General features: G+C 34.7%; 2 long non-coding RNA genes across 2 annotated transcripts; both read left to right on the plus strand.

The window, feature by feature from the left end:
- The first annotated feature begins 11,775 nt into the window (after positions 1 to 11,775).
- LOC114062250 lies at positions 11,776 to 21,157 on the plus strand. Its single transcript, XR_003572327.1, has 3 exons — positions 11,776 to 11,804; positions 12,698 to 12,766; positions 21,103 to 21,157. It is a non-coding gene; the product is annotated as an uncharacterized LOC114062250 (long non-coding RNA).
- Positions 21,158 to 24,997: 3,840 nt separating this feature from the next.
- On the plus strand, positions 24,998 to 42,198 carry LOC114062249. The gene is made up of 6 exons (XR_003572326.1): positions 24,998 to 25,031; positions 25,655 to 25,733; positions 30,412 to 30,503; positions 32,213 to 32,242; positions 34,967 to 34,968; positions 41,999 to 42,198. It is a non-coding gene; the product is annotated as an uncharacterized LOC114062249 (long non-coding RNA).
- Positions 42,199 to 67,067: the final 24,869 nt, after the last annotated feature.

A 67,067-nucleotide genomic window follows, 5' to 3' on the forward strand; every position in this document is an offset into this window, starting at 1 on the left:
TAACATTGGTGATCCAATTATAAAAACAACTAAAATTCTCCATGTTGGCTCTAATGTGATTTTTCTGTAACAGTAATATTGACTCCTCAGTTTTTTGCTTAAATTATTCTTTTACTCATCTAAATTGTCTAACAGTAGTTTTAGTCAACTTTATTTAAACAAGTGGAAGCACAGAATGGGGGCAAAAATTAACAAGATAGAATCTGGAAAAGATCTTCTTCTAACAAAGGAATATATGTATGTCTCCCAAATATTTAGGTTTGGATTTCAGTCTTTACTACTGCACAGAAGAACAATAATAAGTGTAGTAATTGTATAAAAACTTGACTGACAAGAACAAATTTTTCAATATTATGAAAATATCAGAATCCTCAAGTAATACTGATTATTTACATAATTCTCCAAGCTAAAGTTAACATAAATCAGAATATTTTATTATTCCTCATGATTTCTTTAGTTCTTTTGGAGCAATTGGGCTTGTTTTGATATACAAGGAACCTGATAATTATAAACATTTCAGGAGCAATAGTGGAAATATCTGGGATGGAGAGGAAGAATATACTAGAAGAGTATTCATGGCAAACAGCAGAGGAAAAATTTAGCTTACATTATTAATATAACAGTATATTTCTACTGAAGAAATACTTTGGTCAGACTCTGAAAAATGTAAAATTAAAGGATTTTATGCAGTTAATTTTATTTGAATATAGTAACTCTTATACATTGCTGAAGTTCCAATCACTAAAAAATAAATGCAAACAAGTTTGGTAAACTCATATATATAAATATAGTTGCTTAATGCACACTAAATTGTTTCAGCAAATCTTTTGTTTCTATTCCAGTTTTTAAACCATGGGATTCACTTTTCCTATTAAAGTTAAGAAAATCACATATTCCACTTTCTAGATGCCTATGAACAACAATAGTTACTTTAGTTTCTTTTTATTTCACCACTCATTAGATTTTACAGAAAACTGGATATCTTTTGACATAAAATATGTGACTATCAAAAATCAAAACCAGGAAGACAACTTTGACTAAAAAAGTGACGTACATGGCATGATCAGAAATATAAGATGAATCATAAGACTTTCTACATATAGAAATACATCAACAAACTTGTATCCATAATTACTAATATATAGTGAATCAGAGTTACCCCTATCCTGACTGGCAGTCACTTAAAAATATGTGTGTAATGGAAGAAAAAAGAAAGCTACAATCATTTGGAAAAACAGAAGACCACAAAATTTGGTTATTCTTATATTTAAATATTTTTATATTTAAAAGTAGGATACTCCATTGGGGAAATAAATTATCAGTGACTCAGGGAAAATCAAGTGAAGATTCAGACATGGCTTCTGTAGCTCATCACTAACTCTGAAGATGAGTGTCCCATGGTATCCTGTAACACTGGACATGCTGTAATCAGGTCAGAAAGGGCCAATAGACACAGATTTAGTATAGAATTTGGGCAAAGCTTTTTTTTTTTTTTTTTTTTTTTTTTTTTTTTTTTTTTTTTTTAATTTAATTGATTGAGAGAAGGGTTTCTAGTATCTGGAGATCCAAAAATGCTATATGAACACCCACAATTTCTGCTCTGGGCAGTAGTACTGCACTTGTGAAACTTGTGAAACTCAGCCCTGCACATGAAGAATTATTACATTTGTCAGGATTTTCAGAGCTATCTGCAGAGCATAGTTTAAGACTGCTGCATCTGACCCTATTTTTAGGGGTTTAAGTCATGATTTCTATGATGTATTGCTCCATAAACACAAAAAGGGGTTACTACATTTTACCTAGAATCTAATCAGAACAACTGCTTCAAATTCAGCATTCTTCACTGAATATAATTCAGATATGTCCTGTATTGTTGTGCTGCTTTATGAAGATAAAATTAAATTAGGAGTATTTTAATTAGAGAATGGATGAGGTTGGAAAGGGCCTCTGGAGGTCATCTAGTCCAGTGCCCTTGTTTTTCAGGGCCACTTAGACAAGGTTGCCCAGGATTATATCCAGGTGGCTTTTGAATATCATCAAAAACTTCTCTAGGCCATCTGTGCCAGTGTTAAGGCAGTCTCCTGTTTTTCTCCTCCATCATAAAAAGTGTTTCCTGTTGTTCAGAGGAAAACTGCCATGTTTCTATTTGTGCCTATTGCCTCTTGATCTTTCAGTGCCGAAAAGAGTTTGGGTGCATCTTTTGTACACTCTCCCATCAGATATTCATATAAATTTATAGGATTTCCCCCACAGTCTTCTCTCCAGGCCTTCACAAACTTTCTCCAATCCCTTCAATATCTTAGTAGACCCTTAATAGACTCTCTCCAATATGTTCATATATCTCTCAGGAGCCCAGAACTAGACACAGCATTTCAAGTGTGGCCTCACCAGCACTGTGTAGAGAAGTATCTAGAAGAGAGAAGTATCTAGAAAAAGTATAACCTCCCTAAACCTTCTGGCAACAACCCTTCTAATGCAGCCCAGGATACCACTACTCACCTTTGCATCTAGGGTATATTTTTGGTTCACATTCAACTTGGTGTTCATAATTATCCCTAAATTGTCCTCTGCAGAGCTACTTTCCAGCTGGGCATCCCCCAGCACATACCAGAGCATTGAATTGTTCCTCCATAGGTACCTCCATGAGGTACCTGCTCATTTTCGCCAGACCGTCCAGGTCCTTCTAGGTGGCCTGTTAGCCACTCTTCACAGCTGTGTGTCATCAGCAAACTGGCTGAAGTTGCACTCTGCCCCATCATCCAGATCATTAATTAAGATGTTGAACCAGAATGGAGCCAGTAGTGAGACCTGTGTTAAGCTGCTAGTTATTGACCTCCAACCAGACTCTGTACACTGATCACCACTCTCTGAATCAGCTGTTTAACCAGTTTTCAATTCACGTCATTTACTGTGTGCTCATCCAGCCCATATTCATAACACTTTTTTATTAGGCTCTTATAGGAGACAGTGTCCAAAGCTTTACTGAAGGCCATGTAGACAATACTCACTGCTCTCCCATCATCTACCAGACCAGTATTTTTATCATGGAAATCTACCACTTTGATTGAGCATGACTTCTCCTTGATGAATCTATGCTGACTATTCCTGTTAAATTTACTGTCCTTTGTGTGCCTAGAAATGGTTTTTATGATTCACTGCTTCATCACTTGCATGGGAATCAAGGTTGTTATGTTTATCTACTTGGCTAATTTAGATATTTCTAAAAGTATTCTTATTTTATGTAGAAATATTATAAAAATATTATTATTATTATTATTAAAATATCATTATCATATAATGGATATGATAATGCATAAACATCCATGGCATTCATAAAACCAGGTATAATATTTTATACATTATGTGCATGAATGGAACACACCCCTTCAGTGGACTTTTCTTTATGTACAACTGCTGAAAAAATATTACTGCAACACTTATGGTACAAAGTAGAAAAATAAGTGGTCACCTATGAAACAGAATTTATGTGGAAGTGAAAGTATGAGTAAATCAGATCCTTGTCTTTCTTATGTATCTTGGAGAGAGAGTGTGAAATATCTGAAATTGCAGGTATTTGTCTGACAGAGTTCATTATCTGCATCTCCGATGTGCCAGACAGAAAAAGAATACAGGAAGTTCCCCACTGTCCAGCCAGTCCCTAAAACACTGTACATGGCCAAAGAAAACATTGTGTCCTTTGTTGACAACTTGAATTAATCTTATGTGCTGCTTCCTCACACTTCTGCAACGGCCAGTGTCAAAAAAAGCACCTACGGTAAGTGTCTTCAGCTGTCTTCTGTACACAAAATCATCATGGCAAGGGCAGAGGGGAAAGCTGCAGGCTGCATGAATTTTTCAGCCCCTCCGAACCACCTAAACTCTTGTTATTGTGTCGGTTCATGAATAGGTCACACCTGTGTGTACCTGGACCATTGCCAAGGGCACTGCTGCAAGTAATTCTATGACAGATAGATAATTAGACCTTGAACCTTGTTCATGGACTTACTCTGTAGAGGTAGTCCTTGTTCTGTCTTTGGCCTGGCCTTCAGGGATTAGTGACTTAAAAGAATCAATTTGAGAACTGCAGCTTATGAGGGTGGAAAGGCATCACAGGTTTACATTTTAATAAAGTTATCTGTATAGCTTAAGTCTTTGAAAGAGTATGATAGTCTGGGCTAAATACAGCTGGAGTATAGTCCTTAAGGCCAGAAAAGCAAAAAAAGAGATAATCAGAAAACCAAATCGTGAATCATTCCATACTTGAAGAGTTTTAACCTCTGATTATGAAAGATGAGAAAGATAAGAAAGAACTGGATGGTACTGATATACTATCTCTCACGATACAACAGTAATACTAATCAGTTACAAAGTAATTTCTTGGAAAATAATCATAATTCACTAGCTCTTAAGCTAATTAACTGGGAAGGCTGTCAGTATATCTTTAAGCACATTAAATATGCCTTTCAATAGCTTTTCCTGTACTGAATCTGAACCTCTGTATAAGGACTTCACTCACTGAGATTAAAAATTCAAGGTTACTTAATTATACTATGTAGTAAAAATAAGTGAAGTCTGGTACTTCTTCTGACCTTAAGGTGTTGCTCTCAAAAGCTTCTGGCTGCAATACAGGAAAGTTCTTGCCTCCCTGAGGGAGAGAAATCACGTTTCCAATATATGGATGTAAAGACGTTGAGATAAAACTTGGCATCCGTAATAGCTACCAGGATCAAGATCAAGCATGAACTCTTCACTCCATGCCCATGCAGACATGGTAAGTATTTCTTACGAAACTCAACTCCTTTCTTAAAGATGACAATTTTTATTTGAACACATATTGATAGTTGGCTGTTCATCCGGTCTAGTCACAGTGTTGTTGTGTTGTGTAATTACAGCATTACTTTTTAATTATTATGTCACATGGCATGTTCCTGGAAATTGGTACATAAAGCAGAAATTAATGGAATATGCATTTCAGAATCTTTATGAGCCCATTAGAAGCAGACCAGTTGTCATATTCCTGGTTTCCCATTAGTCTCTGTATAGTTCCCTACTTCTTCAGTTACGGTGTGAAAGATCATAGGTCTGAAAAATGGTTGTATTCAAAGTATCTCTATCTCCCTTTTTTGTATTTGCAGCTTATGAAGATAGGATCATAGAATAGAATCATAGAATCAATCATAGAACCATAAAATCATAGGATGGCTTGGGTTAGAAGGGACCTTAAAGATCACCTAGTTCCAGGCCCTTTACTGTGGGCAGGGGCACCTTGCACTAGAGCACCTTGCACTTGTTCAAAGCCCCATCCAACCTTCCCTTGAACATGAAACTGAAACACAAGGAGGAGCCCCTGAGGGAGTTGCAGTTAGTTAGTCAGGAGGAAAGAAGGCTTAGGGATTACCTTATCACTCTCTACAACTACCTGACAGGAGGTTGTAGCAAGGGGGTACTCAACCTCTTCTCCCAGGTAACAAGTGATGGGAGGAGAGGAAACAGCCTCATGTTGTGCTGGGGGAGGTTAAGATTGGATATTAGGAAAGAATTATTCATCACATGGCTTGCTGAGTGTAGGAAAAGGCTGCCCAGGGAATTGCTGGACTAACCATCTTTGGAGATATTTAAAAGATGCGGCACTTAGGGACATGGTTTGAAACACACTGATATTTTTAACTCAAATTCTCTGTGGATTTCCAACTCCTGAATTATTCTTGAAGCCCATGCCAGTAAACTAATATGCAGGGAAAAAAAGTTATAAAGAAAACTGCCTGTGTATATTGCCTTTGTGACAGTTTCCTGACAATATTTCTGAGACACAAAATTTTATCATTTCAAAAACACATAGCAACAGAGTCTCTGAAACTAAATATTCAATCTATTTCCCTCTTTTCTTACATCTCTTTAGTATTTTGTGAGAGAAAAGTATAAACATGACATATAACCCGGTATTTATCCAATGCAACCAAATTTTTGCAATGTTGCAAAAATTCCCAATGATAGAGTAAATAAGTTTTCATATAGTTTCATACTGGTATCATACGTTCTTAACAGAGAACATGGAATTACTGTTTTCTGTCATGTAGTGGAAAAAAAAGCCCACCATTTTTCATCTATCTAGTGTGATTTTTCTTGCTTTGAAAGAATTGTAGGCAATATAAGCTAAGTATTAAAGTATATATGAAATACTTTAGACTTTTTTTTCACTATGGCAGAAAAGAACAAGTACGTACTTTCATAACTCCATCAGTAATTGGTTTATTTACATGTCTAATTGCTAAGAATATTTAGGCATCATTAGTCTCTCACTGATTCCTTTGTGCTGTACTTTATGACAAAGTTACTAATAATTGATGCACAGAATGCACACAAGTAGCTTGCTTTAGATGAACTCTGTGCACTGTAATCCCTTGTTCAGTGAAACATTCTAGATTAAAAACCACGTAAGATTCCTGAGAATCATTATCAGTCCACAAGTCAATACACATTATGGTGGCCCATCAATTAATTCCAGTATCTATGGCACAATTATTTTAAAAGCTGGCAGAAAGGAGGATTTAGTAGAAAGAACATTGGACTAAAAGTAGTGATATATGAACTCTTAACTCCTTTCACTGACCTCTTGTTTAAATCTGACAAGTCACTTGATATCTTTCATGTACCTCAGTTTCTGAAGCAGGGAAAAGGTTCAGTATTTTAAAGGCTCATGGTAACCTTCCATAAAGAAACTTAATGAGGTGTTTGCATAATCAGATGTTTTAAACTATTTGACTCTGGAGCATAACGAGACAACAGTTTTAGGTGGAAAAAAAAAAAAAAAGGTCAGTCTAATTATCTGCAGCACACAAATGTCCCTAGTAAAGTCACTGATAACAAAGCAGGTCAAAGTGATTAAACAAAAGAAGATTTGCAACCTGGCTGGTATTCTTCTGTCCTCCATTGCCTAATTTCCCTTTTCTTCACTGGGCATATTGCATTTCTCCTTCCAGGAGATCAATGCAAGCTTACGCAGATCATTAGCCCAGATGAAAAATAGTTTGTCAAGAGATGAAATACTTTCAGTGATATGACAATGGACTATTTGTGCATGGTGAGCCTGAAAATAAACAAGCAGGACAGAAGCACAGAAGGAAAATGATTCAACCGGTGATGCTCAGCTTGCAGAAAGTTGTCAACTTGATCCATATAGCATGTCTGAGCTCTGAGAGTGAGCATCATGTAAGTGATAATCCTTCATTTAACAGTTGGACGATTCACGGAGGAGAACTTCTCAATGGATCCTTCTCTGACAATTACTAATTTGCTTGCTGCACTTGTCTGGCACAAAGGTTTTAAGTCAACTCTGAAACTCTTAAAGGGCACATTAAATGAAAAACGGCAGACAACTATGTATTCATTGGCAGTTCCAGTACAGCATTGCTTCACCATGGTCTGTACCACAAGTTGCCAGGTAATCTCTGCTCTGGCACCTGGAGCACCTCCTCCTCCTCCTCGTTCTTCACTGACCTTGGTGCCTACAGGACCTACAGTTTCACATATTCTCATTTCTCTCTCAGTCTACACCTGTGGTGTTTGGGGTTTTTTTACCGCGTCTTAAATATGTTATCCCAGAGGTGCTACCACTGTTGGGCTTGGCCTTAGACAGTAGTGGGTCCGTCTTGGAGCTGGCTGGTATTGGCTTTGTCAGACACAGGGGAAGCTTGTGGCAGCTTTTCACAGAAACCACCCCTGTAGTCCCCCAACCACCACGTAAATCCAACACAAACTTAAATTTACATTGCAAGGGGCACAAATTTTATTTTTTTTTTTTTGCTGTGATTTCTCTGTGTCTAAAACTCACCCCTGACTACTATTTTCAGTTTCTTAAACTTTGTTGAATTCTCCTTAAACATTTTACTAACTATAGAATGATAAAGTAATTAATTTTAAGAAAGGAATCAAATACTGAGACTCTGATAGGAATAATATCATTATTATCCAAATGACAGCAAGAGTTATAATTTTTTCTCCTTTTTATTAGTCAGCCTGGCTCACTGCTACTTCATGAGAAAATGTATTGCAGATAATGCTGCAGCACACAATTTGATACAGAACTCCAGACAGCTATTTCTGCTCAGAAATTAACTCAGATTAATGTGGCGATAATTGTTGGAGCTCAGTTACATGTTTTAGCTAATTAAAGACTGAGTGAAATGCCATAGAAGAGACAGTAACATTTGTTAACAAGAATACACTAATGATTTGGTTGTTCTGATTCACCTCTGAAGAGGTTAAACTGCTAAAGCTTTCTTTGAACTAGTAAATATGTCAAATTTGGGTTATTCTTTATCTTGTTTAAAAGAAAGAAACTATATTTCATCTCATCAATAAAAAAAAAAGTAATTGATTACTCCATTTACTTCCTAAAATTACTCAGAATTTGTATGTGTTGTAATCCTTGTTCTTATATTTTTTCTATGTAGGTTAGTAAATTTCACTTTCTTGTGTTTCTTATAGTTGTCTCCTGCTAACAATTTTGAGCCCTGCTAAAGCAGTAAAAACTAATTTAACAGAGGAAAAGAAGTCTCAGGGCTACATTATATATTGCGTCAGGCATATAATTTGCATATATCAATTAAAACTGTTGTATGTAATGAGTTGGTGACCTCTTTCAAAAATAAATGCAAATGCAATGTAAAATTAAAGATATTTCTTAAATTAAAATGTCTTCTTTTTAAATCTGAATTAAGGTCATAATTTGCCTAAAATGATTTCATTTAAGTAGCATATCCTTGGACTTATTGTCCTATCCTGTCCATGTGATCAAGTAAATTACTATATATTTCCTTCTTAAAGCTCAAGTTAACTTCATTAGATTTAGCTAACAGAAGAGTCCAAGTCACTCATGATTCTGAACATTACTTTATACATAGATTAAATATTAAAATAACGATTTTTTGATTAGCAAGACCTTGATCTGGATACTATGACTATTCCATCCAGCCACTCTTAAGAAAAGATATTTTGACCAAATTTCAAGAAACAGTTTCTGGCTGTGTAATGGTCTTGTGATCAAACCTTTCACTAAAGAGTTTTGCAACTTTTAGTCTATTAAAACCAATAAATTTGGGTCATCATTATTTTAATTCCAACATATGTGGGATTATACAAATTCCTAATGAAATAACCATTAAAGTCTATGAGTCATTTTGTCCATCAAAGAAATTTTTTCATGTTTGCAGACCTTTTTAATAATGACCATCACCTTTCAGAAGCAAAAGATTAGAAAAAATGAAACGTTATCCATCCCTCTCCCCAAGTAATGGTGCTACTATAAAAATGTTGGAAATTTGATTTTGAAAAATGTGAGACAGGAATGTATGAGGTATTTTTAAACTTTTTCTAAAATGGAAGGATGGTAAGATTAAAATACTAAAGCAGAGAATCAGAAGATGCTATCTCTTTGCACTGATTAGCAGCCATACAAGTAATGTGACTATTTGAACCTATTGTCCCATGATATAAAACAGGGATTTCAGCTTAATTTGAAAGATAATTTAAAAGATCAACTCTCTGTGAACTTAAAGCACGTTCTTGATGAATGCTACATAAGTTTATGGAATACATTACCTAAAACTGGGGTAGTTCTGACATCTGACATAGATGTGTTTACATTCAGAACAAAGTTTGGGTCATCTCTCAGAAATGCATTTTAGAGCAAAAGAAAAAACAAGTCAGTGTGTGGAAAAAAAGACCTGATTTTCCAAGGTAAAAGACACAAAAAGATAGTTGAGAAAGTCAATTCTACAAGAAAAAAATGAACTATACTTTTTATTATGATGATGATGCCACTGTTACTACAGAACATTTCAGTCACTCTGCTGAAATAGGAGTCTCATTTTACTTCAGAGTTTTGATTTGCTTTAAAGTAGGACACTTCACACATTGGTAAAATAATATCAGCTAAAATACATCTTGCTGTGTCTGTCTACAGTGGATGCTATTCACTCTGTCAAAGCCAGCAGAATATCTGTATCCTTATCCCGTATAATAGAAAACAATTTTTAAAAGAGCACTGATCTTTCTTGCTATATGTGACTTGCTTCTAGGAAACCATAAATTCAGTTCCAGACTCCACAAGTCCAATCTTATGTTCTGGCCTTTATTTTTATTGTAATTCCTCTTAGACAAGCTGAGAAAACTTCTACAGAACTCACATAAATAAATGAGTTTACAATTGAATATAATTTTCAGTGATTTTTCATAAATGGAACTGCTACTTAATTATGGTTTGGTTTTTGTGAAAATTATAAATTGACCACATGCAATTTTCTGACTAAATTCTCAACAACTCAAAAGTTTTCCAGCACTTATCTCCTGTTACCAGAAAGACATCAACTGTGCAGATAAAAAGACCATATACTCGCCAGAGAAGAAATGATACTTTTTCTGCTGTCTGCATAGGCCCGAGCAACAATCTATGTTTTGTAAATAACAGAAGTAATGAGAAAAAGCTGGATATGCTTACATTAAAGTAAAACTGTATTTCTAATCAATACCTTCTATCTAAATTGCAGGTATATAAAAACAGAAATGAAGCTGTTCTGATATTCCCCCTTAAGGGTCTATCTCTAGAAATCATTTGCTGGATACTGAAATCCTCTGCAGTAAACTCAAAAAACATCTTGCACCAGCAGAGCAAAGAAGTCTGTAGCTGACAGGCAAGCTTGGAATAAGAGCCTATAGCTCCTACTATTCAGTTTCTTTTTATTCAGAGTATACATTTCAACTTATCATTAGCTGCTGAGTGACAAGACAGACAAGGAAAAGGTCATTCATTAGCACAGTGTTATCTAATTTATTTCAGTTAAAATATTGATCACATCGATGGTAAATAAGATAGATTCAGACAGCCGTTGCACCTCCAGGCCTATAAGCATTTTACTGTCATGTACTTGGCATTTTTCAAAAGGAAACATTTGCATTCCTTATCATTGTCAGAATTACAATATTTCTGTCATGAAGTTATAATTTCTTGTTTATACACACTAATTTTGTAAATATTATGTAATCTAATGTATAACTGCAAATTAAATAATTGCTTCAGTGCTGATTGACGCAATAGATCCACTGAAGCAAAGATCTTTCAATTACAAACTAAATTATTAGATAACTTTGAAGTGGCTTTAAAAACCCAATTTGTTTATGGAAATTGATAAGAAATTATGTTCAAGCAGCAGGACAGAAAATGAAACAATATGAAAGGCAGGCAAGAACACCAAACAGCAAAAGTGTTTCTTTGGCTATCAGTCTTATGTTTTGTGTTCTGCAGCTACCAAATAACCGTGCTCTAGTGGGATATAATTACCATTTAATATCTGGCAATATATTCAATTACTTATATTTACTCTTTTATCTAGATCTACATGCTATTTGGGAATAAAAAAACTGCAGAATCTAAAAGGTAGTATAGCACAGCCCCCCCCCAAAAAAATTGTGTGATTACTTACCTTTCTACATTCTGAATTTGTCATGGGAGCATTTAAATTTCTAAGGACTAGTCTTGATGGTTAATGATGTCTTTTCTTGTTTTAGCTAGTATTGGAATTTCTTGCTTATATCAAGATCTTGCTATCTTATATCCAACTAATATCATGATTGACTTGAAAAAAGTCAATCCGGTGGATAATGTCAGGGAAAAACTAGTTAACTCGTTTCCTATTAGGTAACTCACAAAGCATAATACCTGAAAGTATGCTGTACTTTCTTTTTTTTTTTTTTTCCTTTTTTTTTTTTTTTAAATATGAATGCTCAAATTTCTGGACTACCAAGAGGTAAATTGCTATGCAAAATCACGTGTCTTCTTCTATAACTTAAGGTTAATCCTTATACATTCTTTCAGAGTATGTCACTGGATTGTCACATGTCCTTAGTATATCAAATAGACCTCAAAAGGGAAACACTGAGCTACCCAGAGAGATGAATTTTAACCAAATTTGTACATTTTGATTAAGGCAAGTAGGTAGCTCATTTTTACAGAATTAATTTTATTATATAGCTCAAGCTGCTATTTCCCCAGCTTTTGTATACTCTAAATAAAATTTTCCTCACAGCATTTATTTTTCTTGATACAGTTTGAAAGGAAGTAATAGATTCAATTCCACTTACGGTGACTAAATTTTTATTTTTACTGGTGTACAACAGAATAGTTCACAAGCTGGAAATCTCATCTGTTCAAAAGGACAGAAAATAAGTTTTCAACACTCATTCTTCTACAGTTGTCATTTCTGTTTCATTATCTTCCTTTTTCTTTAAATTTGTTCCTCTGGTCAACTTTTCATCATACTTTTGCTTTCAGTTTCTGTTATGTTCTTTCTCTTTGTAAATTCCTATAGAAGTTTTTCTTTTGCTATGGTATTATTCAGCTTGACATAAAAGCATGATCACGTGTTCTCAGTCCTTCAGATCTTGAGCTGTTGTCCTGAATCTTTTCTTATATAAATGTAACATGGGTTTCTTTTCAATTCAGCATGATTTTGGGTTCTGTGTGCCACTACGTAAGAAAAATAACGTCTTCATGAACTAATATTTTCATCCAGCACTTTGTGATGAATAGGTACCTGGTTTTACCCTGTATCTTTTTAGGATAGAACTTAATAATCATTGACAGTGGTTTTCTAGCTGTGTGATCACTTTTTATTACTGTCCTAATAACTTTGTCCACCAGAGAATGATATCTTGAGGAAGTTGTTCAGGAATTTGACTGGGATGTAGTTGAAGAATTCCTCATAGAGGAGTAATATTTCCTCAGTACCTGTTCTGATGACTCTTTGGTATTTGTCCCTGTGGACTGAGCAGAGATTATTCTCCTCCCTGAAACACATTTAGTATGCACCCATCTTGTAATGTCACAGTCTGTTCTACTAAATAGCAAGGATCTGGAATTCACAAGTATCTGCTTCTCTCATGATCTGAGAGGACTTTGTTCAAAAGGTCAATCTCATATCATTAACGGTACATGAGAAGATTCACAGCTATTAACCTTAACTTACTGATTCTTAACCCTAAATTACTTTGAGGGGAAAAGAGGCATAATAAATCACTTAAAAATGACACTGACAGTTACCTGAAAATTTGAAAAAAGAAGAAAGTAGTTGATCTTATATTTAATAACCTTATTGACACATATCAATTACATTCAACTGTGATATACTCAAGCCAAGACCAGAGCAGGTTAAGATGTAAATATATAGCACATCAAGAGGAATTCAGTCCTATTACTATCAATAATTCAGCTTACATTTTTTTTTTACCATAGACCTTTATTGTAATAAAGAAATTGTCCTAAATTCTCCCTTTTTCCTTGTAATGAATTGTGCACTGAAAGTTGCGTATTTCCCCAGTTATATTTGTTGTTGAGGGTTATGCACCTTTTCTTTTCTAGGAAAAAAATCATCATGATGATAACAGTTATTTGATATTAAAACAGTTTGCTTGCTTCTTTGGAACAATAAATGTAATTCTCTGAATAAATTTTTGTTTGTAATTTCTTATGGAAAACAAGTTCTAAAGTTTGTAAAGATTCACAGGAAATTCTGTTTCATGTGTAATGGTCAAGAAGAGTCACTATAAGAAAAGTTTAATTACCAATATTATCAGGAAAACTCAAAGTGAGGTCATAGTCACAATTTTTCCTCAATTTAGAGTTCTAATATATGTTAGATTTTCATCCAAATTGTCTTAAGCAATAAGATCTAGAATTTATTAAAGAAAATTTGTCTAAAGGAAGATATAAAAACAAACAAAAGACTAGAAAATTTGGTTATACTAACTTTTCCTCTTCCCAAGTGATAGTAGGAGTTTGAAATAAATGCTTAAATAAACAATTCGTATCTCCAATGTGGAGATTATTACAAGAATATCAATCTTGTATTAATCAGGCTAGTTAAATTAGTTAATTAGTTTAATTAATTAGCTAGTTTAATTAGTTAAAAGTTATGCTAGTGATGATTGTTTATAATCTTTCTGTTGGAATTTATTAAGGACTACAGACAAAAAAATGCAAAACCTCTCCTGAGAAACTGTAACAGCAGAATTACATTTCTGCCATATCACTTTTTTAGCATTTAAATTTTTATTAAAAAATATTCCCAAAGGGCATAGATCTAACAATAGAAAGTACCCACTTAAGCCCCAACTGGAAGTGAGTCTCAATAAATATAACAGCATTGCAGACAACCCTGTTGCTAATTGTTGTAAAACTGCCAGCCTGAGAATGACTGAATGCTGCAATATGTGTTGTACTGACATTCTGAAGAACTGTTCAATGAGCTGGAGGGAAATACTTTAGGTACAGTTTCTTTGCATTTGTAAGATTCCCATTATTACAATAAATTAATTTCTTAGTTCAACAGACCTTTCTCTTATTTCCCAGGGACACGTTTAAACAGTCATGTTAAAACTCTATGTGTTATCAGTGTAATTTCAAAATTTTCTGTACATTCTTTATTAGTAATTGATATATTAAGCCAGCTTTTATTTCTTTGGTATATGAGTATAAATGTTCATCTCATAATAAATAATTCAAACTGAACAGACACTTACAAATGAACCGCATTTAAAATCAAATTTATCAAGCACTACTGAAAAGTTTAATCTAGGAATCTCATTTGTCTTACAAGCTCCACAACTAAGGATTATAATTATTTTTAAAATATTTTAAATTGCACTGGCATTTTCAAAAGAAATATTTCAGACAGAAGAAGTACAGAAGACATTTTTTTACTCCAAGATAAAGTTTTTAAAAAATTAATTCTCTTTCTAAAGTGTCCACAATGTATTTAATAGTATAAATGAAACAGACAAACTCAAGAGTGAGTGAGTTATGTTTTTATTCTGAAATTACAAGCTCCATGCTGGGATTAGTTACAGTACATGTAACCTACAGATAGAGTAACTCAGAGCATATTAATATGCTGATAGTCATTTGTCTTTTAATTCCTGTCACAGAATTTTAAGAAGATAATTATGTTTTTCTCCACCTCTTCCTCAAAGCTGAGTAATATCTTTAAGGAAAAGAAATTATGGTCTTGTTTCCACCCCAGAAAGCATTGTACCGTCACAATATTGTAATGAAATATATGAGTTGTCTGATTAACAGGCAATTGATTTGGTGCCATGGAGCAGAAATCACAGAACAGAGAACTACTGCATTTCCTTCCTCCTCCCCAACTACTGTATGAACAATCAAAAGACTGAAGAGGAAGGTATAATGTCTAAATTATAATAGTTGTATTTGCTTTGATCTTACAGTGAGCACAGATAGCTTTCATTGGAATACAATGACTAGGAAAATATAAAAGTTTCCTTCCTATACATCAGTGACTTCATAAGGGCGTAGGAGCTGCAATTCCCGGAACAGACACTATATAGTAAAGTCCTAAACTGAGTTGATTTGATGAACTTTAAGTGTAACATAGCCACCTGAAAGATACCTAAGGGAAGCTAACTGATTGTTCTATATCTAGGCTACCTCTTTTGTGTGTCATTGCACCACTGTTGTCCTTTTGCACACTGCTCACCACGAACAATCAGAGAATTTGAGCCTGCCCCTCACTGCTGCATCTACCCCACTTTGTCTGCATGTGAACATAAGGAAAGGGAGTAGCTGTGTGCAATATTAAATTAACATAGGGCTCTGTAGTATATGCAAGGTCATGAGAGATTAATCATTGTTTTAAGCATAGTTCTGTGATTAAACAGAAGAGTAGTCTTGACTTTCTTTTATCTATTGTACCCCTCGGTTTCTATGCCTTGGCATTCGATTTCTCCTTTCTTACCTACCTGCCTCTGTTGCCATCCATTTTACTGTACAGTTCTTTTACTTCCATTTCCTTCAGTTTCTTACACAGACAAAATTTCTGTTTTCACACAACAGAGTGTGACTTTAGGTTGTTATCACCTCATTATTTTCCTCCTCACATCTGTTTTTGATCTGTATCTTTGGTGCACATTTCACTTGATGCTAGATCTTGATTATACGGCTGACAAAACTGTATGCTTTTGCAATCAATGCAAAGCTGCATGACAGATTACATTACTAAACTGAATAATGTCTATAATTATTTTTATTAAAAGTCTGCTAAATAAAGCAAGCTAGAGAAAGAACACAGTCAACAACACCAAGGTGCAATTAATCTCAAAAGTTTTGTTAAATTTAAAGAAGCAGAAACAGATGCTACTCCACTGTACCTGTGGCATCGCTTAGTAATAGGCTGCCTATTGGAAACCTCTTCACCTAAGCAGCTTGGAGGTGTGAAGTTTTAGGAGCAAAAGGAACCCTTTGATAAGGTTGGAGAAAACCTTCCCCTCAGGTAGGGCAGGTAGCAGAATGGGATCAGGGAAGCACAAAACAAGTGTCATAACAAGGGCTGTATTTGAAGGGCTTCAGCTTTGCTGAAGTGCAGAAAGCTGCATCAGCCTTGTGAAGTCCTTGCAGTGAAACGAAAAAAAGCAATTCTGCTATTGTTCAACCTTTCTGCTTCTTTATCCATATAGTGCTCCTTTACGTATTAGGCTTTATAACTGAGTCTATTAATTATTAGATATACCATGTAGCTTATCAGAAACTATTTTTATCTACAAAACATATTTTAGTTTAGCTGCATTTTAAGTGCAACAGAAAAGTGCCACAGAACTTTCATAAGATGACATGTTGATGCCCCTTAATACAATCACGAGAGAATCAACATATTTTTGAATCCCTGAACATTTTCTCCCTTGATCATCCCTGAACTCCACCTAGATCACCTAGGCCAGAGCAAAATATAGACTAGGTAACCAAGTATTTCTCTCACATACACACAAAAGAAACAAATTTACCAGTGGCAATGGACCAAGACAGCAGGAAAATGGTCATATAAAAATAACTTTGCTTACACATAATTGAGGAATGGAGACACTTCTTTGGGACTTACCAGTCTGCTACTGGGTATTAATGAGCAATTACACTGTGGGAGCATTAGACTTTTCTTGTCCTTCCCTTAAATTTTTTCTAGTCCAGTATCGAGCTATGCAAATTTATCTTGTATTTGTGAATTAGTTACTAATAATTTTATTCTTGAGTTAATGTAACTGAGTAACTACGAGTAGGTAGTTTCCCCAGAGATTAAGAAGCTGTCAGATCCCAGTGACATAATCAAATACAATAGAGATGAGGTGATAGGACTGCACAGCACAAAAACAGAAGTGTGCAGTTGCTGAAGCCAATACTGATGTGCTCAGTGCTGAGCTGAGAGGTCGTGTGTGTCTCTTAATGACACAAGGTCTCTTTAGTTCCAAATCTGATCCTAATTCAGGGGTCTTGCATCAGACTGAGCTGTATGAGATAACCAAAGGGCATTAATGATAGATTTTTGAGGGAATGTCACACTTAGTAGAATTTTTCCCTTTTGAATACTTAGAAATGTTATTCTTAACACATGGCTTTTGCTTTCTATTTTTGCTCTCTATTAATACAGCTGCAGTGCTCTAATATAGTAGTGGGTAGCATACAGGATTATTTTTAAAAATGGCAATTTGTTGAATTTTAAAACTTTTATGAAAATTAACTAACCACTGAAAATGAGAGTGAAAAGAATTACACAAAGACAAAAAAAAAATCTCAAAACAGAGGAACATTTTCTTCTGTTTTCACATAAAACCGGTTGCTAAGACATGGTTTGCTAAGCTTTTCTTGATTATCTGATATATACTATATATATATATTTGAGATATAGATCTAGATCTATAGATAGATAGATAAACAGATAGACATATACCACAAATTAGGTCTATGGTGAAACCAAACTTTTTTTTTTTCCTTTTAAATATGTTCATTATTGGATACTTCTACAAAGAATAGTTTCAATTTTTCCAGTCCCTTATTTCCAAAACTTGAACTTTGGTTGGTTGGGTTTTTGGGTAGGTTTTTTTTGGTGATGTTGTTGTTGTTGTTTTTCTTTTTCAAAATCTTTTGGCAGAAGTGAAATGTAATGTGTGCAAGAATAACGCACATCCAGGGGGAAACCATGGGTTGACCTAATTTTTTTGTCAATGTCTAAAATATGAAAATAAGCATATTAAAAGGGGACATATCAGCAGAAAGAGTGGTTTTGTTTTCCTCTGAACTTTTAAGACTGCATGCAACAACCAAAAAATTAACCAATTACCTACAGCTTAGACGAGAAAAAAGGAATGTTTTATTTGGAACAGTCATTTACATCTGCCCATATTAAAAGACTATTCATGTTCACTGGCACTTAATTACAGCATATCTGGCTATATTAACTGATATTTCTGATACAAAGAATGGAAATTATTTTAGTAGATTTCTGTTATTTGCAGTGTTGACAAAATTGCATACCCGTTACTATTTTGTCTCAAACCATTTAAATATTTTGGCAAAACAATGAGCTTTTTCTAAGTCTAATAAGGCCATTAGTTTATAAATATTTCTAAATTAATAAACAATAAAAGCAACTTATTCTTTATGAGAAAAACTCTGAACTATTCCTTTATGCTTAATATAACAGAAAATCCATTTCCACACTACAATCACTCTGCAGATAGAAAAGCAACAAATTAAAAGTCTTTGTAAATACCTCCTTTCTCAGTGAACAGAAAATACATTCTTTTCCCACAAACGTGGATGTATCATTTGTAGACATTGCAGTTTAATAGTATATAGCTTTTATGCTTACTTTATAAGTTTCTCTTATGATAATGAGCAATATTTGACTTTTGGAAACTTACTTTTTTTCATATAGTATTTTTGGTAGATTCCTAAATTTACAGGGAAAGAGGCTGTTATAGATAATAACCGTGGGCATTTAGTTCAGTATTTAGTACAATATCAGTGTATTTTCTCATAAAGAAGTGTGAGTAGAAGTTACTTACCAAAGGTCTTCTCCCTGACATACTTCAAAGAAAGTGACATGAAGAAACAGATTTGTGAAGCCCAGGAGTTTCAGTTTACCATCCTCTTCTATTCCTATTTTCCCAGTGCACTTCTTCTTTAGAAACACAAACTTGGTTTTGTCCTCTTAGAAAGAACTCAAGCGTCTCTAATTTTTTGATTTTTTGTGAGGTCATAATCACAGTTTTTAACGTGATTTGCAAGACAAAAAAAGCTTGTTGTGAATTACTGGCCACAAAATTAATGCCTGAAACAGAGGTGGATTAAATTTATTTCATACTAGTTGCAGATAACAGAGCTAAACAAAAATTAGAATTATTTTCTGCTAATCCAGTTTTAAAAAGGGAAATATGATCTTTGTCAGTACATAAGCACTAATATTATTTTTTCAGTAAGCTTATAAACCTTTATATGTAGCAATATAGAGATAATTAAATCAGTAATTTCATAGTGTTTCAGCAATATCCTTAATAATCCATAAAGACAAGAGTAATCATTCTAATATATTTAGCAAAAAAACTACTTTAATGGCTTACAACTTTAAGTTCTGCGCAAAGTCCAGGTTTTAACAACTTTGATTTTGATAGGTTGGAATGATCTTTCACATATTTCTTTCTAGAGCTAATATTAGAAAAAAGTAAAGCTTCATAGAAATAATTACCTTTAAAAATGAACTTCATATTTTGCTAGTTCCTTTCATATGAACAAAAATACACAAGACGACACCTATTCTTGAGCTGTGTTATGCTGCAGGCTGGGCAGAATATCACAAAATGCCTAAATGCTATTGACATGAGATGAGGTATTGGTTTAGATAAACCTTTGTTTTGACCTACAAAGCAGATTCTTTTACCCTTAAGAGTTATTAGCTGATGCTTAGCATTATAATATTTGAATTGAAATGGCTACTAGAAGTACCTGTGATCAAAACAAGATAGTGGAAGGATAACAGCAAGTAAAATTTCAAGCAAGGACTATAAAATGCACCTTCTGCCTCAAAAAAATAAAGTTTAATAGGGGAAAAGAGGATAAAACCCCCACATATTTCCAATAATTGTCATATTTTGGTGCTCCTTAACTGCTAAAAAAGCTCTTTGAATAGCCCTTATCACCCTTGCCAATCAAATGTTCAACAGACTCAGTTCTCCTATAGTAGCTTACAGAGTTCAGTGATTTTGGAATAACCTGCTTAAAAATATAATTTTTAAAATCATTGAACTGCAGGAGAGAACATGTCAGTGTTGGAAGTATTACTGGAAGGAAATGAGGGAAGTTGGTCCTTTACTGTTACTTCTGGTCAGGTATGGGTACAGCAGTGGGAGAGGCTGGTGATCTGGGGAGAATACAAGGATTCCCTTAGGCTGGGTGAAGTACAGGGAAAAATTAAGAAATTCATGTCAGGCAAGTATGGAATATGACAAGCTGATTTTATTCTGCCTTTATCTGCTGATAAGTAAGTACTCTCACCTCATTTTTTCTCTTACAGTGATTCTTGTCAAAACACAAATTCCATAATCATTAATTAGCCCAATAACAGGAGACTTCATGAAATCATATACAGAGAGATTCTCATATAATTTCATGCAATGTAATATCCAAGGAAGGTATTCCTACATACTTTAATACAACACAATACCTTAAGAAACTCTGCAGTACGATGCCTTAATAGAAAAAAAAAAAAAAAAGGCATTTACATTGGTAGCAAAGCTATCCAAACCACAGATGTATACAAAAAATTTACTACTATCAAAGTTACTGTGAAATAAAATGAGGAAAAATAAAACTCAGTACAGATTATCTCACATCTCTCAGTCCTAGGTTAGCTTTTTGCTTAGGACAGTGGGATCCAGTCACTCCAGAACCCTATACACAAATACACAATTGCACCTGCTACCTTTCACAGCTAAGAATTATATGTTTTTTATGTACAGTTGTTTCCCCTGCAGTTTTGTCTTTTTGTAGTACTTAGACTACACAGACATAAATATGGGGTTCATTGTGGAGGCAGAGAACAAAGAAAAACATGTTTTCAGCAGAAATTCTCAGTACAGAGGTGAAAATATGATTTGGGCAATTCATAGCCAGTTTGATATTTATGTATCGATTCCATGACATCCTCTACCTAATCTAAACATGAAGCGTGTATGTGTCTGAGTTCCTCCTTTATTTCTCTTAAGATAAAGACAGATTCCTGCTATATGCATTATTGGCATGCTGGACAACCTTTGGAAGGTTTTTTATTTACCACAAAACTATGGTAAATTACTTCAGTCAATAACAAAAACACAAACAATGCCAAACTAAGGACTTTAGCAAAAGGACCTGACACAGTCCTAGGTTGGGATGCACTTTTCTTTTGGTCTTTTCTACCCATAGCAATCAGGTATGAAGAGCTCCCTCTCTGGCTACTAATTCTTTTTAGGAGCTTCCTGCAGTGTCTTGGATGTCAGGTCTCCAGATATGAGTTTGGAAGCATGAGGAGGAAGAAAAGATAAGCCATCTTTTTCATCAAAAACATTACACATCCTCTAGAAAAAAAAGCTGATGGATGTAGCCTGAGTTTTTTTCAGCATTTAATTTCTTTTACCTTCTCACCAACACAAGAGAAGAATTTAGTCGGAGATGCAAAAAACAAAAGACGTCTTGGTTTTTTATACAGTTGAGGTAGACAGAGGGCAGAAAATTCAGGAAGTTTTCTGACAATATTTTTCTTACACCACTGCCTTCATGTTCTATATAGGAAGTAATATTTTCATTGCTATTTGTTAAATGTAATGCCTAATGCACTGAATGATGTGTTATTAATGTAACCAGTGAGAGAGAGGGGATGTGGAATGTGTCTGAGATGGCTTTCCAAAGGAACTGTCTTTTTATGATTTCCTGAGTAACCTTAGCTTTCAATATTAATATTTTATCAGTGAGAGAAACAATTCTGCCCTCATTACATTTTTGAAATGTGTGATGGTATATAAATCTGGCATCTTTGTGCTAAATGATATAACCAGTATTTTTATAATAGCTAAAAGTGGTCTCTGAGAGCTAGAAACCTGTGTTCTATTGCTGGATTTCCCATAGATCCAGTCACTGATATTGGACAAAGTAATTATAGGAAAAGATGTTTTCTTATCTTTAAGCTATGAACAGAAATATTTTCCATGCTCTTCCACATTTCCCCTAACTTTTTAAGAAAGAGATGTGAAATCTGATACAGGGCAGAATTTAAATTGTTTGAAGTACATTTGAGATTACATATAAGTTGAGATCCAGATGGAAGGAATTTCAAACCAGGCATAAATGTTTCATCTGTGATTGCCTTGTAGTGCTTTTTCTCATGCAAAATCTGTATAAAGTAATTGGATTACATTAGGTAGGATGCAGCTCAATGGTGAAAGACTGTGAATGTCTCATCAACTGTCAATTGCGATTAAAGAGTTCTCATGTGATGAGAACACACAAAGTGCTTGGATACGTGCACTCATTTTTACTACCTAATTATAGTTTAACTTTGAACATGGAAATCTTACTTGATGAGCCATAAAAATCTAAACTCTATCACAGCAATGTACTTTATAACCTGGACATTTATCGGGAGTTTAAGATAAACTAACAGTAAGAAATACAAAAACCCCACCAATGAGAAATGATTTCAATTACTTCATCAGAGAATATGAGGTTAACGGTGGAGTAAGGAAATGTGATGGAATACTTTACAAAATATTTATAGGAAGATAAGCTGACATGATGAAAGAGAATTGCTTTGAAAGAGAACCTAATGGACAAAGTAGTGGGAATGAAGTCGTCAAGTTTTGCAGCAGAATATAACCAAATATTGATACTATTAAAATATCAACAGCCTGTGCTGTTCTACAAAGAAGTGATTTGGAAAATAAGAGAGAACTGCAAAGTAACAAAATATGTTGATATTACAAAGATTACTTGACAGCCAGAACTGAACCAATTGTGAAGGGTTAGTGGGTTCTACCACCACTATTCAGGAAGGTATCAAATACCTTGGTGGAAACAAACTGTGTAAAATACAGAAGAAGAAGAAAAAATTCTTATTCCTTGCAGAATACTGAGAAGCATAGCTCTCTAAGCAGGACAAAACCCAGACTTCTGAGACATTTTAAAACTGTCTTATTCAAACCTGTTTTTAGAATTTTAGAAAACAAGATTAAAGAGTGCAACAATTTTTTGAGAGAATTTCTGTGATCCTTGGGTTAGAAAGACTTTCCTTATCTTCTAGAATTTTGGTGGATTAGTGGATTAGTCTTAATGAGGGCAAGTGGAAAGCGGAAAGATCTGCTAAGACACTGAAAGTGAGCACAGCACCACAAGGGGTACAAAGGAAGACAATAAAACTGACAGCAAAATTTAGTGCCAAGAAGCACAAAGTCATTTTGCTGACTGCAGAGACTTACAGAGTGAAAGGTGAAAGCCCAAAGAAATACCTCAGGTCCAACCAGCTATAAATTTTGTGATTTGAGCTCCTACCCTCATCTTCAATCCATGTATCTTTCCTCTTTACCTGATAAGCAGAATAAAACATCAGACATTCTGGCACGCTACAAATCAATTTCTATTACTCTACTGATCAAGATAATTTATCTTTGTCATACTTCAAGCCGTTCAATCTAAATGACACTGTTTGGTTTTAATTTTTGCTTATTCTACAGGAAGTGATTTTGTTTTGAAATTATGTCCAAAATTCCCATGTTTAATCAAATATACACTAATGTTCAAACAGTTAAAAAAGAATGATGTGACTCACTATCAATAAAATAATAATTTCCCTGTATTCACTCTATTGTTTATCATGACATTACTGTTTGCTTTGCATGAATGGTTTCTGCAATATTGACTCAATTTATGTCAATCTGCATTTTTACACATCCTTGAACAGCTTGCACTTTTTTTTTCTGAACGCTAGAAGTGCTGTCAGTCTTTATTTACTTTCCACTGAAAGCACCGACTCTCTATAATAAAATTCAGAAATGATAGAACAGAAACTTATTTAAAATGCTCCTGTGGACATAACCAAATAATATATATTTGAAGTTCTGAGTATCTGTCATTTTGAATATGTATGTATTTCTTTCCCAGGCAACAAAAACTGAGGACCTGCTTCTAAGTGTGCAGGGCCATTGCAAGCAATACTGACCTGCTAATTAAAATTTTTTATCATAAGAAGCTAAGCACTTAGTCCTTCCATTTCAAAATCTAGTGAGATTTTGAACAGTCATTCACAGTTTAGAGGATAAGAGCAAAAACCATACCAATGTCTCCAGTTATCCTTCAACGGGTGTCCAACAACAAAGAGTGGTGGTAGATCTTGAGACTGGTGGCAACTTTACCTTGATGAGAGATCAAGGAGGGATGAAAATCCCTTCCTTTCCTCAAGACCAGCATTACTCCTGATGTTTTGGCACATGCCCCAAAATAATCTCTTCATATTGGGAACTGCAGATGATTCCTCTTGTAGAAAAATCAAAACAAGGGAAGTACTGGAAACAGAAAGATATTCCTGCCTGCAGACAGTTCAAGGCAACTGGTTTTTTCATTTCTGAGACAGGAAAATCTGAAATTGAACACTATTAAGTTGCTTTCCAAATCTGAACATTCCCGAAGATTCATTACTTCAGTCCATCTTCAGTACAGAACAGTGTGGCATCCAGCACAGCACAAATTATTTAGTCTCTAATGTCACCTGTTCATGAGTTTTATTTTTTAAGTAAAAATTACCCCAAATAAAGGAATGTGTGCTCTGATTTACACAGTCAGGGAAAGAATATCTATTACAGGAAGTTTTCATTAAAAAAATTTAGTGCAGATCTTTTTGAATAGAAAAAAAGAGGTACGTGATCCTAAGTAAGTCTGGAAAGCTATCTAGTCATACTGAATAAAACTTACATCCAAAACATTATGACAGGAGCTATATTTTTTTTTTTTCTGGAAAAAGGATTTCTGGCTAACTCATACATCAAAGTGAAGAGTCAGTAACAGGGATAAGGTTACCATGACTGTTTTCATATTTTAAAATGCCCATCCTGTCTGTTCCGGATACACCATAGAGATTACTCCTCTATGTCTGTGAAATGCTGTGAAGGTGAATATATTTTCAGTATATTTATTAGAGAACACTTTACCCTGTCTGCATATAAATAATACCCACTCTTACCAATGACAAATTAAATGTCAAAGATGCTTTTCTACATTATCAGATACATTGATTTGTACTCTCCTATATTTATAACAAACTTCAAGCACATCTTTAGCAATGAAATAAGTTGTTACTGCCTTCCAGCATCTTTCTGAGAAAACCAGGTTTAGCAGGTAGCAATACTACTTATTTTAAGATAAACTTCTATTTTGTATTTCTCAGATTACTCCAGCTAACTTCCTCAGGCCCCTTTTCAACAAAAGAGCTTCAAGACATGCCAAGTATGGAGGAAGCACACCAAGCCTGAGGCAGCTCCTTCCCTACCCTATCCTTTCAAGCTACAGTCATTCCTTCAAAAGGCTGTTGTGTTATTGATGAAGAATAAACAGCAGGAAATGTCACATTTTGTTCTAATAAATACATAAACCACTACCAACTAAAAAATAACTGTCAGTTAATAAACAATTGGCAGAAATAAATCAAGCCGAAATATGACAAACTATTACACTCATTTAAATTCATAAAGTTTGCATGTTAGATATTGAATATTTTTTTCTTATGTAGTATAGGCTTTCCTCCCTAAAACAAGATTTGACTTGAAGTATATCTTCTAGTGGAAAAATAGGAGGGCACGAACTACCTTTTCAAGTGAGAAGAAAGCATCTCTTCTCTTTCTGTTCACTTAATAAATACTGAGCAGGATCTCTAGCCAGGGTATTAGTCTCCACCTGAATAGTCTCTTCTAACAGTATTGGAAGTTACAGTGCCAACTTCCAGAAAAATGCAACACCTGCCAGGGGATCATTAAACTTTCCTATTGCTATCTTCAATCAGAAAACATTACTTGGAATAAGATCTGGAGTCTGGGCATTTCATGTACCCACTGAGAGCGTTAACTATTTAGAAAACAATGTTTTAGGAGAATAAAATGTGATCCTAAGAAAACTTGTTTCTAAAGAAAGGTTTGGCAGGACACACTCGTTCAATCTGACTTAATTCACTCATGGTTCTGACATAAAGTTCCCCTCCAGACCCTTCATCATTTTGATGGTTTTATTTTAGTTTACCTGAAACTGACTCTCCTCCATGTTCTCCTTTCATGTTCTTATCTCAGAAACCACTTGGAACAAGAATCTTATCAGCTTCTGATTACAGTACTCAAGATATATCAAGGATTCATCTCAATATATGAAATAATTTTTTTTACAGATTATTCGCTGGAAAAACTTCTCCAGGAACTTGGTATAGTCCCTGTCACTGAAAGTTTCCAAGACATGATTGGATTTCTGTATTATCTCATCCAGGCTGTCTTTCCCATGACAGGTTGTACTGAATGATCTTTAGGCTTACCTTGCAACCTCTGATGTCTTGTGGTCCTATGTTCCTATGATTCCAAATTCAGAGGTGCCGTCTCTGGACTGGAGGATGTGATCTGACCCAGGCTCTACCAGATTTTCTGTTAGACCTGATACTATATTTCTTTACGGTTAATTATTCCAAGTTAGTTCTTAACAGAGCTCCCATTCTCAGAACAGGCTATAATGGTATCAGATAGATTAGAGTATGCAGATTTCTTAATATTCTGGATTATTGTTTTAAACCCTAAACTAATAGATATATAGGTAACATCATTTCTTTAATATTATTTTGAGTATTTCTTATAAATCCCTGACTTGAAAGAAGTTAATTTTGAGTTACCTTGAGAATGATGAATACATAATCTTAATGATTAGCCACACACATTTTTTTTTTGAAGACTCTGAGGTGTATAAATTATGGAGTAGATTACTAACTTTTGCAACCTAACTCTGAAGCAATTTTTTTTCCAATAGATATTCCATTATATAGGAACTATAGTATACTATTTCTTTGTTTATATCTTTTTATAGCACTTATATGAAGTATAAAGTACTCCATCATCATACTGTGCATTTATTTAAAAAAAAAGAAAAAAAAAACATGCTTCAATAAAAAACCTCTGTATGTGGACTACTACTGTAGAAAATCTATCCAGAAAATAATACTAAAATAAATACATGAACTAAGAAAATAATTGCACAGTAGATCTGACTTCTAAAACCTAGGAATTGTTTCACATGAGATTTTATGTTATAAACCACTGTATATTCAAAAACTGTGAAGAAAAAAAAAAGGCAGAATATTTCATTACAGTTCAGTTGCTTGCCTTAATTTTGAAAAGAATAGGCAAGGCCTCTTCACTGTGTGCAGTCACTCAACAAAAAATCATTGGAATTATTCTGAACTTGCATACCTTTAAGATAAGTAAAATTCATATCAAAATATCTAAATACTGTGGACTGTAGGAAACTGTTAAAAGAATAAATCTGCAGAAATAATTTATCAATCTCTTGGTAACAGAAAGTCATCTGGCTTCAATAAATACTTCACCGAGAAAATAATGTCAATTTTCAAACTAATTCAAGCTTTTAAAAATAATTTTTTAGTTTATTTATTAATTTTAAGGCTAACTTTTCTAAGATGCTTTTTTTGTACTAGTCATCTGTGTCATATAATGCGTGTCAGTCTCAAACTTCTGAGACCAACCAATAGTTCAAATAATGTTACATTCACTTAATGAAGATAATCTCAGCAAATGAGACAATACATTCTGCAGTGACATACAATGCACTTCTAAAGCTTTGTTTGTGGCAAGTGTCATGTTTCCTATGATACAGTCCAATTGTTTTTCTTCAGCAGATTCGTATCAAGTACTGTGGGGTGTTTAAGGGACCCAGAGACAGAAGTATTCTCCACATCCATTCTATCTTCCTCTAGCCTTGTTTGATCATTATTTCACAGCCTCGTCTGATATGTGATACCATTCCACCACCATTTTATCTGCTCATCTGCTGATTGCTTTCCTGACACTTTGCCCTCCAGTAATACCAGCCCTGATTGTTATCCCATCTTTTGCTAAAATAGAAAAAGAGTTTCAGTTTTGTCTCTCAGGTGTGTATGTTGAATGTCGATTGCATATCAACTGTTCAAGTATCTACCCACTAGCAGTTCCAAACTTTGGCTATGACAGACGAGCAGGTTTTAAAAGGAAAAGACATAAAGAAGATTATTTGAGCATAGTCCGCCATCAGGCATGCGAATTATAGACCAAATAATATCTATATATTCTTCATAGAGTTCTTTTCATACGGATCCTCTATCAAGTGGTTTGACAGACAACCAAGACACAAATAAATAGAGAAATAAATGTGAACGTTGCATATATTCTAAATGAGGGAAAAAAATTCTCTCTTAATTGCAGTGGTGTTCTAGCAGCAATTTAAATCAGTTATGTCACCTACCTAGTGACCAAAGTAGAGAATGAAAATACTCAGAAGATGGCAGAGATGAAGTTTTCCTCTGATAGTGTGAATAAAATCTGGCCACATAAACCAGAAGTTCCTCACATGTGGAACTGATTTGACCCACTGGCTGTGGCAGGGTAGATATGAACATTGTGCAGGCACTGCTGGCTACATTTTTGACACTCTGTTTAACTCATACTGGTGTGCTGAGATCACTGTCAAAATGTGCAGCTGAATGAATTTCCCTTATCTATTGACACCTGTGGAGCTGTACACATATGGAGCTGGTTGGATTTCTTGTTGCAGTGCTCGAAAAGTACTTGAAAGGAAAGATACATGATACCCATCCAGCACCACTCAACCCAGTTATGAAGCTAGTATGAACAGAATAATCATGATGTGGATTTTAATTTCAATTAAAAACAATCAAACAAAACATAGCCAAAACAACAAACTGCCTCTCTCCTTCATAAACATGAAATGGTAGCATTGCCAACTCTCACAAGCTGCCCATAGATTTGGGTTTTCTTTATGATTTCAGACAGGAATTGACATTTTAGTGTGCAATGTCATGAAGATCCAGAAAAGTGTACTGAGAGCATCTTTCTGAAATGATAAGGACAAGATGGAGCTTAACAAGTCATGCTTATGCTTTCAGGATATCATGAGGGATATAAGGACTATTATAACATTGCAGAAATTAATGCAACGATTCTTGTAGCATTCTGGAACGTTTGCATGATAATCTAATAACTGTCCAAATCGAAAACTTTAATATTTTTGAATTCTTTCATTCTCAGAACAAAAAAATGCCAGAATCCTTTTGTTTCCAAATTAAAAAAGAAAATATCTCTTACCTTTATGTGAAATATCTGGATATTACTACATTAAATACTATCTAAAGCACTGCTTTTGATGCACTGTGTAATCAGAGATCTTTTATTTTTATTATTTTGAAATATATTGTTTCACAATAATCAATCGGGAAGGTAACTACATGTAATAAATAGAACAAAGTAAGAGGTTTCCCAGGAGATTTTTACAGAATGTATTGCTTCTATTAAGCCTATTTTCACTGAGATATTACTTAGAATCTCTGTATTTTAACTTATCCAAAATTAACATATTTATTTCAGGTCATAGGATTAATTAGGAACACTAAGAAATACTTATTTCCTTTTACAGTTCTGTTCAGGTCCTCATGACTCACTCTTCCAAGTGGGATTCCTATGATATGCCTCAGAAACTTTGTTCAAACAGAGATTTCTAGCAGACAAAAAGAACAGGGATATCTGACACCTTGAATGGTATTTCTTAAAGCAAATAAGTACAAGACACTTAAAGTTAACCTGAGTAGAATATCTTCCTCATAACGCCCTCTTTCCCCCCCAGATGAGGAAAGAATAAGGAATAAAAGAAAGAAATACTTTAGAAATAAGAAATTAGGAATATTTTAAAGTAATCAATTTTATGGACAGTTATTTTCCCTTAGAAAAAATACAGAAAAAATCAGTGCTTATCTACTGGCAGCTCTACTTTTGCACGAAAATGAACTTTTAGAAACAGAAACAGAAGGGAATATTATAAATGAAATTAAATGTTGAAGTTTTTATTCCACTCAGGAGAAAAAATGAAACAGAAATATATCTACAAAGACTATTGAAAAGATGACTCCAGATAAGAAATAAAATCTTTTCTGTCAAGGTCAAGGAAGTATGTTTTTATCCTCTATTAAATTTATTTTACATAATGCATGGAAAGATAAACAGAAGTGAGTAGAAGACAGTGTTTTGTCTGAAACACACTTGAGAACTACTGCAAAAGTATTTTACAACTGTCTTCCCACATTTTATTTCTGAAGTGGTTCATAACTGTTTTCATATTATTGGTACTGTTTTGTAGTTATCTCTAATGCATCATTACCTTCATGTGAAATTGTCTTGAAAGCATACATTTCATATTATTACAGCATGTTAGTAATAAATTTGGTTTATATACTTCAGATATACTTCTGTCTGTGTCATCAGTGCCTTTTTTTGCACTCACAACATCATCTCTTTCATTCTGGACTCCTTTTTGGACACCACAGCTAGGAGTAAGTATTTAGAATTTTAAATTCAATTACCTCACGTCATCATTTGGAGATGTATTAAAACATGTTATGGGAAATCTCACAGAGAAGAAAAAAAAATCTAAACACAGGATTTTGAAGGTCGCATAACAGGTTTTTTTCCTTAGTTAAAATGTTTTCTCTGCTTGCTTGGCAATAATGAAGACAATTAGCATTGAAGAGCTGCATTATATTCTATAAAATGAGAACTGCTGTATTTTTTTCTCCAAATAGTTATATGTTGGAGATAGAGTGGCAGTAAAGCACCTTTATAAAGTATTTTTTCAACTTACTGTAAGTATGAAAAGAGGTATGAACATTGTTCATGAATAAGTCTGTGACATTATGGAAAGTTTTAGCACACCCGTTACATTGTGCAAAAATATATTATTTGGTATTCTTCCCAGGACTGTGTCCCCATCACCTTAAATGTCACCAGGGAAAAAAACCTTCCCCAGGACTTCACACTATCTCCTACTCTCCTACTCGCTCATCTCTCACAGTAGACAAATTTGCTGTGGCCAAGAGGTCTTCCAGCTGTGATTCCTGATGCAAATACAGCTGAGAGAGATAAATCAAGTGGTGCGAAGGCACCTTAAGGGAGGGATTAAATGCATGAGTTTACAACTAGAATAAGAGATTTCAGAGGCCTGGTGGTGTGGCAACAGGTCTGTCTGATTCCAAAGGCATTTTTTGCAGAAGGACAAGTGACATTCTTAAAGCAACTTTAACTATAAAAGCCAGACCACCCTTTAGAGCAAATTAATATTTTTTTCTGAGGTATTTTTTGACCTTTTCTTGTTCACTGCTTTCTAAAATTGTAATTGAATGATGGACTTAACCTCTACTCACAAGTGTATAGCTTTTCCTCCTGGTATTTTGTGTTGTAGAAATCTCATAAAATGCACATCTTATAAATCTTATATTTTCTGCTATTTCTTATAATGTTTATAGAGTTGAAAAAAACTTCACTGATACAAAAAATTACAAAAGCAGAGTAAGCACTATTTAAAGGTATTTAATCTATATTTCATGAATAATTTATATGCATTTTTATAAACAAAAGAGGCACAGTCCATATTAAATAAACAGTTTTTTAAAGTTCAGAATATAAGTAAAAATTTATATTAAATTATACTTGTCAACCAACCTTGGTGAGTTATATAATTATGGTCTTACTAAATATGCAGTTTCTATATTACCAATACACAGACCTCGGTCTGTTTCCACAGTACAGTTTTTTAGATGTAATTTTAATGAGCAGGTTTGCTGAACTTTGAAGCACTATCAACAGCACAGGAAAGGTTGCACACAGATAATGGTAAGAATTCCATTAGTACCAGTTGCCTTCCTCCTCTATCATCCCTTCCCCTTGCTCCCATCTAACACCCAAACAAGTTTTGTGCCTGCAAAAGGAAAAGCAATTATACAGGATGATTATATGGTATATGGGGAATTCAGAATACACTTATAGTTAATATCAAAATGGTTGAGACAAAAGCAACAAGTATGACAATCCATACTGCAATTCTTCCCACCACCAACTGTATGTTTCAAGCTCAGATATCCTCCTGCAGGCTTCAATAGTTGAAATAAAGCAAGTACTACAATTTTTGAAAATACACATTAACTTTATGTATTGTAAATATATACACTGTCTTCCCCTTCTGAACTTGCAGTTTATTTAATGGCAGACCACTGGCTTTGCTTATCGAACTGCAGAGGTGAGTGTGTTCTTCTGTTTAGAAAATTACAGAGTGGGTTTCAGTTACTTCAGCTTGGTCTTTCATGACCTAAAATGTGTGAATTTCTTCCACTTATTTTAAAGTATACTTGTTGAACAATGTATCTTTTCTGACCCTTCATTAAATTATCTGTAGTTTTTTAAAAACACAGAGGCGAAATGGGTTTCATTCTTGCAATACGTGGTTTTAAGGCATCCTTATAAACATTCAACATAAACTTGTCTGACAGTTTCAAACTTTATTATGTGATAATAAACTGAGAACAGCACCAGAATTGAGGTTTAATCCCAGCTGGTAACTAAGCACCTCACAGCCATTCACCTTTCCTGATGGGACGGGTGAGAAAAATCAGAAAAACCAGAAAATTCATGTGCTGAGTTAAAAACAGATAAATAGGTAAACCAAAAGCTACATACATAAGCAAAGCAAAACAAAGAATTCACTTCCCACGGGCAGGCAGGTGTTCAACTATCCCCAGGAAAGCAGGACTCCATCACACACAACAGTGATTTGGAAAGACAAATGCCATCACTCCAAATGTTCTCCTCTTCCTTTCTCTTCCCTGGGATTTATATGTGAAGCATGATGTTACATGGTATGTTTGGTCAGTTTAGGTCAGCTGTCCTGGCTGCGTCCCCTCCCAATAGCTTGTGCACCCTCAGCCTCCTTACTTTCATGGCAGCATGAGGAGCAGAAGGAAATTAACTGTACCCCAGGCAAAACCAGCACATTCAGAAACATGGGTATTAGCAAAAAACGGATTCCATTTTGAGAATGTACAGAGTCTAAAGTCATGTGTCACAGTCTTGTCTGGGATCAGGAGACAGACCAGAAACGGGGGTTCTTGCCTCACCTGCAGATGGTATAATGGCAAGTGCTGACAGGTAAAGTTCACTGATGTGAGGAGCCTCAAGTAAGAGACACACACACAGAAGATGTGAACACCTGCACAGCCAAAAGCTGATCCAATTTAGTAAACAAAATGGAGGGGTTTTTATACCCCCTGAGGTAGAACATACCAGAAAAGGGGCGTAACCAGGGCGGAGCATGCAAATCTACTCACAGTTATAGGGTAACAGCTAATACATAAACATTAGGGGGTGGTAACTTGGGAGGAGAAAATTTGGGACGAACTGATTGGTCTGTACCTCAGGATATGCTGACCAATGGGAAGCTGTATCCAAGCCTGTCAGGCTTATCAGTTCATGAGGGAGAAAGGGAAAATGGGGGAAGGCAACCTACGAATAGGTTTTTATATTTGGCTAAACCACTGCAAACAGAGTTTTAACCACACTGAAGTTCATTGTCCACCTTCCCGAGCTGGTTTTTCCATTCCTCAAAAGTGGTCCTGCTGTTCTCAGCCTCCTTCCACATCCTGAATGCGCTCTCCATATCCTCGTAGATACTCTGGTTTCCAATAGTCATGAGCACAAGTTCTGTTGTTATTGCTGAAAATACCATAGATATTTACTAACCATCAACTGCCTGTAGTGGAAACACTGCCTTCATTCTTCTTTTATCATTTGCTGTCATTTCTATTGTTTTACTCAGCCATGTTCTGAATCTGATTTTCACAAATTTAGCAGAGTGAAACAATGTAAAAGCTTCCTAAAGAGAGTTTTTGTTGAATTCAGAAACAGATGGAAGCAAGCAAACAATAACAATGCCAATACGTCAACAAATTACATGTTGTCTCTTGAGACAATCCCTCTGGGCTCCAATTCATTACCTTTACTTACACTGAATAATCACACAGATTTAACTTCATGAGAGGCTACATACAAAGTACAGTATTAAATACCACTAATGAATGTAGAATCAGGCTCACTGACAGAAACAGGAGTCCAATCATTGCTCTGTGCAAGGTTTGCTGAAACAAGCCAAATACTGGTATTCTAAATGTACAATCTCTGTTCATACACTTGAACTTTACTGGTAACCAGTTTTTAAATATTACTTGCATACCGACTATTCAGCTCATGTACTTTGTGAATTATGTATGTTGCTTAAATCCACTTGAAACTGTAAAGCCTTTGTGACATGATGATGGGAAACAAAATGTCTCTAATAGATTTTACACATCTGTCTTTTATTCACAAAACATAGGTTTCATTATACATGTGAAGTCTCCAAGATTAGATGACTCAATTAGGAGATCCTTGGTTTTGATTCATTGTATCAACAATAATCAATAATAATATCATCAGTTTGCAACATTTTGTAATAGAATGGTTATTAAAGTATTATAAAATATATTGAGGTTTTTTACAAATGAAAAGTTCTTAGGAAAGCTGCTGTGTCCAAACTAAGATGGTTCTTCCAAGAATATAGAAACATCACCCAAGCATGAAGAGAAGGAATAACGAGAGGCAAATCTTAACTGTAGTTGAATTTGGCAGTGGAAGTAATTGACAAGAAAAGCCTCTATTATCATGTTGCCAAGCCAAAGATAGACTGTAAAAATATGTTCCTAAAGGAAGACAACTTTATGACAAAGGCCACAGAAATAGAACAGGTTCTTTCTAGGTTCTTCATCTCTGTCTTTACTGATAAACTCCTCCTCGGGCTCCCAGGGCTCAGCCTTAAGGCAGTGTGGCACAGGGGACACATAACCCATAGGAGAAGAATGAAATAGGGACCGCACAAACAAACTGAACACCTACAAGCCCTTGAGACCCACTGGTTTGTACCCAAGGTGGTTAGAAGTGCTGGGTGATACCATTGTGAAGTGTTGCTCAAAATGAAAGTTTTCTTAGGATTGAGAAGAAAAATTTCTACAAGAGTTTCTACAAGAAAATCAAGAAGAATCTAGGCGACTATGGGTAGTTGTCCTGACCTTAGTCCTGGGAAAAGTAATACATCAAATTTTCTTGGAAACCATGTACAATGATAAGAAGGACTAGAAGTTGATTGAGAAAAGTCAGTGTGGTCCCCTACCCCAGCCACAAAAAAATAAGTCAAGGTCCCACATTTAAGACCCTCTCTGTCCTACCCCAAAGAAACCACATTTTTTTTTCTCTAAGTATTACTCTCTCTGTATAAATATTTTTTTTCTTTCTTCTAAAAACTAGGATGTGTTAAATTTATAAGCTGATGCTGCTATGTGTAAAGTCTATAGTTATTGGACATAGTCCAGTTTACACCAGTGTAACTAAAAGACTTGGGGTTTTTATGGTGATAGATTTTTGTTTACAGTTCAAAAGGGAAAATATAATTTGATTTGCAGAGTTTGAAGTGATTTATGTAGCAGTTTCTGGCTGCTGTAATCAAAATTGAAGAACTTATATTATGATCTGTACACAGTGATCTAAGATCCCATTTATAAGCCTAATATAACATATAATAGAATACTGAACCATCAATCAAGAAATTGAGACACTGATGACTAAATTATACAAAATGTGAAAGATTCATGACTCAACTGCTGAAGTGGAATTTTTAGGGTACTGTAAATATCAGAGAATTCAGCCTACACTGATGCAAGTTCATAAATTCAGTTTACAAACCTAGAGTCATGTGGAAAAGAGAAATGTTATATACCATGAGTAAGACATTTCTTTCCTCAGAAACATGATTTTCCTATTTCATATTTTAACCAAGAATGCATTTCATGACACAAATACTGAACTGAACAGCACAAGATTGAAAAAATCTATTTTAATAGAAGATATTTTTCTATTTGCACTAGGAATTAAAAATTAGTTGTCTCAAAGTTACATACACTGAACATCAGCTTTACCTTCTGGTAAGTTATGGGCAAATCAAATACCAAACCATACCTGACACACATTTCTTATAAATTGTAATTCAAAGGAATTCTGACAGCCTAAATAGTCTTTAATAGTCTAACTACTCTTTAATTAATTTATAGCCTTACTAATAGCTATTTTTTTTCCTGGACTGAAAAATAGTTCTTTATGTAGCAGCAAAATGTAGTACTTCCGGGTTTAATAATATGACTTCAGGGTCACTGATTTTTCATTTTTTCTACCTTTTTCTTCCTCTGAAAGTTTACTCTGTGAGGCAAGTGCTATTGATTCCTATGTGTTGGCAGAGGGAGGCTTGGCATTGAAGCAGAACTTCTACATGATTCTGTAAGATAAAGAACAATGAAAGGTTACTGACAGTGGCAAGTATAGCTGAACCACAGAAAAGTTGTATGAAATCTTTGCTGGAAGTTCTGTCATGAGGCTAAATGGGGGGCTGATACTGACATTCTATGGGTCATCATATTGAATTGTCTACAAATGTAGCTTGACTTCTGTCATGTAGAAAACTATGAGAATGGATATCAACCTTCTTCACCCCCATCTGATCATGAGAAATCACTCTGTAGTAGGAAAATGTTAATTAAGTCAGTCTCAGATTTTTTTGTTTAATTCTTTCTTTAGTATTTCAACAACACATTCTCAAATTCCAAAACATAAGAAAAATGTTAAATGGGAAGCATAAGACAATTTTCCCTCTAACATTTTTTACTAAGAAAATTAACATTAGAAATCTGTCAGGGTTTTAACTTTGTTTTCTCTGCATTAAGGGTATACTTACTGGTATATTCTTAAGTGGAAATGCAATGTTACATGTCATACTGGTGTAAAGAATCACAGTGTTGGAATAATGGAATAAATCCTTACTCTTTTACTGCTGATACCTTAAATTACTTTTTATTTGGCAGTTCTCCAACAGCAGAGAGTTCTTAGATGATCTGTTATGCCATGCCCTCTTATTATAAAAATCGAATAAGAAACTGCAACCCCAAGGGTAAATGAAAGCAATTTCTAATAAGATATCATATTTATTTAATAAAGTCATAGTTATAACCCTATCTAGCATAGTATTAATATTTTACTATGTCTAATAGAACATGAAATGTTCTGCAGTATTATTAAGAATTTCTTTATAAAATTCATGTATAAAAATGTTTTTCATTTTCAAATTACTTATGTATGATGCTTGAATAGACTAAGTTGTGTCACCAGGAATAAACATGAGACATGATTTTAACGACAAAATGTTAATATCATTACAAAAATTAATTGGGTAATGCAACTTGTTTACTTCAGTCACTGCTGGCAAATATTTACTTTTACAGAAACAACATGAATACTAACATATTACTTTTGATGATCTATTTCTAAAATATTTAGTCACTTCTGATGGTATTTCTCTGAGAGTAATAGACCCTGCAGCTGTTTCCTCTTAAGTTAAATACTAAATATTTACATTCCTTGATTCTCTCAAACTTATATTTTCACACACATAATAAATTAGTTTCAAGACATAGACAGAATAGCAAATATAAAACTTGTTGAATCAAGGATACCTGTCAGCCTTTGATAGGGGCACCCAGGTGGTCTTGTGATTACAAAGCAGAACTCAGAAGATACTTCAGACTGACTGCTCTTCCAGAGCTATCATATGCTTATTGTGGTATATTCGTAGAAGACTGCCTTTCCTTCAGCTATGACAAAACCTGACACTGAATGTTACAAAATATAAGCATGATTTTTGTAGTACATTTGGCATACATTAAAACATAATGCAAAGCCATGCCACAATTTCAATTCTATTCAATGAAATAAATAAAATCCAAGCCAATTAATTATTTCACCAGGATATCCAATCATTGTGGAAAATTTCCAGATTACTAATTAAAGGAGAAAGATTTCTTTTTCCCTTGGAGTTTATTGTTACAATCATTATTATGTTTTTTCAACACAATTTTTACACATGCAAAGTGACTCAGTACAGTTGCATTTCTCTCTAAGAAATACAGTAAGATAGTCATGTTCGTCAGGTATGACATGTAACAAGTCTTTTGTTTCCCCTGCTGTGCAGCTCAATAGAAGCAACATTATAATCAACTACATAAACATATAATTATGTTCTATTATCTTCAATTCTGTTGTAGGGACCTTCTTACATCTCTTTATTAACATGAAAAAAATATTCATGTTAAACTACAGTTAACAAAAAAAAATATTGCTTTAAGCATAACCTGTGTTCTGCTTTAAACACAATCTTTATTTTTTAACAGAAAAGCAAATCAGATGTTTCTAAAAATGCTTTTATTTTAGGTTTTAACTTAATTAAATACTTGTGTTTATACAAGGTAAATAAACGTATCCAGATATATTCTAACTTTTTCAGTGGATGCTGAGAAACTGCAAGGGCCTTTTACTGACTAGAGGTCAAAAATAGTCAAAGATAGTGATGATATCCCTGAGATATAAAAAAAAGCCTAAAAGACACAAGAAAATGTAGGGAAAAAAAATCCAGTGTTTTCATAAATCCTATATCCTAAAAATCCTGTAGTTCAATTAACTTTTAACACGCCTTAAATACTTTCCTCTGGAAGGAAAATAAAGTTAGAGGGGTAAAGATGAAGTGTACTGGCAAAAATATGAGTGGTATATGAAAGGCAACAACACTAATCTTGAAAATAAAGTTATAGATTGAAGATTTACCAATCAGATTCTAAACCAGTTCTAGATCATGAATGACTGTGAGTCTATACTTTTCAAATTATTAACTAGTTAAATGCAAACACTGACATTTCATTCTTTGATATAATCTCTTAGAATAATGACTGATATAAAAATTGTTGTACCAAAATGTCATGTCACTTCCTTAAAAAAAAGAAGACATTAAAACTAATGTCTTCCTAAATAAACAAGAACCCTGAATATATTTGAAGGATATACCGTGAAGTTAATTTTGTTAATAATACTTTGGTAAGGCTCAACTATTTATTTATCTAAACTGTGGAAGAAAAATCTCAGATATACAATTACAGAAAAAAAAGACTAGATACCAAGGGTCTAAGAAAAGACCGATTTTTCCAGCCGTACTCAGCTTTCATGTATGAAAAACATTTAAGAGCACTTTTGTAATTATAAGTTCCTCCCTACTGATACGTGGGTCTGCCAAAGGTGCAGCCAGTGAAGTATGCAAAACAAAAGATTCACATAAATCTCACAGAAAGAATGGTAAGTAAAAGAAGTGCTTTAGGATCTCTGTATTTTAAGCATAGCCAGACCCTAAGGAAATCTTTCAGATCATAAGCATTCATATCTTCATATTTCTTTATATTTTTGTTCTGCAACAGAAGAAATAGTATGTTTTTCCCAAAGAGGCAGTCAGAGGGAATATAAGCAATTCTCAAGTGAGAGTCATAATCTGTTCCCTGGACATGTGAACAGTGCTTTTATTTATCTCTCTTCAAACATAATTTTGAACTATCCCACATGGTTTCTAACACATATTTACATAAACAACAGTTAGAGCTGTGAAAACAGCAAAGCTCAAAATAGATTTTACCTGTTCCAACTATCTGACATTTAGGAATCCATTTGAAACTAGCTACCTAAAACGCCCTTTTCCAGCCAGGAAAAGTATTTCTCAGAGATATTTGATGTCCAGGATAAGTAGAAAAATTCTCTATCTGAAGTTGACATTTATTCTCACCTAAAGGAAGATTTAGGCATTTCAATTACTTGTGAGTAAATTTTAGAATAGTTGTCAAAATTTTAGATGAGATAAATGCTAGGCTTTGAATGTGGTGTCAAAGGATTGATGTCTTTTTAAAAAAGACAAACAAACAAACAAAAAAGATCCTGAATTCATCTTCTCTCTGCTTCACAACTGAGTATATCTGTGGAATGTTCATCCTTCACACAGATTTTTGTTTTTTAAATACATTGCAATATACCTAAAGCTCTGCATGTGACTTCAAAACTAGCAAAAGAAACTCATCTGCCACACCTTTGCATTGCAAAATGCTGTCTGTTAAGGTATTAACTCACTTGAAGAGATTGATCCTGGTAAACTTTCCTGGACCTAAAATTAGGAAATTACATTCTAGCATAGTATATTCCTATTAAAAATCAAATATTAAATATCTTCAGTTTTTTTGGAGCCCACAAAATGAAGCTCATATTGAAGTACAAACTAGGAGAAGATGCTATCACACATGACAACTGCTGGCAATGACACAGTGATACATTTCTTTACAAGACTTTTTTAGTCTGTCAGTTTATTTTTGGATGAACGCAAGGCATTGACCAACCAGGTTCAACTCACTAATTACATATTCTTACAGGTCCATAGTACACTTCAGCATGTATAATGTCTCATAAAATCAAATGTCAACAACACTGGAATACACTTTCTGAACAGAAAGTTTAGATTTTTCTTGCTTTTCTGTTTCTTGAATGGGATAACATTTTAGGTATTGTAACACATACTGTACTGTACAATTACATATTGTAGCACAAAAATGTGTTATGTTTTGTTTAACATTTTAACTTAAATATAAGTGACACAAAAAGGCCATGGTATGGTTATGTATGTCTTCATTAGTAATGACATATGTTTAAACATTTTTCTCATGAAACATGTTCTTCATTAACTATATTTTTTGCATAGGAGGACGAACATCTGTTCTTTTCTTCTGCAATATACATAGTTGCATGGCAACTGAGACATTACTGTCCCTCAGTAACTATGCTTGGTAATCTATTTAAAAATGATCTCATGCCAAAAATTGACTGAAACATTAGCCTGCTGTCACATACATTATTTACTGTTGAGAAAGAACGTTATCTTCTTTCTGTTCTATTTTCCTGTTAACTTTACTGCTATGCAACTAAACACACAGTCTAGACAATTCTTCATTTCAATACACCCTTCCTTCTAGGAACAGCCAGACTACCAGTTTAAATCTTAGAATAAAGAAAAAATGTTTATTCTCTCTGTTTTTTCAGAAACAATGCATTAACAGATCCTTACTTATAGTGCCACAGAAAATATTTTTCTACACATACAAAAACACAGAGCACTTTAACTAGTTAAAAGATCGTGATCAGTGCATTAGCTGAATAGCATTTAGTCAAAACAGATTTCTGTTTTCTATTCTCTATGCTCTTTTAGGTTTTGGCGAGCACAACTTAGCCCATCTTAGACAAGAGTTGTAACATGACTTACTCCATTCTGCAGACTGTGAAAATTTACTTGCTCACAGTACTTTTATGCTATAAAGACCTATGTAGGCAGTGACATAGTGCAGAATGAATGAATGAATAATCAAAATATTGAAAAAATGGGACATGAGGTTTTTTCAGGGGAGGAAAATAACAGTAGCATCTCAACAGTAGGATCTCTGAGGTAACCTGTGCAATGCAACTTATTGTCAAAAGGGGTGAATAATAAAGTGACAAGTTTTGTTGTTGGTACTAAGCTACTAAATCAAGATCAAGAGAAGAACTTCAAAAGTTCTAATACTTACAGGTTAAATTAACTGTAAATAAATGTAAAATGCTGTGCATTGGAAAATATTACATATGACTGACAGCTCAGATGAAAATTTGAAACTATAATAGATGCAAAATGTTGGCTCACTACTCAAAAGATATCAACTCTAAGCAATTTAAAGCTAGAATTGTTGAGAAAGAAAAAGGAGAAAAGGAGATTTGTGACACACTATGAATCCCTGGTTCAGTAGTATCCTGATTACAGTGTGCAGTTATGGGTACTGATCCCCTCCATCTGAAAAAGGATTCAAAGGAATTTCTGAAGATGTACAGAGAAAGGATTACAAGAGGGACTTGAAATGGTTTCTGTGCACTGAACAGTGGAAATGGAGGAACAGATGACTAAAGGAGATATGAAAGAGATCTTCATGGTCATGAGGGACAGTGAAAAAAGTAGAAATCCATTTTTCACTGTCTCTTACAGAAAAAGAATTAGGTGATACCAGATAAAACTAATGGATGGCAGTTGCAAACAAAAGTCTTCAGATGATGGATAAGTAATCTGGAAAACAGCCAAAGGGGACTGAAGGCAACAAATGCTTGTAAGGATGGAAAAAGTAATTTGATTTTTCCTCCAAGGATTTGTTCATTGAGGGCTACTAAACACAAGGATGCATACTCTGATATGTATCATGCATCCTTACTCTGTTCTTATATTCTTGCTTTGACACCTGTGTTTTACACACTTAATGTCATGAACAAAACAGACTCAACATGGGGAAAATTATTTTAATTTATTGCAAATTAAAAGTAGAGCCAGACAGTAAGAAGCAAAGACAAAGCTAAAACTCCTTTCTGTCCTTTTCTTCCCAGACTGAAAACTACATAAGACTCGATAATATTAAAATAGCATTACTAATATTTGCCAATTTGAGGACGGAGGGCCTTAAATCTCTTCTTTTGCATTGTGGCTTTTGCAGAATAGCAGGGATAAAAGCAGAAACACTTTCTAATCTTTAGTTAGGAGAAGTAAATAAATGCCTGTATGAAAAGACAACCCACTGATATTAATTACTTGGCATTTAAAGAAAGCTTGACATATTCTACAGTAGAAATACAAAGCTGAAAGGCTCATAGCAATTCTCAGCTGCTTGCAGTAGTATTCCCCAATTGCATTCTCACTAATACTACAGGAATAGAATGAAGCTGACACGCTATACTGTTTTCTCCTTTGTAACCATAGCCATGAACCTTACCAGTGCAGAGCACTATATCCATAGTTAGTCCTGTACTTTTTGCAAAATCAATTTAGATATGAAGAGCATGTTTCCATGCTGAAGAACTCTCTACCTGTCTTTTAAGTGAACTTGGATTAATCTCATCAGTTGCTCAGTCTGGATTTGGTTGAACACTGACACATTTGTTCATCAGCTGGATGAGTAATCCTTTGACTGGGTTTTGACCTGAAATCTGAGGCAAATCTGTTTGTTTACTTATCTGAAGCTGATTAATGTCATTATTGATTGCTGCAGTTTGTTTACCGCGGCTACAATGTCACAGGTTAATTTTACTTGCTGTGGTCTTAACACTATATCTCCTAAATTATTGACTTTTGTGCATGCTACTCCTTCATTTTGTTTACTCACAGTAATAAATCTTCAACTTTGTTTAAAAAGAAGCACTACAGCTCTACTTAAGTGACTTAAATGTCACACCAAGGGAAAAAGCCTGCAACTGCATCAAATCTTTACCCCAAAGTAACATTACTTTCTAGTATCCTTAGTACCGTGTTCCCTTCAAAAGTTGTAGTTTGCTTTATGACAAACAGTTAACTTTCATGATAATTACATGACTGTTGTAATAGAAAAGCCTTGTCAAGTTCTCCACAGTTCTCAAAAAAACCCTCTAGCCTGATCAACAACTTCTGTTTTATTTGAGTATTACTTGATATTCACAAGGACCCCATGGTAAGAAACTTTCTGCTCGATAAGTGTCCTATCATAAAGCTTGTTACACTCAAAACCCATATTATGGGGACAGGCAAACATACCTTTTGGAGCTGATATCACTGAGATAAGACAATCCTGCACTAAACAAAGCTGGATTCTGCATGTCTCTAAAATCCCGTTTTTATTTCAATTAAAGTTGTAAGGGGTGAGGAAAAAGAAACATCAAAATTTGTGATTAAATCCAGAGAACTGGGGAACCTCCATCCCCACAGTTAAATATCATCATTCAATAGTAGAACTATACTGTTTCATATTTGATCACCCAGTGCTTAATGTAAAAAATATAGGTCTTTTTTAGGACCACAAAACTAAATAGTCTTTATTTTTAAATTGTTCTTGAAGCAATAAATGTTGGCAGCCAATTAGGTACTTAAAACATTTGACAGTTCCAGTATGAATATTACAAAGTATTATAACCTTTTGATTTCAATACAACTGTGTTATTTTGAGATTTTTTCAGACATTTTTTTTCCGTCCTTAAGGGAAACTAGGCATCTTACTGTACTTGTAGATAATATACGCAAGCCTGATGCATATATGTCATGAACATCATTGCTTTTAAATGCCATTCTGATTTCTCTATATTCAGAAAAGGTGTCTCTACACATAACTTAAGAAAATTATGTAAAGACTTCCCATGGTTTACATTGTCATATCAGTTCAAGAGTCACCACAACAAGTAGTTAACATAATGTATATGTACAAATGCCTGCACTCAGAAAGTCATATTAATGCAGATTTTCACTGGACAGAGTAAAAAGCTGCAACATTGTAAAAAATTAATATGTAAATATTTTACCTAACACATTGATTTGACAAGCTGTCAGGAAAAGTCTCTGATGGAGATGTATTTAAAGTTCACACTGAAATAAAAACATAGAGTTCTTTTTAAAGATTTATCTTCTTGGCCTAAAAAAGTCAAAGGGCAGAAAAATTAGAACATCCACAGAAAGTATACAATATGATCATCTGAGAATAGAGTAAGATTTATTTTAGCCAGGCATCTGTGTCTCATGGCAGCAGGCCTCTCCAGCAGCAGACTCAAAGTCCCAGAGCTGGTCTGGATCACAGATGGTCTGGAGCACAGGCAGGCAAACCAAGGGCCCTCAACATCTCCTTATGGGTCCTGACCACGAAGGAGCAAATATGGGTTGAATAAAGTGTTTATGTTCACAACCTCTTCATGCTGAGAAAGATAGTTTTCTGTTTTGCAGCAGCTTTCTCCCCCAGTTTTCCTGTTCAAAAAGCTGAATATGAAAGCAATCACTTTCAGAAAGTACAGAAGTTTTGAAGATGTACTGGAAAGAGACAAGGACAATGATTTTTGTGTTATGGAGGTGTAGAACCAGTTTTTTAAGGATTCAAATGATTATTTAAAAATCTGATAATATTCTACAGAGGAACTGAGAAGAAATGAGTTGATGCTGGCTATAAAGCGAATGACCAGTGCAGGAGGAAAAAAAAAAAAATATGCTTCTGTGCAAATGATATGAGATAAATAATTAAATACAATGATTTTCTTTCAGAAGTATTGTGGAAGAAATGAAGCCATATCTACCACATCTTCTGATTTAGAGGCAAAAAAGAAAGTTGTCGAATACATATGGCAATTGAACAAGTAATATTCAGGGCACTGAGACCAGAAAAAGTAGTATGACAGCTTTTCTTCAAGCTGCAATTTTACCTGCCTCATTATAAATCAATTCAAATTGTCTCAGATAAATAATCTCCATAAATGTTTGTTTGACTGTACTCACTTACTCAAACAGGAGAGTACCTTCACTCATTTTCCATATATATATATTTCATACCAGTTATTTTCCAAAAGCATATTTTCTTTCTAGAAAAGTCATCCACTTGGCTACACAAAAGTTAGAAACTTCAATTCACCATAATAATCCAGCACTAGGCTGATTTCATTAGGTATTCCAATTTATTGGTATATAGTACTCTTAAAAAAAAAAAAAAAAAAAAAAAAAAAGCTTTTCTTTCATGACCCCATTTAAATTTATTTAACAATAAAAATTTATTTAAGAACAGGTCATGTCACCTGCCTGCCAAAGATCTCATTTCCTCCAGTTTAAGTAGAGGTTTCAAATTTTGTTTTCCCTTTTTTAGAGTTCAAAACTTGCTTTGAATTTTTATCTTCTCAAATGCCTTGAAATCCATTTAACAGTGCATCTGAACCTCTTGGTAGATTTCAGAAAGCAATTTTGGGTATGGGAATGAGAAAGTGAATAGTGTAGAGTGGGAAACATTGTACTGTAAAACCACAGATCTTCTGCAGGAATTTAAACTGCTGAACATTACTCATTCCTGGACAAAATTGTAGAGGAACAGAGTAAAAGCAAATGCATCCTAAAGTTCATTGATGGCAATTTTAGTAATTTAAGACACAGCATGGTCACACCTGAAAGAAACAGCACTAGTATCCTCAACATCCAAATTTTAACGCTGCATTTAAATATCTGGTGTTTCCAGGGTAGTTTAGTCAGGCTCTTGAGGGCACCACCGAGCCCTTCTGTCCCTGTTCGGCTTGTCCTGGGGCATCACTCCATCCCTGTCCATGACTCAGGACCCCATCTCATCTTGGCCCTTAGAATAGAATAGGCCCTTTTTTGATCCCTGTTGGGGCACTGAAGGGTCCAGCACCCTGGAGCCTCTCCCGGGTGGGTGATGGCATGGCCTGGCAACCAGGGCCTGTCCCATCCCCAGGCATCCACAGGGCAGCCAGGGGCACCAGGTCCCAGCCCTTGCATCGGACATCTCCCTGGGGACAGGGACAGGCTGAGGGTGGGCTGGGACTTGGGCCAGCGGGTGTTCCTGTCTCAGCAGAGCCCGTGGTTGGGCAGGGCAGGGCTGTAGGGAGCTGCAGTCTGACCCTGCTGCTCCGGGGTCACTGGGGAGGGGGTCACAGCCCCAGGGAGCTGATGTGGGGTCCTGAGCTGTGGGCAGGGTGAGAAGAGCCCAGGGGGCTGGGCAGGGAAAGGGAAGGCTTGCAGTGCCCTCGGGGCCATGACCTGTTGTGCAACAAGCAGTAGTGGATCAAGGGTTGGACTTCATGATCTCAGAGGTCATTTCCAACCTGGCTGATGCTATGACTCTCCAGGAGTGGTTTGGAGAAGCAGTCCTTTAAGACTTTGAAATCCCCCCTGCAGTTCAGTTCCTCCTTCAAGGAGTGAAGCAGATTGCTGCTGAAGTTACTGTCTAAATTACAATGCAGCCAGGTGCTGAGCACAATGCCTGCTATTGACATTATGTATGACTTTCTACATATTTGGTCTATAGTTCAGTAAATTAAAATCTGCTGCCACTAGAAGAAAGCACAAGGCTCTATACTGCCCTAAAAACTCAGGTGTCAGGAACTGTCTGTTTGTAATATTTTGGCATGTGTTAGTGTTATTTTACTTGGACTAATAAAAAATACATCTGCATTTTCATTAGACTGTTAACATGTTAGTTTGCTAACAGTAAATTGCTGACTCCCCATGTCAGTTTTTTCCACCACAAGATTTTGAATTTATCAAATCAACTGACTTTCTTGGGACCTCTAATTTTTAAATTTAATGTAAAGATGCTACTGAATCTGAGCAGAAGTGAATGCAAAGGCTGACATTCAGTCAGCCTAACAGATTACCAAATGACCTTCAACTTTAGATGTGTCACACGGTAGTCATCTTAAAATACCTGTCTAAATGCATATATAGTCAAGTTTGTTTTTGTTAGGGATTAAAACAAAATAAATTTTTTAAGCCATCTGTCTGGCTTTTAAAAGTCTCCTGAATGCAACAAAATCTGCATTCATTAGAACTATATTTCCTGAAAAATATTTAAGATATTCAGTTAGATAAGATACTGAAAAACTTTTTTTTTTCCCCAGGTTTCATAATTCATATTTCAGTGTAAGAGTTTTACTGAAATTCCTGTATGTTCACATTAACATACAAAAATGTAAATATTTCAGGAGTAAACAATTAAAATCTTCAGCACCTTCCTCCTCACTTTGATAACTTACTTTGATAAGAAGCAGCATACAACAATCAGTCAGCCCTAGAGTGACATCTAGAGTTCAGAAAGATGCACAATAGAAGCAAGATTTGCATCCACTCATCCAGCTTTAACTAGGAAACACGGATTTCAAGATCAAGGAATCAAAAGTAGCTGTGAAATGATCAGGTCTGAAGAAAGAAGTCATCCAATGAAGCAACATTTTTGGATAGAAATTAATAGGGAGGACAGCTTGAGCAGGGATGCAAAAACAGTACAATTATTGTGAGACAACAAAACTTTACATCATCCCTGTAGATAAAATTCATATGGTGATTGTATATTCTACAATACTTGCTTCAATGATAATAAACGGAACAATGAATTTTAACCCCAAACAACAAAGTTCTATTTTTTCCTTCTAAATACATTGTACTACTTAAATGATATTTTATGGGATAGATGCGTTTTCAACTCATCAAAGTAAACTAACACCAAGAAATTAAAAAATTTAGTAGACTTTTCTGAATGAGGAAAACTTTTAATATTGGCTTTTATCATAGTAAAAAAAAAATAATTCCACCCCATTGATCAGATCAAGGTTATCATTGGCTTATTTGTTCTGATGGTATTTCTTGCACTTCATATATGACATTTTAACTCTGAAGACTTCATCAACAGAATAAAACTTAGTCATATTCAATGGATTAGTATGCTGACAGTCAGAAGAGCTGAAAAGTTCCTTAGAATGGTCACTACAAGATAAGATGTGCTGGTTATAAGACAATTTGTGATCTGTTTAGACATAGTAATGAGTGATAATCAATTTGGAAATGTGAGTCTATTATAAGTCAACTAACTTTGAAATATGATTCAGAAATTATATGTTTCAATAATGTGAGGTTGCGAACAGTCAGTGCAGTGCTTTACTTTCAGGAGACTGATAATCTCTTTATGTGTTAGAACAGCTGCAGGAAAAGTGATCAGGACCTATCAAAAGACTTCTGTAAGAAAAAAAAATCCATAAATTTTCCTTTAAGAAGGTTCTTTGGCTTGCTGTTAATGCTTTCAATTTTATTAGTCTTTCAGTATCTAGAAATGTAAAATTATGACTTTTGTGTACCAATGACGTTTTCTATGCACAAGGATTTTCAGAAGCATTTGAGAAGGAAGAAATAATTTCAAAAGGCACAAGAAAAGATAGGAGGGAGAACAGGGGAAGTAATGCAATAAATAACATATTTGCAATAGACTTACTGTCTCTGTCAGAGAAGAACAGATGGTTTAAAAAGATTTAAATATTGTGGACATGACAGGTTTATTTTTACTGAACACAAGCCGAAGATAAAGCCAGTCTGAGTGGAGGTGAAATGAAAAAACTAATACATGATAACTACTTTGTGTCATTTTTACAACTTGGCATATAAATGTCTATGTGTCCTATCAGTCAGAACAGATACAGGGCTCATTCATTAACTTGTGTTCCAGACTAAATTAGGTAGGCTGTGACAATTATCATCTTTGAAACCGACCAAAAAAAAAATCTGTATGGAAGAAAATATTTCTATTTCTGCAGTGATGATGGAGGTAACGGGTGCAAACTGAAATACACAAAATTCTATTTAAACATGAGAAACAACCTTTTAACTGTGAAGGTGATTAAACACTGTAACCAGTTGTCCTATGAACCCAACTAGACACAGTTCTGCACAACTAGATCTAGTTAATCCTATTTTCAGCAGAGGTCCCTTCCAACCCAACTCTGTGACTTTCTAACATAAAGCATTTTTATTGGACCGGGTAATATTTTAGTCAGATGAACATTTCCAAAAACTGTTATGTATGTTTAAGTAAGTAACCTTTACTTCTCAGATTTAGGAAGGGTACATGAAAAATAGTCCATCCAATAATCAAATTAACCAAGTGTGTCTTTCAACAACTGCATTTTTAGAGGATGTTAATTTGGATGTTTTTCTGGATACCTAGATGTATTAAATGACTTTTCAAGCTATTTTTTTCAGTCCAGTTGGGGGTTCATGCTCCTAGAAGAGTGGTGAGAAAATGTAAATGATTTATTTTAATAGGATCTGTTTGGCACAGATATAGAAAGATATTTTTGATGTATTGCTCAGTACTATTCCTGCAAGATACAGTCCCTGGGCTAAAAGAGAGGTACTCCAGAGAAGCTGAAATCCACTTTACATAGCTAGATGTTTGGAAATGGTATCTTTCTATAAAAAGCACATACAGTCATGTGTTTCTGATAACCCAAGATGTTTCCTATGTCTGTGTAGAGGAAATTCAGTTAAATACATATTACTGAATTTAACATAAAATCATGTGGGACTAGGGCAGCCCTACATTTCAGTGGAGAAAAATAGCTACTGCTAAAAACCTACAGAGAAAACACACAGGAAAGCATTTTATGAAAAGTCTATGAAGAAAATTGATGATTTCTTTTCTTTGAGTTATTCTAATTGGCTTTGTTGTGGTTTTTATTTATTTATTTTTAGCTTAGCGTATTTTTTAAAAAAAAATTACAATTATTATTTGTCTTGAAAACTATCAAAACAAAGACTCATGACGATCAAGAATATTTTTTGGCTAGAATAAAACTACAAAAACATGTAGTTAACAATTTATTTGATTTATAGGTATCATATTTTACTTGGAGAAACATTTTTTTTTCCAGTTCAAGTGAGTTAACTATTTGAAGTCTCAGATTCTGCTGTATTACAAACAAGTAATGTCAGTTTTCCAGCAATTATTACTAATCAGTTTTGTTAATTTTTAATGTAACAATGCATTCCCACAAATAATCATTTGCCTATGAGAATTAATGATCACTAACACTGTAATTACTTTTTTCAGTAACATTTATATTCCAGTGACACTGATTGATAAGCATACATTTCCTACCCTTGTGTTATATATAAAGTACTTTTTAAGCCTTAGAAAAAAATAGAGCAGGTTTATTAGTTTGTTTCTGGTACTATATATTACCTTATATTTTTAAATCATAGTGAAAGACTGAAATATATGGCAGGTTGTCCATAGATGTTTTTGAATCAGTAATATCAACCACTAAGTAGCAGGGGTGGAAAAAAGATACACAGTCATGCTAAAGATCACAATTCTCTTCATAAATAAGACAGCAAACTGGTGGTTAATATTTTTCAGGAAGTTCTCCCTCATTTTTTTAGTTCAATGTAGAAAAGCAAGAAGAAATGTGTAAACAGCAGCCAAAAGCTGAACAGTTTGTGTTCCTACTAGAATCTGTATCAAGTACAAGAGCTTTATGCCAGCTCTGGTTTCCTTGTGTACTGTAAAGTAAATGTTAAAAAAACTGTTAATATGCCTTGCCTGATCAGCCTGATAACTTTCTACTATGAAGTGAATCATTCAATGCGATGAAAGCAGTAGAAGTTCATTATCTAGATTTTAACAAGACTTTGATACAGTCTCCAATTGCTATTGGAGGATTCTTACAGTCTGGGCCCACATTTTTCAAAGCACCTCGTTCTCAGGCAGGTGTCCTACACTGGTTCCATTACTCACCACTCTGTCCATACTGCTAATCAGACTCATGCCAGCAGTATGGGCAAAGACAATTCTAACACTTGTCACACCCCAGCATGAGGATTAAGTCCAGTTTAGTACTCACCACACCAACAAGGACCTTACCAAGCTACAGCAAATGCCTAAGAGGCCCATTTGAGCAGGCATATAGAATACAGGATACACAAGGCAAGGCTGCACAACTGATTTGAGTCTCTCTGGAGAAGAAAGGCCAGTGGAGCCACATCCTGCTCTCTTCAGCTGTGTTTCAGCATTCAGAGAACATAGCCAGACTCTTCTCACAGCTTCACACTGAAGTCACAAGAAGCCAAAAAAGATGCTCAGGTGACATCTGTAACCAATGGAACACAAAGGACCAACTGCATCTCCTGGTGACAACATGACAAAAGACAGGGAAAAGCCCAGAGCCCACAAAGGTTTCTTTTCCCTCAGCTGTTGCTGGAAGAGTCTGCCCTTGGGCTGCCAGGTGCCTGCACCTGGTAGCAGAGCTGAGATGAGCAAGAAGCCTAGACTTCCTACCTTGAAAGGACATTCAACTCAAAAACCACTAGATGCTCTGCTATCAGAGCAATACCCAATCTGGTAAGATTAAAAAATGTGCATCTCTTCTAATGAGTTATTAATTAGAAGTAAGGCCTGCAAATATTAGTTTTCAGACATGTGATGTGGTAAAACATATCCTTTATATGCATATAATTTGTAAGATTGTAGTGAATGTTATTTGGTAAAGCAGTAGTTGGCCTGCAAAGGATAAATCTAGGCATTTTTCTATGTGTGATCAAGACAGTTTTTTCCCCAGTTTTCACTGAATTACACTAAATTTTGATCTCTTTTGTGGTAAGAAGGCAGGTCTCTCAAGCACAATGCAGACGAAATACCAGACAGAAGTTTCACGTTAAAGTTATATTCTAATACCACCTTAAATGTACATAAATCCAGTAAAACCAAGTTGTAAACAACTTAAACCTTAGATAGCCATAGCAGCCTATCCCAAACAAATTTCAGCATTCATGAGGACAATCAGATAAGTATTTGCCCTGCTTCTTATTTGCCAGGGAAAAAAAAAAGCCGAGTCCAGTTACCTCATGTGTGTCAAAGAGAGACTGTAGCACAGTTTTGTTGATTTGTAATTCTCTTTTAACAGGACACATCTTTATCAGCACTGATTTATACAAAGCATTTGTGTTGTGCTTTTGAATATTATTCTGCATCTGTTATGCCAGTCATACATAAAGTCAAATAAGTCTTTGTTTGATTCAAAACAACTTCCATTGAAAGATATATTAGCTTTGCCTGCACAAAGACTTACACTGTTAGCAACAAATAGAAGTAGAAGTGAATGTTATTTCTTCGTGTGAATATCTTTTTGTAAAATCTGTACCTTCAGCTAGTCATTGTACACAAAGGCCACAAGATGGTAGTCTTGCCTTGAAAAGTTATATGTTGATTTTTTTTTTTTTAACTCAAATAAGGACTTGGCTGTCTCCTTTGTGACACCGGGCATTTTCAGTTCCTATCTGATTTCTCTGAAATAGCTTCTCCTGTGAAAGTGAAATTTAAGTAAAGAGGGTTTAAATCTCAGCAAAGTTTTCATCATGAAAGCATGATATATTTCTAGGAAAATTAAGAAAGGTCGTAGATGAGTACTAACTTTAAAAAATTCAGAAAATTAGTGCAGCTAACAAAGAACAGTTGTATTTTAGTGGGGTAAAACATTTACTTACAGGAAAATCATTGTAATTTTGGCGTAGGACTGATTGTTTCTTGTGATGAAAGTAACTATGGTGGATTATCTGTAGTAATCAACTACTTCAGCTTGCATAGTACTAAAAATATACTAAGTATCAACAATTTTTAAAATACAGGAGAGGCTTACAAAGGTTTGATATAATCAAGCACTTAATTGGAGAATTATAGTACAAGTTTTCCGGATCCATAACTTTTCTGGAAGTTGCTGGTTCAAACCAGACACAGTAGCTAATTTCTTGCTTCAACTATAAGATTATTCAGTTTTAGACAAGGAAAGGTGGGGCTTAAAAAACATTGTTTCAAGTAAATATATGAAGCCAATTTTTACATCTGTATCCTAAACTTGCCCCCTAAAGGTAGATGGGTTTTGAAGGGGGAAACCAATAAATAAACATACATGAGAGTTGGATATCTGTTCTGGTTCTTTATTCCTCAAAGCTGATCTAGCACTTTGAGCTGAAAGAAAAGTTTATTTTCTTTGCCAAAAGTGGTAGTACACTCCGTGATGAACAATTATTTCAAGAACTCGGTAAAAGAATAAACTGAGTTCTCTCCTAGAAATCCTGTGACACACTAGTTCATTGAAATGCAGACAGATGAATCATCAGGTGCACAACTTTTCTTGACAAATCTTGTTTTGCAACTAAGGTAGACTTCAGCAACCATTCTGTACATCCTTTGCCCTCATCTCTTTATATCATATTTTACTTTTGATCCTATCACTCATGGCTTTGTTAAAAAAGTCAATTTTTTTCATGTATTCAAGTTTTCATAATAATCATCACAATAAGTATTGCCAGCTTATTTTTTTTTTCCAACTGCTAAACTTTCAGTATTTGAAATAAAAAAATTTAAATACTTTCAAGTAGTGCTGGAAAAGGCATGTTTTACGTTTCAGATGAGAAATAAAAGAACTTTTTGATTGCTAGTGGTCTACAGCTAATCCATTACATCAGAAGTACTAATTATTCTGTCACACTGAGTTGATATGGTTAGAAAGGATTTCAAATTCTGTAGTATCCAAGAGCTTCTGTCAAAGAAAAGACTCTTTTCTCAGTGTTCTTAGCTAGGAATGGACCAAAGGTTCAAAAAGCTAGCACAGCTTTGTGGAATTAGGAGATTTAAGTAGCTAGCTACAGGATACAGCAATAAAATTTATTCTTATATCAGTTTACTAAATTTTAAGGAAATGTTTTGGGTTTACTGGAGATTTGTGGTCTGGTTCTCCGTCTCTCCCTCCAGGAGTTTTGCACAAAAACTACTTTTCAGCAAATAATATATTTCAGAAGCAAACTATCATGAATTCACTCAACAACCCTCTAGAGTTATTTCATCATTAATATTTTGGGAGCTATAAATTAAAGCAAGTAATTATGGAATAACTTTACACTGCAGTAAGGCTATGTATAATTCCCTTAGGAAAAGATAGTTTATATGTCAGTAATTATTAAACCCCATCCCCCAGGAAATTAGATTTAATGTGTCTTTTCTAAGAAAAAGGTAGCAAATGTTGCAAATAGGAAAAAGGAGTGTAGCAGAGCTTTTACCATCCTTTAAATCAAAAAAGAGAATAAAATAGTTTTTGTCTGCAAGAGATATCTTCTCCTGGTTTACTTTATGTGTTGCTTCTCTCATCTTCTTTACCTCTCTCTCCACAAATAAATAGTTAAATAGTAAAGTTTTAATAAGCTTCAGCCAAAAGTTATTACTTTTTTGTGTTCCTGCTAGAATGCACTCAACTAACACATGCAACCAGATGTCTGATAATTTGAGGTCAAAAGATCAATTAAGCAGAAGCTACACTTTGTTTTTTATCGTTGCCTCCTGACTTAGAGAAACAGAGATACTGCAAATGCTTCAGTAAATGTAGCAGCTAAGCAAAAGCTTTTACATTCTGAAGCTTTCCTAGACCAGCATATGTTACAGCAAAACAAAATGAGCTGTTTTTTTTTTTTTTTTTCCATTTTTAATGCCGCAAACCAAAAGTAGCTGTTGTGAAGACAATCGAATTACTTGGTGTTCACCATTGAACCTAATCCCAAACATTCCACATCCTCGTTCTGACAGCAATATTCAGCATCATAACAATTCAGAAAAATCATCAATGGAGTTAAGCTGCTCAACACAGAATATTTCACATCCTATATATGAGGTATAAAGAAAACTGAATATGTGGAGTTAATAGCACAATAGTTATTATATTCAGCATTATATATCTGATGAACTTGAGAGAAATATTGATAGTTGCTGAAAAATGTGCCCTATCTTTAACATGATTCTGATAACACACTGTAGTAGGAACTCCACAACTAAGACTGGAAAGCCAGTGCAAAAATATTGTAATTTGTCTCCTATGCCTAAGAAATTTCTAAAACAGTTTTCTTTGAGGCATAGGTACCTAGAAAGAATACAGATTCAAAGGAAAACATAGCTTGGTGTTACAAATGATGTTGAAAGTCATCGTGTCCAAACTTTGGCTTCAAGCAAAAGTAGCTTCAAGGTCAGGCCATGTTGCTTTGGATTTGTCCAGTTCAGTTCAGAAAATCTCCAACAATGACAATTTCTTCTTATTGTGAAAATATTTTTCCTCACATCCATCTAGACTTTTATTTGCTGTCATTTATGACTATGCTTTTCATCCTTCCACAGTGTACCTCTGAGAATAGTTTGATTTTTTTTCATAATCCTTCTTAAGGTATTTGAACACAACAAATAGGAATCTCCTTTGCCTTCTCTTCTAAGGCTAAATAAGTTCAGTTCCCTCAGCCACTAAAACCAGGAGGTAGGCAGGAATCCTTGCTTTCTCTGAGCTGTGAATCTGGCTGTAGGCATTAAACACTTCCTTTGAGGTGCTGTAGTATCCAATACCTGACTCTGCACTAACCCAGCTGAAGGTCATGACTATGATCTCTTAAACAGTTGTCTCATTCAAGATGACTGGATCTTCTATCAGCTTCAAGTAACATTTACACTGAAGACCATTTAGGTAGAGATTGATACAGAGAGTATCTTGCATACACCATCTCTGAAGTATAGAACTCTGAGACAAGAGGTTGTTTTGCAGAGAATATCTTTAATTTTTTATTATTATTACATTTCTGTGACATTTTAAAGAAATTTTTGCCTCTTTTAGTCAGTAATGTGACCAGAGGATAAAAACCTCTCCTGCTAGAAAAAATCTCTCCTGAATGAATCTCTTGGCCATTGCAGTTTAGTTGCACAGCCACTGGATGCCACTGCTAGCAATGACTTTTTTTCATATGTAAACATTTAAATGCTTTCTTTTTGCTGACTAGCTTTTGACTTTTTCACCAGTGATCACAAAATGACAGGTTTAGACTCTTTGGCAAATAAAAAGGCGGGGGGGGGGTCACCAGAACTTGGACTTCTAGAAGGAAGACTTTGCCAGTATGGGAGTCTTGATTACACTTACCTTGGAGGCAGTTCTGAAGGGCAAAAGAGTGCAGGAAGGCTAACCATTTTTCAGGAAGAAAACCCTATAAGTGGAGGAGCAGGACATTCCTGTGTGCTGAAAGATGAGCCATGAAGGAATACCAGCCTAGCTAAACAGAGAGGTTTGACTAAAATTCAGGAAAATTAGGAGAGTTTATAACCTTTGGAAGATGGGGCAGGCAACTCAGGAGGACTAAAAGGATGTTGTGACATTATGCAGAGAAAAAAATTAGACAGATCAGAGCCCACCTAAAACCTAATCTGGCTACTGCCATCAGCATAGTTTTATGAAAGTCAGTTCCTGGTTAACTAACCTGATCTCCTTCTATGACAAGGTGACCTGCCTAGTGGGTGAGAGAAAGGCTGTGCATATTGTCTAGCTGGACTTCAGCAAAGCCTTTGACACCTTTTCCTACAGCATTCTCCTGGGGAAACTCTGCTCATAGCTTGGATAGGTGTACTGTTGGCTAGCTAAAAAACTGGCTGGATGACCAAGCCCAGAGTGTTGATGAATGGAGTTACATCCTGTTGGCGGACAGTCACAAGTGGTGTGCCCCAGGGCTCAGTATTTGGACCATCCCTCTTCACTATCTTTATCGGGGATGTGGACAAGTGGATCAAGTGCACTCTCAGTAAGTTCACAGATGATACCAAGCTCGGTGGGAGTGTTGACCTGCTGGAGGGTAGGAAGGCTCTGCAGAGGGATCTGGACAGGCTCTATTGGTGGGTCAAGGCCAGTTTTATGAGGCTCAACAAGGCAAAGTGCTGGGTCCTGCCCTTGGGTCACAACTGATTTCCAAAATTTATTATAGCAAAAATGTATTCTCTAGAGCAAGACTGAATACATCTACTAAATAGATTTTGCTAGCCAACTTCTGATCAAATGGTCAACATTCAACTAACAAAACTATCCACAACTGCTTGTGGAATAACCAATACACAGAAATTCCCTCAAAATTACACTGCAAATCTTGTGAAGTTATAGCCTTGTTAGCAAACACTACTCTGGCTTATAAATGATTCTGTTCTGTTCCAGGTAGTAGTCTTCAACTGTAGTATCATTTATACCACAGTGAATTCTGAAAAAATCAGGAGAAAACGCCTTATTATCTCAGATGTACAATTATATTAACATTGCCTACAAATTAAATGTTCTATTACATTTACCATGGAAAAATATTTGTAAAGAATCAAAAAGCTTCTAAAATTAATGTGTAATATCTAACTGCTCTTAATCTAAAGACACATTGATGAATATGGATAAAATAAAGAGTCAGACACCTTCACTAACAAGAATTTAAGATCCATCAGAGAACAAAAACAGTTTCCAATCCTACATTTCAAGAGGAAATTACCATAGGAAAAAGAAACTAGGGGTTTGGAGAACTACTAGTCAGGTAGGTTATGTAGCTATTTTGACTTGTGAATTGCAATATTCTAAGGAAACCAAGATTATAAACCATCACTGTAGGATGAAGCAGCAATAAATATAAAAACAGAGTGTAAATAAATTTGGAAAAGCATGAGACTAGAACGCAAATGGAACTTATTGGGTGCTTTTTCCCCCTTTTCTAAGCATAAAATTTTAGGGTAGGAATGGTATAACTTCTTCAAGGTAGCAGAAGCGAGTAGGTACTAAGTAAAATAACAAGAACTAGTGAGAAAATGTCCTGGTATTTTGTTCTCAAGCATGTCACAATTTCCAGGTCAAACTAATTCAGAGAACCAAGGTCAAAACTCTTACAACTGAAGATATCATTCTTCACATAAACTGAAGAGAGAAACGTGGGAAGATGCAAGTGTAGAAGTTTCTATATTAATTTATTTGGAGATTAACTGCAGTCTTTATTGCTGCCAATGAGTTTTTGTCTTATAAGGTGCTCAAAAGCCAGGGGAAAGTGAATCAAAACCCTACTAAGCATATCCTTCAGTTCGCAAAAACACCAGGGAAGAATTCTTCAGGGAACTTTGCTGAGAAAAATTAAAGGTCTGATATAGGAAAATCAGAATCTCACCACAGAGATTCAAGGCATGGTGAAGAAACTAAAGAAAAGTAACAAAAGTATTTCCTGTACTGTATCGCACCTGTATATAGAATTACTTTGTTTAAAAAAATATCCTAAATTTTCCTTTACACTCATTAGATATCTATATTAAATATATTTTCCCTATCCCTTTCTAGGCCTACATGCCTATTCTTCAAGGAGTATCACAGACAATTCTTGGGGTTGAGTTAACTATGCTCATAGCAACAGGCAATACTGTGCCACTTCAAAAACATGTTCAGATAATTTAATTAGGTCTTATATCCATTTGGGTCTTTAACTGCTGAACTCATAAAATACTTGCTAATTGAAGGTGTCCTTATGGTTTGGGGTTTTTTTCTTCACACATAGTAGAACAGCTAATTTGCACATGTACCTGTGTTTAACTCTCAAAAGCTCATACATGCCTGACCTCCTATAAATGAGAACACACTCTTAGAATATGTCTAGAAGAAGTCAACCACTTTTGAGAAACCAACATAGAGGTTTATGGCAGTAAGTCTGATTTTTTCTTTGGTGTTAGTTGGCTTTCTGTGTGTTACACAGACTTTTAAGTGATGATTCCACTTTTTTATTTCTTAGATATATGCAAGTCAGCCCATTTTCAAACTGCACAATTAAATCCCAGATAGAGTAGTTCTATTATTAAAAAATTTAATTTATTTCTAGAATATCATGTATTTTAATTTTTGTTTATTTTTTCCTTCCAATTTAAACCCCCTTTCCCAACCTCTCTTTGTTCTCCTCTTCTCTTCTTCTTCTCTTGACAGATTTTGCTTAATTTCTGCAAAGGAGAAATATATGCTTAGGAAAGGGTGCGCTTATATAATTGGTTTTTTTCATTCTTTGGTTTTACTTTCTTAGGAGGATTTCTGTTAGGGCCTAACAATAGCAGAATTTTCTGCAAGAGGAAAAAATAGACCAGAGGTATGACAAGCTCAACTTGGCAAAAGAAACATTTCTGTAGGACTTCATAAATACTTTCCTCAACAATTTCTGATCTTCTTATGATTGAATAACTCATATTTTAAAAGATATGATCTCATTTTCTGGTGAGAAAACGCCTTACTCAGGCTATGACTTTCAAAGAAAGATTATACAACTGCAATGCATCTATACAGAGATGTATCTCAGAGAGTTTGCTTTGGCTCCATTTCCTAAATAGGGACTGACTAATCTATTGTTAAATCTGTCCTAACTTATCTTCATAAAGTGGGAGATGTTTCAGATTGCTGCCAAGCCTTCAGATCTTATTTAGAGGCAGAACTTTCAGAGTTCCTGAAATTGTGGTTTCCAATAGCTGGGAAGCGCCTTACCATATGAAGTTCAACAAGAGATTTTCACTCACCCAGTTCCTCAGGATTTTTGGCTAGAATCAATACCGGCTTTACTAGTTTAGTGGTCAAAAGCAGTAATAATCTAAGTATAAGCACATCACTACCTCTCTTGCCTAGGATCCTGGACATTGCCCAAGTATTCTGAGATCTATTAAAACACTGATGGATTGAATTTCTTAGCTTTTGGGGTTCTTCAGTTTAGCAGCTTGTCAAAATTGAAAGCTTTAAAACTAAGCTCCTTCCTAGTTAGAATTAAAAAAATCCCATTATAATAATTGTAAATATTATCTATGTTCTTCCCATAAATGAACAGTAAGAGTATTTAGTGCTACCATCTTTTTTAACCTCACTGCAGGGACAAAACTATCATTGCCATAATTTAATTTGTTCCAACATTTTACTTCTTGGATGTTTAAGTATTTTTAAATATTTATCTATTTAAAGTATTTAAATATAATCAGGCAAGATTAGGTAACAATTTAGTTTAGTTCAGTCATCAATTCACTTTTCTATATTAAACTGGAACCTAATATAGAATTATCTTGAGCAAGTTATACTTGTGTCAGAAAAGGCTTTTTTATATAGAATGTCCCAAAAAGATAGAACCTAAAATGTGCAACATTTCAGTCCTTCATTGAAAACTTGTAAAAACTTTTCTCCCAATTATTTGAAGTTCTGCTATCTCCTTGGGTAATTTAGTGAGACAGAAAAAATTCCAACCTATCTTACCATTTGTTTAATAAGAATAGTTTTTAGTGTACAAAAAAACCCATATATAATTAAGTTATAAAAAGCAAGATGAGGATGCAGAAGATGCAAACTGAGATTAGTAGGAAGGCAGAAAAGATGGGCTGATATCTTAGCAGACTCACATTTTACTGTGTGAAAAATTAGGATATTTGGATGATGAAATATAATATATATTACATAAATTTGCTTAATGAAAAATGACAATAAGTATATTTAAAAATTGATTCAAATTATGAGCCAGGATGAAATGAATGTCTGACCTCACAGGGATTTCTCTAGAGTTGTGAACATGCTAGATGACAAGGAACACAGAAGGAAGGCTAGAGGAGTAACCAAGCTCATACTGATGGTACCTCCTCGAGTATAGTATAATATAATGCAGTACATTTAAAAAACTAAGAAAAGAAACAAATAAAAAAATGGAAGTGAACAAACCACAAGTCAGAATGGCCTTGTTAGGTGAGGCAAAGCACCAGATCAAAGTGGCTTGACCAGTTTCCAGAGCAGTGAAGATCAGGTCACCTTCATGCAGTCACGTAGATACAGCCTGATCAATTTCATCAAACAGTGGAAGCATTTTTGAGGAAATACTTCAAGTTTCTCCAGATTCTCCACTGCTTCTCCAAAAGCCACGTGTTTCTTAGCACACATTTCCTGTGTGTCAATATCCAGCTCAAGAATTTCAACATAAGCTACTTTGAATACTTAGTTGGAATAGTTATATGAAATTCAGTTATATGAAATGGTGAGTATATGTTGTGTCTCCAGCTCTTTTGCTCAAAACAGGTGGAGAGCTTTCTTAAAAGAGAGGGTTTTTATTTGAGAGAACAATTAATTTAACAAAAGAGGAAGGTTTAGTTAAAGCACGTGAAAATTTGCAGTCAAGGTTTGGTCTTTGTATCAAAACAAAGTAAGGAAACTATGAACAGAGTTATAGAACAGTTATGTTCAGTTCAGTGCTCAGAAATTGTAATTCAACACAGATACAGTAGATGATATGAGTAATGCTTAAAAACCCTGAGAAGGGCATCCTTTAACAAAATCATAGAAAGGTGTTATGGTCTGAAGAGAAGAGAGATGCATTTACTGTCAATTGCTAAAGGAGAACTGATAGAGACCTCCTTTCAGAAACTAAGGAAAACACCCTTGTGTGAAAGAGTGTTCATATTTATATTACATATTGCTAGATTTAAATATTAAGAAAGAAGGGCCTGGAGGTCAACAGTGGGAACTGTTTCTAATACTTTAGAACAAGTGATGCTAATAAGAAATTTATATAAAATGTTAATAGGCACACAAAGGAATAAAATTATGGAGCTGACCTAAATCCAAAAAATATGGAATGTATAGTATTCACATGGAAGAAAAATGTTGCAAATATGTCTCTTAAAGTGTATAACTGAGGTAAAAAGCTATTTTTTATATTTTAAAATATTTAAACAAACCAGTTACAGTTTTATAGTTACATTGACAACTTGTATATTTCTTCATTAAATTGTAAAGGTATCCCTGCAAGAAGCATAATTAAACATGTCACCTTTGCATTTATTTTCTTTCCAAGAATCTAGTAAAATTCTACAGCTTGCCGAACTTAACGGCATGAGATACACATCACATGGAAAACTCACAAAGTGTGTCCTATGTATATTCAATCTGAGTATCAGAAGCAATATAAGCCATGTATCTCAAAGGCATATCTTAACACGAGTTTATCTCATTCAAAATTCTGAGACTGTATAAGTCATCTCAGGTGTCTTGTTTTCCTCTATATGTCCCACAGGACAAGATTATGCAACATCATTTTACCATTACAAAATATTTAAAATGATACCTGTTGTTGGTTTCATCTTTTCCATGACAATTTTAAATATTTATGAAGCATTTTAGGGCTCAACTAGACACAAACAAAGCTGTCCGTGCATTTAGGGCTTACAAAATCATAACTGCATCATGACATCAAAAGCAGTATATTGATAAACTATGAGTAGAAAAAAATCCATTGGCAAATTCCTCATGGATAGATTATTTTATTTCTTAAATCTTTTATTTTCCTAAATCTTAAATCTTGAATTTCAATACAGATGGTTCTGTTTCCAGTTACTTGGAAATCAGTTGCAAGAAAGTGACATATTAGAAAAAATCTAAGTTTACTTTCACTAGCCTCTGAAAATTATTCCACAGTCCAAGAAGTATGCAATACCCTTTAGTATTTTCTTATCTCTAGTATCTTAATGTGACAGATTTTAGGAAGGTCCTTTCCAAAGAAAATTTTTTCTAACAGAAATTTACCAAGATAATTTGTTAATAACATAATTTAATACTAATTTTATTTAGTAATTTTGTATGTGTTGATTTATATATACACATAAGAGAAAGATAAGAGGGAGAGCGAGATATACACGTTACTTTTGGTTCAGGTGCAGTTCAATCTCAACCTGCTATCACAGTTCTACAATGCTATTCATAGTCTTGATTTCTTTCCAATATTTACAGTAACCATGTACATACAATAATAATATGCTATTATAAGTATATAGTGCATATTTCTTGAGACGATAAGGTATATCCTTAGCACAATGTGCTCTTTCCCCTTCAGATGACTGTAAGCCATCTATTGATAACAGGGCTGTCAGAGCATCTCACAGAAAAGACTGAAAAATTAATTCATCACTAGATTCTCATGGATTGCTAAAGGTTGATGGTTATGTACTTATCAGGAAACAACGCTTTCTCTTTTCAAAACAACATCATCCTACGTTATGAGTTTGTTTGGTCATGTGGATAGGAATCAAATACAACCAAACAGAATATATGGAAATAATGTATCCCCTTAGAAAACACTACACATTATTAAATAGAAAAATATTATGAGAGTATCACTGAAGAGTGGATTAATGCCAGGAGTGTCCATGTCATTAATCCAATCTATAGCATAAGCAACATTATCTCTAAAGAGTCAATATATATAAAATTATGGCAAAATTGGAAGAATGAAAAAAGCTTTTGTCTTCCTTCTGTTTCATTTTAAGAAGCTTGGCCCTTCCCGCTTGTGTTTTCCCCCTTCACTTTTTGTGTTGGTTTCTACTAGGATAGCTAATTTTCTCCGTAGTAGCTGGTATGGGCTATGTTTTGAATTTATGGTGAAAACAGCATTGAGAATTGAGGGATACTTTCCTTACCAGTGAGCAGTGCTTACATAGGGTAGAGGCCCTTTCTGCTTCTCACCCCACTCCACCACTGGGGAGTCTGGGGGTGCATAAGAGTTGGGAGGGGACACAGCCAGGGCAGCTGAACCCAAATGAACACAGGGATACTCCAAACCATTGATGTCATGCTCAGCATATAAAGCTGGGGGAAGAAGGAGGAAGGAGGGGACACTCAGAGTGTTGGTGCTTGTCTTCCAAAGTCATCATTACATGTGATGGAGCTCGGCTTTCCTGGGGATTGCTGAACCCATGTCTGCCCTTGAGAAGTACTGAATAGGACCCAGTTCTGCTTTGCTTGCATGTGTAGCTTTATCTTTCCTTATTAAACTGTCTTTATCTTAACCCGTGAATTTTTTCTGTTTTGCTTTACCACTTCTCTCCTCCATTCCACTGGGAAGAATGAGTGAGCAGCTCTGTGGGACTTAGTTTCCAGTTGGTGTTAAACCACCACAACCTTAAAATTTACCTGGATTTACTCTGTTTTGATCACTTCATTCATATTATTTAACCTTTTAACACACTTAATAGGGCCATATATATCAAAGAGAGCCTTTTGAAGATAGAGAATAAGTTTGATTTCCAAAAATCACGTGCTCAGATTTTTCTGAAATTCCAGTTCCTTCAAAGTTGTCATTCCACAAATGAAAATTTCCTGGAATTTTTTTTTTTTTTTTTATTATTCTCCTGCCTGAATTTTACTTTTAAAATTTTGTTCACTCTCTAGACAATTCTAAGTGTTTTATAAGTGTTCTTCATATATGTTTTTTGTGGAAATCTTCCATATTTTAAGCAGGGGAAGGTATTCATAACAATGACATCTATCATACTTGGCATAACCTCCACTTTCTGCATGTAGTTATACTTTCTTTTTTTTTAAATAAGTGTCTGTGCCTCTATCTTTTGACTGACCAGTCCTGCTGTCTTCATCCTTAAGTGTAAGATCAGGCCCTGCCCAACACGTCTGTCTGCTGCTGAACTCCCATTTGTCTCACCAAGGCTTTCGTTTCTTGTGCGCTGGCTGCAACACTCAGTTTCTGTTCTCTTAAAGCTCAAATTTCACCTTGAGGCTTCAGTTTAAATTAGAATAACTGGTTTGCAATGCTAAATTGAAAAAGGGATTTTCCATCTTTGATGAAGATTTCTTCCCTTTCAGCCAGGCACCATGCTCTACCATGTAGTGTAGAACAGTCAAATCCAAAAATTTCTGGAAGTTCCCTTCTAATAGTACTCCTTAGAGCTAGCTCCAAGGGATACAGTTTATTGTCCAGTAAGTTACAGTTGTTATATTATGAAAAGAAGAAGATAATTTGAGACTGCTTAAGACAATGCATGATTAATCAGAAATAGTATGTTGTGGAAAATAATAGCTCCATATATCTACTTTTCAAGTTTTTCATTATCATCCCTGGACTCATTTTTGTCATCTAAGTCCACTTTAAGTCTTGCTTATTTCATGCAACATTGAAGCTAGCAGTATTCCATTTGTTCAAATATGGTTTGAATAAGGTTTTTGCTTTTGCATGTCATAAATAGGAGGATTTAATCAGATAAAATACGTCAAATATCTGAAGCATATGCAGAGCTTTTATCCCATAAAGCTGTTTGAATGGTGTAGTGGAGAAAACGAATAAACTATAATGAAATAAATATATTAAATAATTCCACAGTAAGTTCTTTGTATAGAAATTGTGATACTATTCAGGGCCTGATTCAGGGTCAAGGTTCTCCTGTTTCAGACTCAAAGGCTCAGTTCCTCAGACGTTATCTGATCTCTGTTAACTGCTGTCTAACCAGCATTTATCTCAAATTGCTTGGAGATATTTTGACTACTTTAAACTACAAGCTACTGTTTATTTCTAACAAGATATGTCTTTCAGAACTTTTTTGTGGGCTTTCAAAAGTAGATCCCAGTCCAGCATACTACAGCAGGCAGCTGGAGGCTTGCCTGTGATTTGTAAAATTATGGATACTTATTTGTGGATATCTGCAGTGTAAAAAAAAGCCAGCATACCTCCTGACTTCACTTCCTCATTCAGACACTTTTTTTTTTTTATTTGACAAAAAATACTAGTTTTGTGAGGGAAAAAAAAAAAAAAAGCTCTTGGGATTAAATTATTTTGCTTGTTTTGCAGACTGTGGGATAAGAGATGTTGTTTTACCTTTCTAATAATGAAAAAGACAACAGTAAAGCAGAGAAAATCAGGGTATAACCAGATACTAGGTATGGCCAATGAATACACTAGAAGTGCCTGGATAATAACACATTTCTTGAACTACCCCAATTTCGTAAATGAAAAATAAAGCTGGAAAGAATCTATTTAGACATATTTTATGTATAGGAGAAATACAAGAATTATTTTTCTGATTATACCATAACATCTAGTAGAAAAAATACTAATCCTGAATAAGGAGTAATGCAGGTAGGAAATTCTAACAGCTCCTGCTTAGCTTCCTCAACAGTCAATTACTCTTACTGCTGGAAGTGTACACATTTATCAACATTGTTAAATTTCTCCAATTTCAGTTTCCATCCTCTGGATCTTATTTTTATCTTTCTGACAAGTTCAAGAGATGTTATCACAGCTGTAATCCCTTGAGATAGCATACAGTTATACTTAAAAAATCTCTCAAAATGGACTGAGCATCTGAGGCTTATTTGTTTTCTAGTTGTCTGATCATTTTCATGAATCTATTTTAGTTTAAGAGTTAACTTTCAGTTTTCCAGCTTTTGTTGAGTATGGGTCAAGTAATCCAGAACTAACCATACCACAGAGACATAAGAAACTGACTGCAGATCCACTGTGGATTATGTACAAGAAAGATCATACTGAGTTTCCTGGATGTATAAACCCCACCTTCAAAAGTTAAACTGTTTCTATTAGATTTTAAAACACATAAGTTAAGTAATTTTTTGTATTAATAAAATACATGCATTTAAGGTTAACTGGCCCTAAACACAACATTTTTTTTCCTTCCCAAGTGTTTGTAGGTAATTCTGTCACTCTGTAGGAGGAGCACATTTTGGTTTTGCACAACTACTGTTTAAGTGTAAATTGTGTATTGGAATATTACAGAATTCTGTGTCTCTACCACCACTCAGGCTTTCTGTTTTCTTTATAAAATAAACTAGCAATAGAACATTGTGATGGTTTTAGTCTAGGCCTTCCTGGTGACCAGTTTGTAACCAAGGAAGTAGCCAGGTACAGCCAATTGTATTCCATACAATTTTTACGTAAACCAGAGTATAAATAAGTCGGAGATTAGAGACCTCTCTCTCTTCTCTTCCGGCGAGGTTTGGGAACAGTGGGTCCCTGCGTTGGTCTCGCTTATCTAAGGCTGAGGCCTGCAGAGTCCACCGTCCTACCACGTGGAGGTTTGGAGAGTGCTGGCTGTGACTGCCGATCTTGCTGTTCTAAGGGACGTGGTGAGATCTGTTTT

The sequence above is a fragment of the Empidonax traillii genome, unplaced genomic scaffold (assembly GCF_003031625.1).
Source record: "Empidonax traillii isolate 1590-97213 ecotype Southwest subspecies unplaced genomic scaffold, ASM303162v1 scaffold390:size799922, whole genome shotgun sequence".
Classification (NCBI taxonomy): Eukaryota; Metazoa; Chordata; class Aves; order Passeriformes; family Tyrannidae; genus Empidonax; species Empidonax traillii.